The sequence below is a fragment of the Podarcis pityusensis genome (genome assembly GCF_964106645.2).
Source record: "Podarcis pityusensis genome assembly, chromosome: Z".
NCBI lineage: Eukaryota > Metazoa > Chordata > Lepidosauria > Squamata > Lacertidae > Podarcis > Podarcis pityusensis.
Window position 1 is genome coordinate 35,706,030 of NC_138044.1, and position 72,089 is coordinate 35,778,118.

General features: G+C 41.3%; 1 long non-coding RNA gene across 2 annotated transcripts; it reads right to left on the minus strand.

Annotated features, from left to right (window-relative positions):
* Window positions 1-14,803: 14,803 nt before the first annotated feature.
* LOC308468377 lies at window positions 14,804-42,909 on the minus strand. Of its 2 annotated transcripts, XR_013981613.1 has the most exons (5): window positions 42,831-42,909; window positions 33,646-33,739; window positions 33,208-33,351; window positions 23,836-23,976; window positions 14,804-15,184 (listed from the first exon to the last, which is right to left on the minus strand). It is a non-coding gene; the product is annotated as an uncharacterized lncRNA (long non-coding RNA). The 2 variants fall into 2 exon arrangements; XR_013981614.1 differs by lacking the exons at window positions 14,804-15,184; window positions 23,836-23,976 and having other exon boundaries at window positions 33,131-33,351.
* Window positions 42,910-72,089: the final 29,180 nt, after the last annotated feature.

Genomic DNA, 72,089 nt, shown 5'->3' on the forward strand with positions numbered 1-72,089 from the left:
CAGAAGTGTGGTGACCTTTGGGGGGGACATAGGCTGGATCTAGACATATCAAAGAAGCATTTCAGTTTAAAGGATTGTAAATTTACACAGAGAAAACAGGTAGAGAAAAACGGTACTCCATCTGGTGGCACAATGTTATATCGCATATACAGAGCTTTTTCTTTACCTGTCTAGCTGACTTCATAGCCTGACATTCCTCAATTTCTATGTGAAGGTTTACCATTCATTAAGATGGAGCAGGGGAAACTCAGGCCAGGGGCCAAATGTGAGCCAACCCTTTCCATCGGTCCCTTGGGACTCTTCCCAGGCTCCCTCTCCTAAGTCACATCCCCTCTCCCCAGTCCATATTCCTCACCAGCCCTACTTTGTACCTGCTTGACAGGTTTTGCCTGGATGGAATATGAACTTGAACTCTGATGATGCCTCTTGCTTCTCAGGATGAAGGAAAGGGGTGTGTGTGTGTGTGTGTGTGTGTGTGTGTGTGTGTAGAAGCTATCCCCCCAGAAATTTGCCCATTAGGGAATGTGGTCCTTGGGGTTAAAAGGTTCCCTACCCCTGACTTTCACTTACAGGTGTGTTGAATTGCTCCCATCATGTTTAACATGATGTTCAATGCATATTTTTAAAAGTACAGATTGCACCCATGGGGTTGGCTAATTGATACTGGAATCAAAGCAAATGGCAAGCAGGAGGTTTAACCCATTGCTCCTGAGCTGTAGTCCTTGTCTGAAATTGCTATTTGCATTGAGGGGAAGCAAAACAAAACCCCTCGCATTTGGTCCCCTTACAGCCTGCTGTGAGCTCTATAATTGTCATCTCCTTGCCAAAGCTGCAATTTGTGCTTTTTTAAAAAATGCAAAGGCACATTTAACGTTACCTGTGGTTTGACCCTCAGAAATTTAACACCCAGAAGCCCTAGGGAGGAAGCTGAATGCTGAAGACTGATGACCCTAGCAAACTGTACTGCAAACTATACTACAGTGCTCTTTCTAGAGAGAAAGTGCTGGTACCATTATTATCAACTTTCAGGTGCCAGTCAAATACATTTCTGTTCACCCAAGCATTAGGGTCTTAATTTGGATTATAGTATATGGTGATACCTAAACCTTTATTGATGTCCAACTTTTCAGTAAGGTGGGGTAGGATTTGTGTTATTGTCAATTGTTCTTTTGTATTATGCATGCTTTTGTAAGTCACTCTGAGACATTTTTATAGTAAAAACAAGAATAGTAATTCATCTGGGAAAGGCTACAGGAATTTGGAATGCATGCATTTGAATGATAGTCAGAATCAAGTAACTTGCTCCTGTCATGCTTTCATATGTCTAGCTGGATGGTGTCATTTCAAGCCCATTTCTTCACACTTATGCCCCTAGCTGGATTGAGGAAAGTGTATTTCATTTCTTGGACCAACCTTTGAAATGCACAATACATATTAGTATGCATAAACTGTGGTGTGTGGGTGGGTGTGGAGGGTGAGCATGTGTGTTGCTTTGTAGCATTTCTTCATCTTACTCACCATGGTTGGTGGCATAGCATCTTTCAAAGTCACAGCAAAGTAATGAATCCAGTGATCAATATGTAATTTTGTTGCATCCTTTCAGTATTGTGGGATTAATTTAATGGCGGAGGTTAACAGAATGTCAATGGATTTCTTGGTGTGAATATCAGGAATAAATGTGCTAAATTTAATTGTTTGAAGATCATTAAAAGCCGGCTTTAGCAATAATTGTGCCTTTTAATGTTTCAGATAATGTCCCCATTAGTGTATAAATGGTGGGCAGGAGCTGAAAACGGAACTTTTCAGTGATGTAAATGAGCATGTATTTTCAATTGATAATTTTGATGTTGATATCTTTGCTGTCAAAAAGAAAACTTCATTCAGGAGGAAATATAAACACTCCGCTGTAATAAGGGGAACAATAAGTTGTATCCAATGCTAGTCCTACTCAGAGTATATCCATTGAAGTTAATGGGCACGACTAATTTAGGTTCACTAATTTCATTGAGTCTACTCTGAGTAGAATTTAGGTCTTAGAGTTTCTATCACTAAAGAGCAGGATTTTCCTTGGAAAGGAGTGAGACAAGAGAGAAACTGCTCAGACTAGAAGGTGTGGGTCAAACGGAAAGCCCCCAGACCCATGGTTTCTAGGCATGGTAAAAGGGGAAGTGTGGACAAGCCCCTGCTTTTATTAACATTTTATATCTGTTCCCAGCCCCAGTCTAGCCAGTGTTATGCTTTCAGAGACTTTTGAGTATGGAATAACATAACAATGTTCTTGGCTCACTATTCAGGGGTCAGAAACCATTGCCTCTCCAGACGGTGTTGGACTACACCTCCCTTTATCCCTGACCATTGGTTATGCCAGCTAGGGCTGAAGGGAATTGGAGTCCAGCAACGACATCTGGAGTGTCACAGATTTCCCTACTCTAGCTTCATCATTGTATTCTCTCCACTGAGCTTAATACCTTTGATATGAAGATATGAGTTCCATCTGCCTTGCTTTCAATATGACTAGCATTCCATGGTTTCACAGAATTCTCCCTCCTGTGGATTTTTTTGATGGTCCAGCAATGGTCCAGGGAAGGCCCAGGAAGGAAAGAAATGAGGTGAATTACAGGTGGGACAGTTTGTTCTCAGCATCTGGTTCTCAGCCAAGAAATTGTGTCAGAAGGTGAAAGTTCTAGTTTTAGCTACATAATAAATAATTACTTTTAAAGAATAACATTCATAGATTTATCAGGCAGATAAGAGGTTTTCTAGTTGTTAGAGAACCACAGCACCTGTGTTCAGAAAAATCTGTGCAGTTTGTAATTGGACTGCTTAGTTCAGTCGGGTTTCAACATCTTTTATACAGAGAGTGTAACTCCCATATGGCCAGTGCCTCTTGCACATTGCAAGAGGAAACCAACAAGAAAGGGGATGCAGTCCTTTCAGGGAATCTTGCATGCCTTGCCCTAAGGTTCCTCATAATTCAGTTTCATAGACATTGTGTGTTTAGCATGGATTTTGTCTATTCAGTGATACCTGCAAGTACGTACATTGTGCAATGGATTTGGTAGGTCCTTTATGAGCTACAGTTTTCAGCCTGAACCTACTGCCAATGACATGCTTAAATCCAAATGATTGCATAGTATAACTGATCACTCTGGTTTATGATAAATATGATATGAACTCTGGTTTATGTTGTCTTTTTTAAGTGTCTAAAAGTAGAAATTTCAAAAAAGGCAAATACTGCCATGTGTTCATTTTATTTAAATGTTGTGTTAGGGAGCAATTATTTCCAACGCATTCAAAAATGGAACTGATTTGTTTTATATCGCAGTAATATATAACTCAGATTGTTCTTATTCCATGCTGACAGGTGAAAGAAGAGCTAAGATATATGAAGTCAATAATCTGAGTTTACTCTGCTGCAGCAAAAAACGAGCAGTTCCTTTGACGTTGCTCCATATACGCTGTCAGTGAAGGATTTTTCTTGTTTCAAAGCCTTTCCCACATCATTTATTTTAACCTCGCATTCTGTTAAAGTTGCACCGTGTTGTGATACAAGCCAGAGGTCTGGATGTGGGATAATTTCAGAATGAATGGTGCAATCATATGAGCCACTGTACCAGCAAATAAGAGTTTGAGTTGCAGCACTAAGTCGCAGGATGGGATCTCAATACTTTTTCCAGAAGCTTTGGTTTTCTGTTATCTGACCACATCATTAGGAATGGCAGTAAGACTTTTACATATGAGAAGTAGCGAAGGCTTGGAAGGGTGAAGGTACTCATGATGGCACTCCACTTGCTGAGATGGTAATAGGCAGGGTGAGATGGTAGAAAAACTGGGGGAGTACCAGTGCAGCAGAGGTAATTGATACCTCAGAGCTCACCACCCCCCTCACCCTCCTGCATCTCCAATCCAACACATGTAACAACACTGTATCTTGGAGGATGTCAATCCCTCTATACTCTCTTCACAAGTCACAACTGATGAAACCTCTTCCTGTCACTATTGGCTGAGGCAAGGTCCCATAGCTAACCTTGGAGTTCGGCATTTAGCAGAGAGCAGAGAGACTATGCTAACAGCTAAAAAGTTACAAGTAAGAGCAAGAAAACCTTCACACAGGTCCTGTTTCTGATATACTGTGGTGCCATTCTCCATGCCAAAAGATTTCTTCACTAAAGAGAGATGGGGCTTTTACAGGCATTTCAGCCATTTGCACTAGCTTTGGCAGGGGGAATCCCAATTTTTCCTGAATGAAGGAAGAGGTTATATATTTGCATGTTGTCTGCATCTAATCCTCCCAAGAAATAGATGTCATTCCTTGATAGAATGTTTGGTCACTCTATACTAGTAATAATTCTGGAGGTGGTATTTCTGTGCTGTGCAGAGAAAGGGCGTAGCCCCATGGTAGAACATCTGTGTTGCATGCAGAAGCACCCAGGTTCAATTCATGGCATTTCCAGGTAGGACTGGGAAAGATTCCCTGCCTGCAATGCTGGAAAGGCAGTGCTGACAATACTGACCTGAATAGACCAGTGGTCTGATTCAGTAAAGGCAGATTTCCATGTTCCCATAAGAAAGGAGGTCACTTTTTCATTGCTATGATCTTTCTTCTTCCATGGGTAGATCACTTAGAAGGAAGGAATGGGGCCAAGAATAGTGTATAAATACTGGTGGGCCACTTGATAAGGCTGCATAGTCCAGATCTGCTTTGTGGGTTCTAAGGGCCACTGATTTCCCATTTCTGCCATAATTTCTTGGCAGAAGAAATTGTATCTTTCTTTACTGAGTGCATAATTAGCTGCAAAAAACTACTATCGCACAATATGGTGATGGTCTCTAGCTGATATGTCTTTTTAAGTGGAATGAATGAAATGAATGAAGTGATTAGACAACATCATGGAGACAGAGCTATTAGTTATGGAGAACTTGTTAAGGGCAAGATCCCTCTGGATTCCAGGTGCTGGGCATAAGCCAAAGGGATGGCTGCTGCCTTCATGAGTTTTTTATTGGCCTTTTGAAGGTATCTTGGTGACCAATTTGTGAAAGTGAGTGCTGAACTATGGACTTTGGTTTGGCCCAAATGAGTTCTTTGTATGTCCTTATGATAACTTTAAGGTACACTGACAATATTTCAGGGTCCCATAAACTAGCCTCTGAGAGCAAACTCCCCTGCATGTAGCAAGTCCCACCTTAGTTATTCTTTGTGGATTATTTTTCATCCTTTCTTTCCAATTTAATTCTCATCAAGAGGTTCACATCAAGAAGGGTAAGGAAACCCTTCTCCAATATCTTTTCATCCTTGAACTTTCCCCCCTCCTTTTGTTACCTTGATTCAAGAATTTCCTTTGTTTGGGAGATTGTACTAAATCTCTTTGATTAGAGTTCCTTTCAAGTAATTGACATGTTATTTTGCTGGTCTTATGATCTTTTCTTCATTTATTGAATTTTTTGGGAGTCATTGTTCTGGGAAGGTCTATGCTTCCCTTTCCTTTGATGCCCCCAGAATGACCTGAGCTTCTTAAGACAGAAACTGACTTTTAAGAAGTTATTTATTTTATTCTGAAAGTTTCTTCTCAAAAGACTAGTTCTTCCACCAGACTGTAACAAAAATGAATGACTAGTTGCATGCGTGTGATAGAGCCAACTAAGAAATAATTTTTTATAGCATAGAATTTAAACACAGCAATTTTAAATGGTGTCATTTCCTACACTTCTGTCTTCACAGAATTATAATGGGATTTCTTCTCTGACATGGATAAATGTGGGGTAGGTGATCTCTGAGATGTTTTTATTCAGGCTGTGCATGGATCTTCTGTCTCATCCAGCAAGACTCATCCTACATTGTTATTTTCCTTCATCTATTAGTTTGCATTTCAATACCTTGTGAGGTGACAGGGATGGCCTTTCTTTCGTGCGAGAACAGCCTTTACCAAAGGTGTCATGGGCTTTGAAGATGCTCAAACTCAGGACAAAAGGGAGAAGTGTGCTAAGAGGAAGGGACACTTGGCAAACCCTCACCATGATCAACTCCTGCCTGGTAACCTATGTCCCCACTGTGGGAGGACTTGTGGATCCAGAATTGGCCTCCACAGTCACTTATGGACTCACTGTTAAAACCGTGTTCATGGAAGACAATCTTACTCGCCTATGAGTGATGGCCAAAGAAAGAAGAGGAGGAAGGAGGGAAATAAGCTGGTATTTCCTATCTAACCCATGTGTGTTTAAGGAAAAGTCATTCATAAAGTGTTATTAATCTGGAGACAAACCATTTCAATGAGATTATACTATACAACTAAATGTACTGTCTCCAACATTTAGTTGGGGTGGACTTGTTCCACCTAAATGAAGAAGGCAGCTGTATTAGACACTGTCTGAGAGAGGAGGCTGTGAGAGATCCCTCTCACACAACCTGATTTAGTAAGGTAAAGTATCACAGAGGAATAATAACATTCAGAAGGATGTTATGGTCAATGGTGTCAAAGGCCCTGAGAGATCCAGCAGAACTAGGAAACAGCTCTCACCTTTGTCCCTAGCCCACTGGAGATCATCAACCAGCGCGACCAAGGCAGTTTCAGTCCCATGGTGAGGCCTGAATCCCAATTGGAAGGGATCCAAATGGTCCGCATCCGCCAGGCATGTTTGGAGTTGTTCAGCAACCACCTGCTCAATCACCTTGCCCAAGAATGGTAGATTTGAGACTGGGCAATAGTTGGCCATATTGGCTGGGTCTAAAGATTTTTTTTTTTTAAGAAGCGGTTTGATGACCGCCTCTTTCAGCGGGTCTGGGAAGGCTCCCTCGCAGAGGAAGGATAATGTGCCTTGCGAAATCCACTGAAATCTCAACCCTTTCCACCGTAGTGATCTGGTTGCATTACCCCATCATGCTACTCCTTTGTTTCCCAGTGTTACACCCAAAATGAACATTCAGTAAAGCAGTTCCATGCACAGTGCCTCTGCACAACTAATGAAAGGAAGAAATCTGCCACTGCTCACATACAGAGAGGAGAAAATATGACAGATTGACCTGTGAGTTGGCCAGTCTTCACCAATATCCTACCCTCTGGATAGGGCAAATGGGAAATAATGTTCTTGTCATTTGCACTGCTAGAAAAAGAAATAAATGAATGAAGAAAATATTAGTGTCTCAGGGCATGAGGAGGGTGAATATGACTAAGCAATATGATTTTGAACAGATTAAAAAAGGAACTGGGGCTGATCTAAACATCAAATCCAGCATAATTCTTTGAATTCTCTGGGTCATTGGGAGGGCAAATGTTTACGTGTATGGGGGGAAAGTCCAGGATTTGGGGAAGAGATTCTTATTGCCTCTTGATGTAGTCAGGTTGTTTTTCCACATTCACACCCCAACCCTCATATTTTTAACTTTAAACAGAAAAAGTCACTGTACTCAGGATCTGGGATTGACTCTAGAATCCTCTGCATGCAAAATAGATGCTCTATCACTCACCTGCAATCCTGCTCTAGGAAGTGCACAGGAAAACCCTGAACACAAAAATGTCCCACTACTGCAACCCAGACTCTAAGTCCCTTTGACTCTAAAAGTTTCCATACAGCCATCATGACAAAAAGCCATTTTTCATGAAGTTCTGAATAACTGGAGATTCTACATATTTTTTTAAAAATAAATAAAATAAAACTCATCTTTCATCCTAACAGATGTGAGGGTGGTGTACAGTGACCATGATCCACAACCATACCAAAATAAAAGACTTTAATACAAACAATGACAACAATCAAGTCAAACACATGTATAAACAATTAAAAGAATAGAGCAGCTAACAGACCAAAATAAGAAGCTTTTAACTTGGTGCTGAAGAGACTGCATTGTTGCTGTCAGTCATCCCTCTGTTGGGAGGGTATCCCATCAAAGTTGGTGACCATCATCTCATTTTCTGGCAGTAATTCCCACACATTAATTAATTGCTGTGCAAAGAAGTACTCTCTTTTGTCTGTAGGGAATACCCCACCAATCAATTCAATGGATTAGTCTGTGTTCTAGTTTTATGAGAAAGCAGGGGAAAATCCACTTTCACCACAAATAGCATATATAAAAATAAATAAATCTCATCATATTTCCTCTTAGTCATCTTTTTTGCAAAACTAAAAAGCTAAAAATGCTCCACTGGTTAAGAAAATGAGCTTGGAGTCAGTAAATCCCAGAGTGGAATCATGCTGCAGTCAGAAAGTTACTGGGAGAGTCTAGGCAGACCACTAAACTCAGCACTTCACCTTGTAACATGGACATAATAATTATTGGTGTTCTTTTCAGGCTTCTTATAATGATTATTAGGATAATATATGCAAAGTGGATTGGATGCTTGTTGGAAATACTCTATGAATAGCAGCAGCAGCAGCAACAACAATAGTTGTTACGATTATTAATAATTATTATCTAGACAGAACCATTTAGTTGCATGAGTAGTCTAACTACACAGTTTGAACAAGCTGAACTGAGGCAGTCTTCTTCATGAAATTAGCAATCATGGGAGGGAAGGAATTGGGCCTCCATTGCCCTCCATTGCTATCACATCCTTCTTCACTGTCCACAAGCTGAGGGGCAGGGGAATTTGCTCTCCACATGTAGGAAACTTGTAATGGTGTCTAACTCTGGTTGTTCAGAGCTCCACACCATGAAGGGAACCTATGTGAGCAGAGCATGCTCATCTCTAGAGATGTTCCTGCCAATGCCTGGGGTAAGAAGACAGCAGAAGACCCGCACTCATGTTGTGTGATTGTTTATAGTTTGAGGAGGAGAATTTGATCTGCATTCCAATAAGCAATTCATCAGTCAGTGGAGTTTAATTGATTTATAAATTGTTTTTACTACAAGGACATTAAAAATGCAGATAAAATAGGTAGTCCCTTCTGTGTGAAAAAGAAAGGGGGGATATGTCTCCTAAGATTATCCCTACTGTAATAAATTATCTAAACACAAAACATTTCTCCTTTAATGTGTATTCTGACTATTGATCAACTAAGAAGAACATCAGTCGTCTAAGATTTCTTTAGTCAAATGACAGACCTTGTCATCACTAGAATAAGCACTAGGGTTTTGATGGAGGAACAAAAAAATGTAAAAGAAAGTGATGGCAGACATTGTAGTTCAGCAATATGGAGATACTATTTTCCTTATTTAGGCTTCAGTTCTAACCTTCCTGAGCACAATGTAATGTAAGTTGTTCAATGGTTGCCTCTTTCACCACTAACTCATTTTTCATTCCGCAAGGTAGAGGAAACAAAGAGGTTAAATTAGTTGTCAAAAGCTTCCCAGATCTTGAAGGCAAAGGTCACAAATAGTTAGGGAGCTAACTATACATTGAACTATTCAACTGTGGGTTTAATACTCTTATGAAAGGTGGGGCATTTAGTGACTTTCAGAGGGTGCCAGGGTATAGATTGGGGTGGGGACTCTCCTAAGGACCAGTGGATATGTCACAGCAACCTTTTTACCCCCCATTTGGCACAATTTTTTTCTATTCTCCAAGTGTTGTAAGATTGAATGGACTTAGGAGTAGGAGTTGTAAGACCCTTCAGAATCAGAAAACTGAAACCACCGGGGCTAATATGAAAGAGGCAAATGCCATTTCTTTATTAAAGGTGCTGTTGTTGGGATTCATGAATCATGCATACAGATCAAAGGCAGCCAATGCAATGTCCTCCAGATGCTGTTGAACCACAACTCCCATCATCCTCAGCCAGTATGGTCAGTGGTCAGTGATGATGCAGTCTACAAACTACAGTCTAGCAACAAGGTCAGGGGGTCACAGTTCACCCATCCTATCTAATGCACTTCTCTGGCAGCACCTTACATTTGCAACTCTGTACTTTCAGATATTTAAATGACAAATGGTCTTCAAAAGTACTTTAGTATATATTTATTTTCTCATACCTTCTTTAATTCCCTGATATTTTAATTTAGCATCAGTTTCCCTCCATTTTCTTTACTTGTTCTGTCTTCTTTCCATATTTCCACATGTCTATTTAAACTGAAAATAGTCCCTGGTGCCCTACAGATCCCATCAGTGCCAGCTACAACTCCCATCAATGCCAGCTGGGACTGATGGGAGTTGTAGTCCCCAATTTCTTGAGGGCACCTAGTGGCATATTTATACACAAACCAGTGATCTACATCTTAAGGCCTCGGATTTTGTGTAGCTTCTAAATACAAACAAAAGAACAAAATTTCATAGTTAACACACTAGGTAAAAAAAATAAGAGTAAACAGACTCTATAGCAGACATTACCTTTTTTGATATGGTAAATTTGTTAACCTTGAAGAATTCACAAGGTTGTTATTGTTCTTCTGAATAGCAATAATAACTGTTGTTTTCAGGTTATTGGTACACTACAAATATTAGTTTCATAAGTAGGTGTCTTGAGTTCCTTTCCAAAGAATCACTGGATCTGTAGTTTTGGTTTGTGCGTTGTTTCAGGAAGTGCAAATTTGGTGGTTAAAATGTGAACTGAACAAAATTCCTCTCACATCCCTAGTTGTAGCTGTGTTTAAATCTGTGTAGCAGCTATGGCCTCATTTTGCTGATATTTGTTTGTCTCTTTCTTCATTCGTTTTACTACATTCCCTCCTTCCCCCTTCTTACAAACTGGACAAGACTTATACCTGAAGATTTATCCAAGAGAGTTCGTGACCGGAGGGCCCCTTTGCCATGCTGTTACATCCCTCTTTGACTTCAAGACTGCTAGCAGCTTCCCAGTTTGTCTGTGACAGCGAGAGAGGCTGATAACACAAAGCTTTTGTCATTTCAATTTTTCACACATTTTCCTCTTGCAACAGCCATTGCTGTTTCAATTTTTCACACATTTGTACGTGTGTGTGTGTGTGTGTGTGTGTGTTATAACTCAATAACAGCTCATGTTGGCAGCCAGCTGCCACAGGCCAGTCATCTGTAAGAACTCTCTGCTTCTAAAATGTCAAATAAAATGAAAGCGAGAGAATTCACCAAGGATATATTTGGACAGCAGCCTGTTCTGCAGTTCTTGCTCTCATGGCACCAGGATCCTGTGGTTCATCAGCCGAACCGGAGTTGGAAGGGGCATGCTGCCAGAGTCTCCAAAGCTCCTCCAGCCTGGCCCGTGAGGGAGAGCATCATTCAAACTTAGCCCGCTATGACCAAGCTGGAAATAACAATCATGTTGCTGAACATTAAATGCTTAATGAACATCCCTACTAGTGGGTGTGCAGCATGGATCACTGGTGTATGGAAAGGTAACAACCCCCCCCCCCCCCCATTTAGCAGGTGTATCATGAGAATGGGCCCTGCATGTTATTGAGCCACCTGTGACAACTCAACAGCTGCCAACACTACCTCTTACACGGTGCCAGAGAACTGGCTGGCTGATACTGGGACAAGAGTCATTTGGCGCCAAAGAGGAATATGTAGCTCTCATTCACATATACACATGTGCACTCATTGGGCAGGATGATTAATGCCCAAGCTTAGTTGCCTATCAGTGCATCCCCACTAGGTGATCTTGGAGAGTCATTTGTCTTCTGCAGGGAAGCTATCAGTCATCAGATTAAGTCACTGATCTCTGGCGATGTCTCATGCTTTGCAGATTCTGTAGTTTACCCCAAAGGTCTGCAGTGAGGTTTTTTTTAAAAAAATGGCTGGCTCACAGAGGACGATATGCCATCTAAAAAGAGAAAGACTTTTTGTCTTTTGGTAGGCAGCAAAACTAAGAAATTTCGGGCTATGAACAAGCATGATGATCCTGGGGATAACAACAGCTGGACTTGCCTGATGTGTTAAGTTGTTAAATTCATAGCTTGAAATGAAGATCTGGGGACTTTTGAGTCTTTCCTGCATCCTGAGTTTAATGGCCACATATAGAATAGTTGGGTTGCTATTTCTGAAGAGTGTAATAACCTCTGACTGAACCAAGATGCTCAGTGAGTGGGAATTGGTAGACACCCTTGTTCATATGAGCAGTAGTTATATCAGTATTAAAATAAGAGATGTTGCAAATGCTCTTTTTTCACTTTTTTTCACTTTTTTCACTTCAGTCCAACATTTTTCATAGTTATCCTTAAATAAATTCACATTTTTAGCAGTCATGTTAACCCCCAAATATTTCACTTTCTTAACCAGTGTTAATCCTGTCTCCTTCTGAAACCTCTCTCTCTCAATCGCTGTTAAATTTTTCTCTAAAACCTTAGTTTTTAACTTATTCAACTTAAATCCTGCAACCTGACCAAATTCTTGAATCAGTTCTATTACTCTTTTAGTACTAGATTCTGGCTCCTGTAATGTCAATACTAAGTCATCTGCAAATGCTTTCAGTTTATACTGTTTAGCTCCGACTTGTATACCCTTAACCAATTGGTCCCTTCTAATCATATTTAAAAGTACCTCTAGGACCGATACAAAAAGCAATGGGGAAATTGGGCAACCTTGTCGTGTCCCTTTCTCTATCTTAAATTCCTCCGTCACCACATTGTTAACAATTAGTTTAGCCTTTTGTTCAGAATATATTGCACTTATTCCGTTTTCAAAACCTTGACCAACCCCCATCCCCTGTAGGTTTCTCTTCATAAAACTCCAGGAAATGTTGTCAAAAGCTTTCTCCGTGTCCACAAATATCAAAACTGCCTTGGTATTAATGTTCACTTGTAATTTCTCCAAAATGTTAATTATGTTTCTCGTATTATCAGACAAGTGTCTGCCCGGGAGGAAGCCTGCTTGATCTTTGTGTATCTCTTCCACTAATACTTTTTTTTATCTTTTAGCCAAAATATCTGCAAAAATTTTATAATCCACATTAAGAAGAGATATGGGGCGGTAATTTTTAAGCTGTGTCTTCTCAGACTCAATTTTCGGTATAAGTGTGATGTACGCCTCCTTCCACGACTCTGGTGCTTTTTTCCCTTCCAAAATTTCATTACAGACTTCCTTTAGTGGTTGTATTATCCAACTTTTCAGAGATCTATAGTATCTTGAAGTTAAGCCATCCGGTCCTGGAGATTTACCCAACTGCATATTCTGAAAGTGAAAAAAGATTTAGAAATATGGTCAAATTTGAAGCTTTCACTGCTAGGCCGTATCGCTGCGATAAAGATGAATGTATTGCCAAGAATGTTGTTTTTGTTTCAAACACTGCAAATTGTGGACAAAATGGACTGTTTCAAGAAGTGGCAGAGAGACATTTCCAGATTTGTCTGGCAGGGCAAGAAGCCCAGAATAAAATTCAAAATACTAACGGATGCAAAAGAAAGAGGTGGATTTGCCTTGCCAGACCTTAAACTTTACTATGAATCAGCCGCATTTTGTTGGCTGAGAGAATGGCTGCTTCTTGAAAACACAGACATTTTGGACTTAGAAGGTTTTAACAATGTATTTGGGTGGCATGCATATTTGTGGTATGATAAGGTCAAAGCACATAAAGCATTTAAAAACCATATTGTCAGGAAAGCATTGTTTAATGTCTGGACAAGATATAAGGATCTACTTGAAAATAAAACTCCAAGGTGGCTGTCACCGATGGAAGTGAAAGCTCTGAAAAAGCTCAATATGGAGGCCAAATGGCCGAAATATTGGGAAATTCTGGAACAAGAGGGAGATAAATTGAAATTGCAGAGCTTTGAAAAACTAAAAAATAAAGTGCGAGATTGGCTTCATTATTATCAAATAATGGAGGCATACAACCTGGACAAGAAAATTGGCTTCCAGGTGGAAAAATCAAAATTGGAAACAGAACTGTTAGATCCTAAAGTTAAGAATTTGTCAAGAATGTATAACTCGCTGTTGAAATGGAATACTCAAGATGAAACAGTGAAATCTGTTATGATTAAATGGGCACAAGATGTTGGACATAACATTATGATGGCTGACTGGGAACAGTTATGGACCACAGGTATGAAGTTCACGGCATGTAATGCCTTAAGAGAGAATATTATGAAAATGATATACAGGTGGTACATGACCCCAGTCAAGCTTGCAAAAATTTATCATTTGCCCGATAATAAATGTTGGAAATGTAAAGAAACTGAGGGTACATTCTTTCACCTTTGGTGGACGTGCCCAAGGATTAAGGCTTTCTGGGAGATGATCTATAATGAAATGAAAAAGGTATTTAAATATACCTTTCTGAAGAAACCAGAGGCCTTTCTCCTGGGCATAGTCGGCCAATTGGTGCCAAAGAAGCATAGAACTTTTTTTATGTATGCCACAACAGCAGCAAGAATTCTTATTGCAAAGTACTGGAAGACACAAGATCTACCCACCCTGGAAGAATGGCAGATGAAGGTGATGGACTATATGGAACTGGCGGAAATGACTGGCAGAATCCGAGACCAGGGAGAAGAGTCGGTGGAAGAAGATTGGAAGAAATTTAAAGACTATCTACAGAAATACTGTAAAATTAATGAATGTTAGAATGATGTTGGAATGAAGCTAAGGGGTTTTTAGTAGTAATGCTACAAGGAGTATGTAAAAATGGACTGTTAACAGATGAGAATATACAATTATTATATATTAAGACAAAGGTCTGAGATAAAAACAAAGAGGGAAAGGATTTGCTGAATTAACTTACTGAACTGGAATACAAAAAAGGGGAGGTGTGAGGAGGTCAGGGAAACAAGTGAGTGAAAGACAAGATATGGAAAGATTGATTTGTTTTTAATTGTTTTTACTTTTTTGTATTTTGTACTTCTTTTTTTATTCTTTCTTATTATTACTATCGTAACTCTTTTTTTATTTTTGAAACTTTAATAAATATCTTATAAAAAAGAGAGAGAGAGATGTTGCAAATGCTGGTGTGTGCAGATGGAGGCAATTTGGCCATATTTAGGATGTGCATCAAAGTGTCTTTAAAAATTGTGGTGGGGCAGCCTACCAGCAGTGACAGAGTTCCATCAGCCCCACTCCCTTTTATCAGCACATTCAGCCCAACCCTACACAAAAGGATTCCAGTGCATGAGCAGCTGCAAACATTGGAGGTGGAGCTGATCGTGTACCTGAGGTTGAGTATGGGGCCACTGGCTGTGCCCTGGTTTTCCTTATCCACACATACATTCTACACATGAAGTCTCTCTGTGTGTTGTGTCTTTGCACGCTTCTTCCTTTTTCTTTTCATTGCAGCTTTATTCTAGCTTGTTGTTTCCTCTCACACACTCCTTGTAGACACAGTGATAGCAAAACCCTACAGTGCCATCCTGTGGATAAATTATGCTAATTGTGAAATTGCAACTGGAGAAACTCAAATTCCCTCTATTTTCTCTTAAAAATATATATCACATTTTATTTGCCTGGGTATAATTTTACAACATAACCAAGTTCATTAAAAAGACAGGAATGAGTGTGAGCACTTGGTGTGTTTTATGTCTTCAAAGAGCTTCTTTTTTTGCATCCACTGCAGAAAGCCAATAAACAACTCCAGAATATGTACAATATAGCTTCCTCCTCCCAAAAATATTCTTTAGCTTTCTTTATTTATTTAAAGGCATGCAATAGAAGCAATCTTTAAAGATAGATGAAATTTCCCAAAGGGCAAATCTTGTTCTAGTTTGAGATGCATATAAATTTTGCCATGTACTTTGCTTGTTGTTATCTTGTTGCATTATAAGTAGCTTTTTTTAAAGCATACTTGTGTGTGTGCGTGCACACACACACACAAATATCTTATTCCTTCCAACAGGTAATGAGTGTCAATGGGATTGCAACCAAAAAATGAGGGAAGTGTCAGCATGCTTGAAAAAACCTTGAGACCAGTAGAAGTATAAAACAAGTTTTTTCTCCTCTCCAATAGACCTATGGAATGTTGCTCATCCATAGGGTGTAGATTGTCATTCTCAAGGGGTGGGCTGGAAAGGAATGGGATGACCTGCTAGAGGGGTGCGTGATTGGCTGGCTGGAATTATGTGCAGTGATTCATTGGGTCTATAAGAAGTGAGAGGATCTTTCAGGTATTCTGGTCCCAAGCTGCATAGGGCTTTATCTACTCAAATGAGCACTCTGATCTTAGCCCAGGAGCTAAGTATGCTGTTACCAAGCCTGGGAAATACTGTGGAGAGTGGATAACAGCTGTCTTAGATACTGCCAAGCTAATGGCTATCTGCCCCAGCATTGTTTATCATGAGTGACAATACTTCTATAGGATTCCAAGGGAATGCTTCCACCAGAGATCCTTCAAATACAAATTCAGGAAATTTGTATCTGGGACCTTCTTCATGAAATTTGCATGCTTTACTGCTATTTTTACTTGCAACCTATTCTTCTGAAGCAAATGATAGATAAATAGCCACAAATAAGCTTGGTATATCTGAATATTGTTTTGGGTGGAATTGGATGAAATCTGCAGGCAAGGTCATCCCTCCTCAGCACCTAAATCCTGCCAAATTTCAGCAGGATGGCTGCAGTGGTTTTCCTGCAAGTGCAGCCTTTATATTTTCAGGGTGCCTTTTTTTTTTTTTTTTAAAGGAATTTATTACCCTCCCTTGGTATTTTACGGACAATTGGTTAAAAACTGCAGGTGCACACGAGAGAAGCCCCTGTGTAAGAAACCTGAAAAATGGCAAATAAATAGGTCCAGAGGCATTTGTGCTATGCAGTTACAAGCTTGGCATGTCAGTCACAGCACAATTCTCCTTCCACCACTTCCCTCTGAAACCTGGCATCTTCCTTAAGCTTAGAGGAGACAAATAAATGATTCGCTCTTGAAAAGCTGATCCTTCCTCCAAAGCACTGGAATAGGAGAGTGCTGATAAAATCATTTCCTCTGATTACATACTAGACCTTGCAGGTGAGTTGGAAGTCCCCCCCCCCCCCCCGAACCTGATGTTTTCCTTAAGCTAGAGGTGTAAGTTTCCATTTCGCAAAGCTTCTCCTCCCCCCCCCCCCCGCATCATGGCATTAGCAGTAAAGCTTAGAAACATAGTTTTCCTTCTCATAAATATTTGTCTGCAGCATTTTTTATTTGATGCCTAGATTGCTGAGGCACATAATAAAGTGCTTTGTAGATCCCTCTGCAGCACCCATCGCAGCCAGTTACTTGGGATTTGTACAAATAATTTGCACATCTCCATCATGAGCACACCTAGTCCACGTGAATTCTATAAGGATGTATACCGATCGGGTGAACATAACTACATGCCTTACACCAAGGGTAGCTGTGGCGATCACACAGGGTCCCCGGACGTTTGACGGTCTATTGATCCCTGTGCTACCACTGTGATTGCCTCTTTGCTGCCACCAACCCGTTTCTCTCGGGTACACACAGAGTCCAGACAGTTGTTAATATTAACAAATAATCAAGTTTATTTTATAGGCATGAACAAGCTTATGGTTTCAGTTATTTTTTTCTTGGCAGTTTCTTAGTCTTAGTTTATTTACTGACCTATATGTTCCTAACAACTTCAAACTGATTATCCTAACTATCTATCTGACTCTACCTAACAGTTCCCCTCACTCTCACCACACAACTCGACCAACCCACAGACTTATATCCTCCCTCTTTCTTCTCCAACTCCCAACTCTCAACTGACTTCCACACAACTCCTACTCTCACTCTAACTCCTATCAGTTTCCACTGGCCAATCACGTCACACTCATTTAACCCTTTCCTTATGACCCACCTAGGAGGCAAACGCCACAGTAGCCAACTCCCAAGAGACTGTGATCTACTCACAAAGACTGGCAGTTATCTACCCCCTTTTTGGGGGTTCAGGTCAAACTTGTTGAGCTTCTTTTAGGGAGGAGGGAATGCCTGCTTTTGGGGGGTGAAGGGCCAAAATGTTGAGCTTTTCTTAGGGGAGCCTAAGTTGTCCAGCTTCTTTGGGGGGAGCCACTGATCTGCCAGTGATCTACCACAGACATCCAGTGACCTACTGGTAGATCACGATCTACCTGTTGGACATGCCTGCCTTACACCAAATCAGACCATTGGTCCCCACCAAGTTCTGTATTTCCGACACAGCCTGGCAGGGTTTCAGGCAGGGGTTTTTCCCCAGGCCTACCTGGAGATACTGGGGATTGAACCTGGGACTTTCTGCATGCAAAGCAAATGCTCTCCACCACTCAGCTACAGCCCTTTCCCACTTGTGCATTAATGTAAAACCAAGCACTGTTATTTATATCTCACAGGTGTCATTATTTATATCTTTGGTGGAGGGGGCATGCTTGCTCCTCCACTATGTCAGAATAGTGCTGGTTCAGTAAAGTCTGTGAACTGGATTTTTGTTTATTGACATCTCCCTCCCTTTTTCTTTCTTTTTTCTTAAAAAAATGGTTTTCTTTCCTTCCATTATAACAAGTATCAAGTTCTGGACAAAACAAGATTAGCTGTAAAACTTTGGGGAGGAGATAGAATGCAGTTGTGAATAACTGTACAAAGGTTAATATGGATGAGCTTGGAGGATCATTTACTGTAGCATCTAAAATTAAAAAGAGAAAGAGAGTGTCTAAGCTGTTCTGGTATCTGTGTAACCTAATCAGCTGCTCTTTATCCATGAATTGTTGTTTAATTAACATACTGTACAATAAATGTCTTCTTACATCTAAATTAAGTGCTTATTTGAGAAGCTTAATTTGCAGTGTTACTTTTAGATTACTGATCACCCATAAATCATCTGACAGTATCTTTCCCTCCTATAATCACAAAATTATTTTTATGGGTATAGACTAAGCAGAACAGATGATAGATGGATGTGAAGAGTAGAAAGAGATTCCAGGTGGTAATGGAAAATAAATTAATAGCTGTATTCCATACTCTAGTGATTCTCCTTTGAGATGTGGTTTCTTATCCAATTTCCACTAACATTTAAAAAATTGCTATTCTGCTCTGGTGGCTATAAAATGTCAAGTAATATATTTGAAAGTTTAAGATTAGTTTTTGCACAATGAACTGGGGGTGAGAGAGAGTGCTCCATTTGGAGATTTGTAATAAATATCTTTTAAAAAAAAAATAGTAGCATCCGTGACTAATCTACAGATATTTCATATTAGCATATTACTTTTGTTCTTAGGCTTTACATGTAAATTTTGGAAGAGGGAATAAAAACCAATTTTTTGACTGACATACTGTAGTGTGTAACCACCCAATGCAACTTGGATACAATTACAGCTTGGGGAAAATTCAAGTGCCCTTCAGTTTTAGCAGGGCTTGGAGGATTTTACAGAAAAGTAAAATATGTGTACTGTTTCAAATTCTTGCCATACTTACATACAGTGTGCCTTTCTTTAGCATGCTGTTATACACTCTCTGGCTTATATATAATAAGAATGCTAAACTAGCCATGATACAGCAATTTGTCTGGGGGCTGCTGTTGTAAATCCCTCATTTACACGCTAGTCCTCAAATGTACACTTGGATGTCTATCCCATTGCTTCCTGCACAATCTTTACCTCCATGTCTGCCTGTCTTAGAGAGTGGCTTTGTAATGGATTCTCATTGGATTTTTAAGGTGATGCAGTAGCCCAGAGGGAGAACATTTATTTTACATGCAAAAAGTCCCAGGTTCAGTCCTTGGCATCTCCAGTTAAGGCTGTGAAAGAACCCTGCCTGGAGAACTACTGCCAACCAGTGTAGCTTGATGGAACAATAATCTGGTTGTATCCAATGCTAGCTCTAACTTTGTTGGACACAATCTTATGTCCCAGATGTTACTCCATAAAGGACAGTGCATCCTCAGTGGTACAACATCTGCATTGCCTGCAGAATGTCTCAGGTTCAAACTCCACCACTTCTGCCTTAAACTCTGGAGAGCTGCTGTCAGTCTTTGTAGATAATACTGAGCTAAATGGAACGATGGTTTGATTTGATATATTGAAGCTTCCTATGTTTCTATTGAAAATGACACATTCCAAAGCTTTGTGGAGTTCTAATAATCATCCATGGTTTTCCCAGTACATGGTTTTCCCAGTACTACATGGTTTTCCCAGTAGTGATGTATGGAAGTGAGAGCTGGACCATAAAGAAGGCTGATTGCCAAAGAATTGATGCTTTTGAATTATGGTGCTGGAGGAGACTCTTGAGAGTCCCATGGACTGCAAGAAGATCAAACCTATCCATTCTGAAGGAAATCAGCCCTGAGTGCTCACTGGAAGGACAGATCCTGAAGCTGAGGCTCCAATACTTTGGCCACCTCATGAGAAGAGAAGACTCCCTGGAGAAGACCCTGATGCTGGGAAAGATTGAGGGCATAAGGAGAAGGGGACGACAGAGGATAAGATGGTTGGACAGTGTTCTCGAAACTACCAGCATGAGTTTGACCAAACTGCAGGAGGCAGTGGAAGACAGGAGTGCCTGGCGTGCTCTGGTCCATGGGGTCACGAAGAGTCGGACACGACTGAACGACTAAACAACAACAACAATCATCATCATTGTGTGCTCTGCACAGTCCTCTACCTATATATAAATATCACCAATCAAGCTGATGGAAAGGGCCCTAGCTCAATAGCAGTCTAGAATGCATGTTTTGCATGTAGAAAGTCCCCAGCTTCTCCACCAAAGGGATTAGGTTGCAAGTGCCGCAAAAGACACTTAACATCCAAGAACCTGCTGCCAGTTAGAATATGTAGCCAGTTAGAATATGTAGACAAACCTGCATGTTGACTCAGTATTGCAGGAGTAGCCAATGTGGCATCATCCAGATGTTTTGGACCATAACACCCATCAGTCCTAGCCAACATAGTCAATGAGCAGGTGTCATGGGAATTGTGGTCCCCAACATTGGGAGAATGACACATTGGTTATCCCTGCCATATGTTGGTTTATCATAAAGCATCTCTGTAAACTGGCTACAACAAGAACACATGATCTATTAAAATAAAAAAAAGGTAAGGAAGGGCTGGTTCACAAGAACCATTTCATCATTTTATGACTGCAGTGTCTGTCAGAACTTTCATATTGCCACAAATGCAGTGCTTTGGGGAACTATAAAGCTGTTATACCAGGTCAAACTTGCCCAATAACATCTATTCTGACTGGCAGTTCTCCAAGGTCTTGAACAGAAGTCTTTCCTATCACCTGCACCCTGATTCTTTTTTATTTAAAAGGAAGATTTCAGAGACTGCCCCTGGGATTTTCTGCATGCAAACAAGGTGCCCTACCATTGATCTATAGTCTCTCCCTTCTCCTGAAGGAGTCATTTCACACATTCAGCAGTGAGCCATCAACCAGGTGATGCAAGGCACCATTCACAAGCCATTTTCCCACACAAGAGCCAATGGGCCATGAGCCCAGTGTGTGCTCTTGAAATGTTTCCATGGGGACACTGTTTGTACCATTCAATCATCTAGAAAACTAAAACCTAGGGTGTGGGTTTTTCTTATCAGGGAAGCTTGCAAAGGGAGATATGAGAAGTACACTATCAAATCCTTGGCCTTTCCTGAATTGTTGTCATAAGCAAAGGCCTTTATCAATGTACAGACTCCCTCCCACATATCTAATTTTTGTTCCCATCAGCACGGTTCAATTACCAACCAACCCATCATTCCATGTCTGCTTTATTGATACCTTGATGCTGGAATTCCAAGGAGAATAACAGGTTTCAGTGGTCTGAGTTCACAGGCAACATCCATGCAGCAGGAAATGGACTATGGAGGTCATATGCATATGGGGTGGCACTGGGGTATGGCTCTACATCTAGTTCATACTAGAGTTGTGCATACATGACACCTTGAAATTCTCCTTCCTGTTTGTGAGCAGAGAATCCAGGGGAACCATTTTACTAACATTGTCAAAGCAGACTGCACACCTCCTTTGTCCCCTGCCCACCATCTATCTATTTTTGCTGTCACTGCAACTTTGTTGGCAGGCTAGCCACCATTTTCTACCTTCCACAATGCCCTGGACCACCATTGTGGGGGAAAATGTTGGCCATCACAAATGTTGAAGAATATTTACAGAAGTGCAAAAGGGGCCTCAGAAGCTGAGAAAAAGAAATATCACACACAAAAAAGTATTCAGATAAAATTCTGCACAGTTGTAGCTCATACAGATTATACATCTGATTAGATTTGGTCATAATGAGAGTACTGAGAGTCTGAGGCTCATGCTCTGGTGATTACTACAGTCTTGTGCCAACTGCTGTCTCCTTTTCTTTTTGTTCTGAAGCATCAATTAGATTAAGATTTCATTCTTCCAGCTGCTTTTCCTTTAACATGTGGCATGGATATTTCTTCCTCGTTAAGTTAAATTTTATCTGTCCTCTCTATAATAGACACCTCAGTTGCTTCCTTTTTCAGTGAATGACTGGGAAGGTAGGAATGTATTGTGTCAATTGTATATAGAAGACTGGGCTAAATATTTTATTTAAGTGTGCGATTGCTGGAGTTATGAAGTGGATAGTCTTTTTTAAAAAGAAAGAAAGAAAGAAAGAAAGAAAGAAAGAAAGAAAGAAAGGAAAATGAAGATGGATATGAATATGAATATGAATATGACTACAGTATTTAAAACATTTTCCGGCTATTGCTAAGACAGTTGTGAAGTAGCTGTTTCCCTGTGACTCCTTCCCACTTCTCTACCTTTAGGAAGTTAAAACAATATGGTCAGGACCAGCCCATGCCTATATCCAAAAGCAGATGAGACCTCCTCTTTGGCTGTAGAAGACTCTACCACCAGCAATAGGACACTAGGACCAAGGATATGCCTTTGTTTGTGCCCTGAGGCTGTCTCCTGGTGATAGAGGCCCAAAAGCTTAGCTCCAATCCCTCTACCATTAGTTCCAGGACCATAGGAGCAGAGAGAGTGATGACGCTGCATCAGAATGAAAGTAGCAGCATTGTTCATGAAGCACTAAATATTCTATCCACGAGTCCTTCTCAGGAGGTAGCAAGGTTCATACTCTGTATGAGGAAGAGGTGAGACAGCAGGGGCAATTATAGCTATTCACTTGTTGCACACAACCTCCATCTTAGACAGCTTCTCAGCTGTTTCAGTACCCCTTGCCTTGGAACCTAGTGTTGCCCTGGTGGACATCTCTTTAGCCTTTCCACACCATTAAGGGATGGAAGTAATCAGACATGTACATGAAGAGTGACAATGGTTTACATTTGAGAGCTCGTAGAACTGCGCTTGTAACAAATGGAAGCCATTTTCTCTGGTGTTTAATATCTTTTGTATTTCATGGCTGTTTGTTATTGTGATCAAGGTATACTGAATAACCTTCTCACAGCTAGTAAGGAGGCATCCCCATGGTCAGGTGTGTCTAAGAGTATGGGGGAAATAAGATAACCAACTTACTTCCCACATTAAATTCCACTTATAAGAATCTCTCCAACTACCCAGTCTCTAGGAAGAGCTCTTCAGGGGATGTGAGAAGGCTGCAGTAGAAACAGGAGCTCTAATTGTCCCATTGTGCACACAGCCCTTTAGATCCTATTGGTAAATAGTTATTTCCTCTTATCTCTATTATCTTCTTGGCTCTAGCAAGACCATTTGCTGTTGCACAGGCATGCTTTAGGAACCATGATAAAGAGATGGTAGAGTTCTTGCGGTCATAGAATGAGCTGTATGACTACAGACTGCAGCTGGAAGATTACATTTTTGAATATTTCTTTGCATTTTAAAAACCCTCTTTGCAAGTAGAAAACTGCTGTCTCAGACCAGGGAGTGGGATGAGCCAGAAACATTCCCCCCTGGAATGCAGAAAGCTCCCTTAAACCAAACCATTAGTCCATCAAGGTTAGTGTTCCCATTATAATGACTAGTTAAACCATAGGGGTTTTTTTCTGGGAGATGATGTATTTTTCCATGGAATCTTACCCTGTCATAAGAGCCTCTGTAATAAAGCCTTGGAGAAATGATTACTCATGTCATCACATGCAAAACCCAAAGAGAGTTGTAAGATTCAGATTTTGAAGATACCTTTAATGCTGTTTTGTTTCTCTTATCCACGGACCCTGGAGCAAAATCTTTACTATCCCTGATTGAAATTGGGTGAAATTGATGAGCGCCACAACCCCAGAGTCGTCCACGACTGGACTTAATGGTCAGGGGTCCCTTTACCTTTAAGTATAAAAAAATGCTGTTATTGCTTTAGAAAATGCAAGGAATAGAGCACCCGCTTTAAATATACAGGTACCATACACAAGACAACCAAACAATGCCTGAACTTTTCTTCAACTTGAAAACTGGTTATTGCTTCCAGTCAAAAACAATCTTTCCCAGAGTTTGCCACGTTACAAACAGGCTCTCTAGGCAATGATAAGGGAGGTGGAAAGCAGGGTTTCTGATCCAATTTTTTTTATTGATAATCTGTGAACCGGATATAAACAAGAAACTCATCATTAATTTTTATTTTTCATGAGCTCACTAAGGTGACCATTTCCCTACCTGCAAATTTCTCATTTTAATCCTGACAATTTGCCTGAAAGAAAGTGCCTACTGCCCATTACATTCACCGTTCAGAGGATTTAAAACTCCAGAGGGCCCTGTTAAATTCCACTTTATGTTGGCATAAGTAGCTGCAATTGTGTCAGTAATTTACATTTAGGGAGAGTTGAAGTCCTTTTTTCCCTCTCTGTCCTTGAAATGATAAAGCTGCTTAGTCAGTGTAGAAAATTCAGCTAGGCTAATGCTTTTTCTCTCTCCCTCCTCTTGCTTCTGTGAGATTGTCTGCATTTTTTTCTTAATGATCAAATCAAGACTGCGGACTCAGTCCTAGGCTGCAATTACTGGGGTTTTCTTGAGGAAGGCACTGTAGGTGATGTGTCCTTGGTGATGACTCCCTCAATAAATGTAAATGTCAAGGGTATGAATTGCAGTGGTATGAACTGATCACTATGGAACAGCAATGCCAATTTATGAACAGGCTTCTTTGAATTACTGTTATTGTTACTACTCCTATTACTGTTATTATTATTCTGTCAATATCAACAGCATCAGTTTATGCCACCTATCCAACCAAATTATCTGGGCAGTTTGCAATTAAAACATTAAAATAAAATAAATCACAAAAGCAAAAACTCAAGCTCACTACCCCACCCCACCCCCAGCCTAAAAGGTAAGGGTAAAGGGACCCCTGACAGTTACGTCCAGTCGCAGACGACTCTGGGGTTGCAGCTGATGTTTGTCTGCAGACAGTTTTTCCGGGTCATGTGGCCAGCGTGACTAAGCCGCTTCTGGCGAAACCAGAGCAGCGCACGGAAACGCCTTTACCTTCCCACCGGAGTGGTACCTATTTATCTACTTGCACTTTGACGTGCTTTCGAACTGCTAGGTTGGCAGGAGCTGGGTCCGAGCAACAGGAGCTCAACCCGTTGCAGGGATTCGAACTGCCGACCTTCCGATTGGCAAGCCCTAGGCTCAGTGGTTTAGACCCAGCGCCACCCACGTCCCTACCCCCAACCTCAAATAAGCATAAAATATGTAGCAACAGAGAACTCACATGGAGCAGAGATCATGGCTACAATGCCATTAGACATCATAAGACAGATCCAGAGAAAGGCAATGTGATATTTGACAAAGACAGCTCTTTAACAGCAAGGTTTTCGGAAGACTCCAGGGTCACCACTGAAAACCCAACTCACGTAGTCTATGTGACACCCTCCCCCCCAATGTTCTTGGACTCCACTTCTACTCATTCCTTAACAGTGACCATGTTAGCTTGGGCTGACGGGAATTATTGTGTAAGAACATCTGGTGGGGATCACATTGGCTCCCTCTGCTCTAAGACAATGGCATACAATGAATTATTTTATTTCACTTTCAATTTCCAAAGGTCTTGGGACCTCCAGATCAACTGAATATGGGCAGTTTACTGCCAAATGGGCTGTGTGTTTGCAAAAAAATTCCAATTTGCATCCCAAATTAATGTGCAGCTCTGAACATAATGACTGACAAAATAATTGGCAAAGAACAGAAAAGAATGCATTTCAAAATTCAGCACTGAATGATACTTTCTAAAAACTTGTGTGGGTTAAAATACAGACAATGTCAAAAACTGAATGTCAAAGCACAGTTTGGAATGCTGTCTTTGGAAACATGTTGTAAAACTTTTTCACTTTCTTTGGAATGTCTAAAATAGCTGAGGCACTTTGGAGCACAATCTTATATGTATCTACCGAGATTTATTTTTGTGCTGTTTTATTAAAATATGTATATGCCATTTGTTATACAGACATCTCATTTTGGCATTCACTAATATCAGAAAATATAACACAAATGGAAATCATTAAAATGCAGTAAAATTCTTAATTAAAAAAATCCTGAAAATATTATAAAGGTAGCCATCAGTAGCCAGGAAAAGCCATGGTAAACAAAGGGTTTTATTCAAATAAGTTATTCTCAGTGTAGGGTCATTGAAATTAATGGGTCTAAGTTACTGATGCCCATTATTTTCATTGTGTCTACTCTGAGTAGGTCTAACATTGGATAAAGCCCAAATACAATTTCAGCATGTGTCAATGTAAGTCCCAGTGAATTCAATACAGCTTACTTGTAGGTAAGTGTGTATAGAATTAGAATCTCATCTCCCTAGATTCATTAACACTTATTGCAAATAAATAGCATGATATTTCCCAGTGTATTTTGGCTTCCTAAACTGGTCGCCTTGTCAATATTCCAACATGTATCCAGATGGCACTTCACATGACCTACTTCCTGTTTCTGGAGATTTTTCAGGATATTATGAATCAGAATCCGGACACATGTTGGATTTTTCACAAAACTCAATAAACTCTAATTTCCAGAAGAGTTAATCAGATTTAGGATTGCATCTCAATAACTAGTAAAGATTCCCTATTTGTTTTGGATATATAATAAGTTGGACCACTGTTCTGAAGCAGCTGGCCTGAGGGTGGGAGTTATTTTTTACTGACTTTTCCAACAGGATATGAAGATAAAATGTATGCAGAAGAAAACAGCGGATCAACATAAATTAACAAAGAGATCATGTCCCGTTGTGACAGAAAAAATATACAGCATAATCGAAGGAAATGAAGGTCATCATATAAGTTGAAACTATAAGGACAGAAAATGTATTTAGTCAAATGTGTCTTTCCAAGGAGATTGATGGCCTGATGTGTGTGCTAGAAAGACGTCAAGATTAATATATGATGCATAAGGAAACCAAACAGCAAGGCATGCTGTTTGACCAAGGCTCTAGAGAGCCAAGTCTGATGAGTCCATTTCTCTTGGAGAGCTAGGTGCTATATGAGTGTTCCACTTCTGAAGCAATGCGGCTGAGCATTTTTAGACAGCTACTTAAAAAATTAATGTGTTTGTGCGAGAGAAGTGGGGAGATTGTCCTTTGTGAGTGACCTTCTCTTAGTTATTATTAAAAAAATTCTCCAATAAATCTTTAACAAATGCATGGCTTTTTTCCAGTTTAAATAGTTGCCCCATGTACACTTATTTGAGTAAATCCAACTTGGACCTAAACATGCAGAGGGTCAGTGATAAATTATGAATATCCAAGACCCATGATTCTCAAATTTACTGTGAGTAGCATTTCTCCTGCATATTCCCTCCCTTTCCAAAATTCTGCATGGTTTCTCCATGCAATACCATGGAGAAAATGGCCTGCCGGTTCAGATGACTGAGCTAGCCCCTCTATTTCAAATAAGAATTTACCAGAGTAACAGTGTCTCTTTAATTTGTTGTCTGCGTGCACCTGATAATTTTGTGTGTGCATGCAATCTGAACAATCCATTCTAACATACGTGTGAAATTCTTTTTCCTTGCACAAAAAAACCTATGAGATTTTACCTTCCAGCAACTGCTTTTTAAATTTATTCTGTGACATGTTTCATGTCATGTTATGTCAAGCTGCATCTGTCAAATCACATTAGATGATGTAACACTGTATGATGTGAATGAAACAACCTGACAAGATACATCACAATAAAGTACTTCACCTAGGACGTTGTGAATGAATGGCTACAGGCCATGGAGCGTCTTCAAGCACTTATTTTGCCTGTGGCAAGGAAAATTCAAGCTTTTCCATTAAACAAAAAAACAAAACCATTTACTTTGTGAATTGAGTACTGTTCTTTGTGTCGTAAGACTCTTGCTTGACTTTTATACATATTTGGCATTTTTTATGAGAATTCCAATGTGAAATATTCAGCCCTAGTTCACGAGAACCCTTCCTGTAGCCTATTCTCCACTGTAGTCTATTTGCTTTGTTCTCTCCTGCAATAGCTTGCTTCTTGCAAGTTGACATGGAGCTATATCTAAATACTTAGACTTTCAAAGAAAAAAGATATGCAAGTATCTAGGGAGAGTTCTAGACAATGTTAGTTCTGATGGTTCTTTTAAATCAGGTTCCCCCAGTCTTTTGGATCTCATGGGCCCACTTTGCTCATGGCTCCACTCAACATCTGAAAATGATCTTCAGAAGGTTGCCCAGAATAGAATATGGCTCTTGTGTTGAAAGGCCACCTCTGCTCTAAAACTGTTTTAAACAGTTACATATCCTCTTAGCTAATCATTTCAAAGTTGGAAAAAAACAGTTTCTTTCAGCTATCAAATGCCTGGGTGAACAGGAATGTTTTACAATTCTTGCTGAAAGTTAGCAATCGATTGCACCTCACCAAGGAAGGCATTCCATTACTGGGGAACTAATAACAAGAAGGCTCTGTCAGAAGGCCAAAAAAGCGAAGTACAGTGGTAACACGGGTTACATACGCTTCAGGTTACAGACACCGCTAACCCAGAAATAGTGCTTCAGGTTAAGAACTTTGCTTCAGGATGAGAACAGAAATCGCGCTGCAGTGGGGTGGCGGCAGCGGGAGGCTTATAATAAAAGAGAATGTGGCAGACACTGGCACTGCATCATATTTTTAGCGGGGCTCTTTTGTGTCTGGTCAGACTGAGCGTGCCGCTAAAGAGCACTCCTTTCCTCTGCCACTAGGTTTCTTGGTTTCTGTTCTCGCAATTTCTCATTTTTTCAATCTTAAATTCAGCAATTTGCATTTTTTTATTTAAAGAAAGAACTTTGAGAGGAACCTTTTAATATCCAATTTTGACTAATATGCACAGTTTTGTAGACCATTATATATTGCACTCCCCATTTTATATTGCACATGACTGTGTACATGTGCCGCACCGGGAAATAAACAAATAATTTGATTCAAACCTGGAAATGGCAGGAGAGAGCTGAAGAGTCCTTGTGCCTCAAAATGAGACCCTCCCCTGAGCCCAAAGAGAACTTTGGTGAGGGTGGAGGAAGCCCCAAAGATACAGGAGGCACAGCCAGACTTTAACAACAGCTGAGACATACAGTGGCACATCAACAGATGCCACTTTCCTATGCATCCTCCAGTCTCCTTCCAGCCCCAGAGTTTCAATTCTAGTTGTGGATATTTTTGGATACCATATTTTTGGTCTGGATTAGAGAGAGAGCAGGAGAAGGCATTTAAAGGGTGTTTAGAGGGTGCTCCCCACTTACACAATTTTGACTTACACACACAGGGGCGTAGGATGTAACCACCATGCATTTTTTTTTGGGGGGGGGGGTTGACTGCATATGCCTATTTATGCATACTTTATCCTAGTAGGTGTGCTTTTGTACTCATTACTTAGCTGGAGAACTGCCTTGCAAAATTCAGAAAAGCGTGAATTTCAAAGAGCGGCTGTATTTCAATTTGCATATTGTTTCGGAAATTGTGAATTTGGTATGATTGCTTTAAAAAGTAAACTCCATTGATTTCCTTCCCAGTCTCCATACAGCATAACTCTCAACAGTAACTACTCCTTGATTTTTTTCTCCCCACCCTGCATTTCATACTTCTTCAGTTAGGCCATAAATAATTTAAGGAAGGAAGGATGAAACTCGGCTTCAACATCTTGCTGGCTTTTCTTTGCCATCATGCTGGGGCGGGAGGGAGGATTGAAGAATTTTTATTTGTATTCTAAATGTCTCTCTGACTCCAGTTCTTATTTGGCTGTCTGTCTTTGCAGCAGCATGTAAATAACAAAATGCATTACTGTAATATAAACTTAGGGAAGAGAGGATGAAATATTTTGGGTAATAAAATTAAATCCTCTTTGCCACTTCCATTGTATCCAGCTAGTGCTGGAGAGTGCAATAGAAGGGAAGAGATATCTAAAGCTGAAAACACTGTATTTAGCTTTTAAGAAGTGCCAAATGGAAGCCTATAAAGTCCTCGGTTATATCAAGGGTTCCTTTTGTGCTGCTTGACGTGCAAATCTGCACAAATTAACGGAGTAGATTTTTAAGTTTACATATTTTGGAATCTTGGAATTATTAAAATAGTTAGATTGATTTACACTTGGAAATATTCAATAAAGAAAAGCCTGAAGGCTATTAAAAATAATAATAATCTCCAGCTGTTGTCCTGTCATTTTGCTTTATATGAAAACAAATGACTAGACAAATGAACAAATTAATCCATCTTTCTCCAATAACAGGCAATCTGGTGTGCGTATGTGCTTTAAATCATGCAATTGCTTTTTATTAAGTTGAAAAGGAAATAAACTACGTCTAATAAAGCATAGTGGAAAACTTACATAATTCACACAGGAAGCTGCTGCAGCAGTATACTAATGAGACTTATGGTGCAATCATTTGCAGGTTTGCTCAGAAGTAACACCTACTGTGTTCCCTGGAGTTTACTCCTTAGTAAGTAGGCTTAGGACTGCAGCCTAGCATTGCAGTACTGTACAGACTTCCCTGGAAGTACAGTGGTACCTCGGGTTACAGACGCTTCAGATTACGCATTTTCAGGTTGCGTACCGTGCCGAACCTGGAAGTACCAGAACGGGTTACTTCCGGGCTTCGGCACTCGCGCATGCACAGAAGCGCTAAATTGCACTTTGTGCATGTTCAGAAGCACCGAACCACAACCCACGTGTGCGCAGATGCGGCACTGTGGGTTGCAAATGCTGTGGGTTGCGAACATGCCTCCCGTACAGATCACATTCGCAACCCGAGGTTCCATTGTAAGTCCTTTTGAATGTTATTGAGCTTATGTATGAGTAGATTACTGGTATACTCTTACAGTTTTGTAGTGCTATAGAGTTTAATGCAAAAGACCATGGCTCAGTGGTAGAGGATCTGCTTTGCGTGCAGAGGGTTCCAGTTCAATACATGGCATCTCTAGATAGGGCTCGGAAATACCATGTCATGGAAATCTGGAGAGCCACTCCCAATCAGTGCAGATAATCCTGAGCTAGATGGATCACTGGTCAGTGCAAGCCCACTTCCTAGGTTCCTATAATACTTGCGGCAAGGGACGCGGGTGGCGCTGTGGGTTAAACCACAGAGCCTAGGACTTGCCGATCAGAAGGTCGGCGGTTCGAATCCCCGCGACGGGGTGAGCTCCCGTTGCTCAGTCCCTGCTCCTGCCAACCTAGCAGTTCGAAAGCACGTCAAAGTGCAAGTAGATAAATAGGTACCACTCTGGCAGGAAGGTAAACGGCATTTCCGTGCACTGCTCTGGTTCGCCAGAAGTGGCTTAGTCATGCTGGCCACATGACCCGGAAGCTGTACGCCGGCTCCCTCGGCAAATAAAGCGAGATGAGCGCCGCAACCCCAAAGTCGGTCACGACTGGACCTAATGGTCAGGGGTCCCTTTACCTTTATAATACTTGTGGCAGAGAAAATATTGCAAAACATAAAAGTAAAAATGAGTGGACAGTGTTTAGGACACTGCCCTCCCCGCAAGGCCTTGCAGCTATCTCAACCACTTCCTAAGTGGCTCAGAAGTTAGTAAGATGTGTCTTCAGCTGCTATCCACAACATACAAAGATAAAAGCAAACAATAAGAACAAAATAATATAAGTCCAACACAAAGTGCTTTTGATAATAAAGTCCAAAGACAAATAAGAATACAGAAGTGAATGAAATGGATACAATTATAAAATTATAAATGAGATATGAAAACAGCCTTACATTATACAATGAAAAAGACAATAAAAGACAGTAAGAAGGCATTGCACATTTAATAAATACCCCAAACAGAAGGATCCGTGCCAGTGCTAGTCATATGATTACATACCAAATTCTCTGAAATAACAATGACCATGACTTTATTGAACCAGTTATGTAGGGGACAGCATGAAGTGCCTTTCCAGCCCTGAGTAATGACTAATTGAATGGCTACAATAAGATATGCAACTGTTTACATATAAGAGCTGCATTCCCTTTATTAAAAATAGAACACATAGTTTAGGGTCCAGAAGCAATCTTTTACCTGATTTTAGTAATTGCTTGTTTCCAATGCCTCTCCATAACTTTTCACCTGATGGGCAGTGCCATGTGATGCTGTGTGGGTGTGACCAGCTAGCCTTACCCTGTTAAAAACACAGGGCAAGGCTGGTGCCAAATTCCATAGCTGGTGGAAGGAACAGATATTCCTGAGGGTAGGTGTGAACAGGGAGAGAGATCTAAACCCAATCTATATGTCCTACAGGGGTGAGTGAAGAGAGAATGGCATGGAGCTCCCAACAGAGAAAGAGGAGGGAAACTGCTGCACTCAGCTCCTCCTTCCAGGCTCCAAAACACCATCTGGCTGGCCACTGCGAGAAGAGGTTGCTGGACAAATGAACACTTGGCCTGATGCAACAGGGCTCTTCCTATGTGCTTAACTGTAGCAGGCAGAGAGATGAAGGCATGTGGGGAAGTGGGTGGGTGGAACATGGACAGCAGACATGACTCCATAGTAGCCAGATTAGGAGTCATAGCTATGACACTGCATAGTGGATCCAACCTAACAGTACTGAGTGAAGCCGCTTCTCAGCCTAATAGAGGTCTTTTAAGATCCCATTTAATTTCCTGAACACTTGCTCTTTCTTTTTGTTAGGACTCCCTGTACTTTCAGATGAAAGGGCTAGGTACCACTGGGATGACAAAGACCTGCTCACCTGGGGGCCACTACTGAATGAGACCCTGTAGTGCCAGTCTCCCAACAGCTAGAGAAACGGAGATCTGACTCTCCACACTCTCCTCCTCCTCTATTGACCCTCTCTAGAAATACAAAGTTTCTGTGGTATACAAGCAATAGAACTATAGCATAAAACTAAATCAGTTTTGAACAATTTACAAGAATCCTGCTGTTCACCCTTAAAAAAAGTATTGATATATACTCATTCAAGGTTTTTCTATGAAATTCCCTTTAATTAAATTCTCAGAGTAGCTTCAACTGAATGCTTGCAAAGATCCAAAGTTTTGTGCTCATTCAATCTGTATGCTTGCAAAAAAAAGGGGGGGTGCAAAGGGCCCTCCATCACTGCAGCTCTTCCCCTTCTTTGCCACAAAGCTCAGAAATTCACCTTCAGGTAGTAGATGGAAATGAGGTTGTGTGATGTTCTCAGGACCCAGATGAGAGACTTTTCCTGCCATGGTTCTCTAAGGATCTTTGTCCCAGCAGAAATGAACATTTCCCGCCTCAGGAAGCAGTTGCCCTGGTCCCATCCCTGGTGAGAAAAAACAACACTGTTTGGGACTGACATCACTTCTGCTGTTTCCCCATGAAGCTTCAGGGCCTTGGGGAAGGGGGAGGTAGAGCCAGTATGGGATGGTAGTTAGTGTACAGAACTAAATTGGAGGGGGTCAGAGGTCCAAATATCCACTTAGCCAGAAAGGTTGTTTGAGAGACCTTGGCCTAGCCTACCTTACAGGGTTTTTGTGAAGATAGCAGGGAGAGGCACCATGTACAAATCAAATAAGTAAAGGTGACCTGTTCTTCAGCATTGAAAAAATGTACTCACCCCTTTTGACTGGGTTGAAAGAGACTCAATTTCAAAGCCCCACTTAGCCATCTTTGAAACTCATCTTGTGCCAGTCAGTCTTGGACAAACCTACCTCCCAGAGTTGTGGTGACAAAATACATTAGAGACACTACCCTGAGTTTCATATAAAATGGGGGTAATGAAAAACCTTATTTTGTTTTATTTACTTCACAAAATTTATATACAGCTTGATTGTAATAAAACCTCTAACATAATAATACATTGCTACTGTCATATACAAGACATCAAGTGAGATGGGTTTTCCCACCTCTGCTTCCTGAGGTCTTTCTTCTGATGGAATTGGAAAGTGAACCTCAGATTTTTACAGACTTACTGCAAATCATGTGCCAGAATGCTAAACTACACCCTCTGTTTCTCTCCAAGCCTAGGCAATAGACTTCCTTCTGAAGATTAGTACAATCTCTTCCTCTCTTTTTGCACTTAAATAGACTTTTGAAAAGTGAATTGTGCTCTGGGCTGTCATGTGTGCCAACTGTGGAATATCCCGGCGTCTTCACATCTGTCAGCTCTTGCCAAGGATGCGTTAAGTGCCGTGATGAATTCTGGCAGCTGCCCACTAATATCATCAGCAAGTTTGTTTGCGGGGAAATAAGTGAAAAGATCCTTGACAAGTGACTGCAATTGCTTGGATCATTAGGCTACTTCATGCACAGATGGAATTGCAACGAAAATTAATAGAAGGTGGCAGGTTCTTGCTTTCCTCCTCCCTTCACCCCACACTTGGCAATCTTTAAGATGCCTTCTGAAGCTGCCTGGCTGAAGCAACTTACATCTGTGGCTTTTTGCTTTTGTGTTGTGGACCCAATTTTGCAGCTGGCTCAACAATAGACTGAGTGTGTCATATTTAAAATGAAGGGTGCTGAAAGCTTCTACCTTCATTCAGCTAGACACTTTGCTTTAAACCCCTGGTCCAGGGGTCTAATTTGGCCCAGCAGGGGTTCCAATTTGGCTCATGTGGCTTTTTCCCCACCAAATCATTTTCCTCATCTGAAGTCACATGTGAAATCAGGTGAGGGGCAGGTGGATACTCAGTTGCCAGTTTGCAGTCAGAAGGCTTAACATCCACTTCTGATTGTGCATTGGCAAGGAAGATTTTCTGTCACCCCCAATCAGCTAATTGGTGGTGAGGGTAAGCCAACTGGAATCGGCTGTGCTACTACCAATCCTGTGCAGGCCAATCCCAATAGCAGAGTTTGAAGTCAGCGCCTATCATTGTGAATTTTGAAGGATGGTTGTGTTTTGGGTTGTGTATTGTTTTGGGAAATGCAAATTAGATAGGTTTGCCTTTCAATGTGAACTGAATCAAATGATGGTTCAGACTCGTTGCACTGAACTGAGAAAGATGCCAGAGTTAAGCACTGGCTCAAAAGTGAATGATGCTAATCCTTCTGTTCTTACACCACATTCCAGTGTGATACCATGTGTGCTACCCCAACAACAGTAGGCTTCCTGCTCAGAACATTACCACACATACACAAGTTTCTAGGTGCCAAACCAAAGATTTAAGAAGGTGCAAGGCCCTGCTAAATGTTGTTATTCTTCAGAAAATTCCACCAGAAGTCCTCAAATGGTTTACCTGTGAAGGAACACCAAAATCTTCTTCAAACTAAGGTTTGATTTCAATATGAAAGCTAGCTGAATGATAACCATAGTTGCTTTCAAACTGAAGGCCATGTAAGGAACATGTGATCATGTAGCCAATAGTTTGGGGAAATGAGAGTTGTAGTCTTTCAACATCTGGAGACATCCACAATTTCCCCTCATTTGGCCTAAAACAAGGGTAGCTAATATGGTGCCCTCCAAATATTGTTGGCCTGCAACTCATAATTCCCAGCCAGAATGACCAGTGTTCAGGTATGATGGGAGTTGTAGTCCAGTACATAGGCTACTGGTGAGTTTCATTTCCATACACATCTGGCATCACATTTGAAAATGAACCTTTGGTTTTAACAGGAGTTAGAGATACAGTTGTGAACAATAGATTTATCAACAGTGATCAGTGATAGTAACCAAATGATATTTTCTTGTTTAGAAACAATAATACTCTTGAGCACCATGTGCTTGGATACAAAAGATCATGGATTGCTGCCATCTTTATCCCCAGCTTAAACCATCTGCTAGAAAATTCTAAGTCCCAGTATGGAATTATTTTTTGTTAGGTTTAAAACCAGACCAGGGTCTAGTGATTCCATCCTATGAGACTTGTCATGATCCCCTTTATTCATCTTGCCCCAGCTGGCTTTCTAGCAAGTGTGTATGCTCTGGGACATGAGGACAGGAACAGTTGGTCCAAGTTATGAAACCAAGGTCAAGGCTAACATTCACTTCCCTTCTGAGTAAAACAGCAGCCGACTAAGCCTAAAATACATGTGTGAGGAAAGGCTGTTCATCAATTACAGTCGGTTAACTTTCTCTCTCTCTCTAGCAAGTCTTTGTAAAATTGACACTGCAATTGTCTGCAATTAAAATGCCAGCTGGAACAATAAAAATCTCAGGAGTGAAAATCAGTAGAGTCGATGGACAAAGTACAGCAGACATCTTAAAATTGAGAGGTTTTACTGCCTTATAAAACAAAGTGTACCATGTTGACTAATGCTCAGAATGTAGACACTAAAATCAGGCACTCGTAGACTGTCCCCTGTGAGTCACAAACATAAAAAGTGCAAACAGAAATGCCATCTCTGCTGTCCTTTGATAGTGGTTTCCCCTCTAAAATGAGAATTTTGAAGACCACTTTCATGGTAAGGGATGTGAAAATAAAGTAAAATCCTGGCTTCTAACTTCACCCATCTTGGGAAACTTGGTTTACGTGATAGAAAATGAAGGATGCAAACATCATTCATTGATTATTTATTTAGTAGACGGTTCTTTTAAGAAGCAAGAATCCACCTTTCCTCTTACAAGGTGCTTGGGCAAGCTTACGTTTAAATAAAAGTGAGACAAAAATACATTAAAATACTAATAACATATTAATAAAAGAAAAATGCCCACAACAAAAACAAATTATAACTGTGAAATGAAAAGCCCATCAAACAGAAGGTGAGCCAAATGATGAGTCTGATCTTGGCAGTGAAAATCTGTACACAAAGGGCCAAATGGAATCACAGGCCACATTCACACCATACGTTTAAAGCATTATTATACCACTTTAATGGTAATGGGCTCCCCAAAGAATCATGGGAACTATGCTTTGTTAAATATGCTGAAAACTGTTAGGAGACCCCCATTCCTCTCACGGAACCAAATTCCCAGAGAATGCTAGGTATCGTTGTGGGTGAAGGACTCTGTGTGAGAGGCAGGGAATGGAAGATCTCCCAGGGTGAGATGCTGGGAGAAGCAAAGCAATCTCCCAGGTGAAAGCTGGAAGGGTTCACATATTTTTATGTGGGACAAGAGTTAACATCTACCTGTGATAGAGGACTTTGCATTATTCCTTTCCTTTTTGTTTTTATTTTTGTTTAGATTGGTTCATTTTTTATTGTGATGTATTATGAAAATTCTTAATAATATCATAGCATATCTATCTATCTACAGTGGTGCCTCGCAAGACGAAATTAATCCGTTCCGCGAGTGTCTTCGTCTAGCGGTTTTTTCGTCTTGCGAAGCAACCCTATTAGCGGCTTAGCGGATTAGCGCTATTAGCGGTTTAGCGGCTATTAAAGGCTTATCGGCTTATCGGCTTAGCCGCTAAAAGGCTACTAAAGGCTTAGCGGCTTAGAAAAAGGGGGGGGAAAGCGGAAAAAAAATCTCAAGACTCGCAAGACATTTTCGTCTTGCGAAGCAAGCCCATAGGGAAATTCGTCCTGCGAAGCAACTCAAAAACGGAAAACCCTTTCGTCTAGCGGGTTTTCCGTCTTGCGAGGCATTCGTCTTGCGGGGCACCACTGTATCATCTATCTATCTATCTATCTATCTATCTATCTATCTATCATCTATTTAATGAGTTGAAGGAAGAACGTGGGACAGCTGGGCTTTCTAAAGATGGATGGCGTCTTCCCATCTCTCTCCTTCTTTTAGTATTGTTTTTCTGAATCATTCTTGTGTAAGGAAAGCCACAATAATTGTTTGTTCAGGCATGTACAGCTCTTCTAAGAACAGTTTCAGGTAACCAATTAGTTCATTTAATTACGTTTATACAGAGATCTGGCAAAGATCTCTGAAAACATTGTCACTGTGCCATGAAATACTTTGCCCTCTCTCACATAAAATAAACAAGTATTGGCTTACATTTAGTATTTAATTTCAACAACAGACAGCATAAGGCTGCCTAAAGAATCAAACTTCTTTAGATGGAATGGAGCACCTGCCAAATTTAATTTAGCGACTCTGCTGGCACACCTTCCTTTCCATTAAAACTACCTTTCAAAGCTGACCAGCCAAAAACCACATGCTATCTGAGATCTATAAAGCTGATCAAGGTATGTTAATTAAACACATAACAACATATTCGTTTGTTTTTAAAAAGGGGGGGTGAATCTAGATTTAATCATACTCAGAGTAGACCTAGTGAAATCAATGGGAATTAAGCCTATTGATTTTGCCGTACCTATTCAAATTATGACAAAGTCTGGATCCAGCCCAATAGTTATTTCTTTTCTTCAGATATAGAATGTCTGGAAGTCTAGTAATTCCAAAGCATCTTTTAAACACTGAATTGTGTTCAACAAAGTTTTGCTCTTAATAGACCCAATGGAATTAATGATCATGACGTTTTCCTGTCCAATAATTTCAATGGGTTTACTCTGAGTAAAACTTAGTTGACTGCAACCCACTCACTTTCAGTGGCATGCAGCTAAGTTCTATATTGCAAGTAACCTAACTTACCTATGTTCACTAATTTCAAAGTGTCTTTTCTCAGTAATGTGTAGTTAAATATCACATTATGTGCAGAATAAACACATGTGGGGATGGCATTGTTGTAGTTTTGAAACAGACTTGTTTTATATTCTTATTTATTTATTTACAACACTATATATACTTATGAAGAGAAAGAAGGAAAACGATATCCATCAACGTGGCAAATCCAAGCATGATTAATAAAACAAATACCTTCAATTAATTCATAAATTATATGCAGTGAAATTCCTTAACTCAAAGCCAACAACATATACACTGATTAAATAATTTCATTTTCTTTCCCAAGAAATTAGGAAGCTACAACTATTAATTATCAAACTATCATACTATTGTTGAAGGATTTGTTTTATATTTTAATTGTGGATGTTTAATGTTTTGAAGCAAATGTTCTATTGTGTGTCTTAATTATGTGTGGACATTTTCATATTTGATTTTATGTTTCTGAAATGATTAGAAATGATTTTGGCATGTAAGCAGTCAATAAAACAAACAATCAAATAACTGTGGTAGCAGGCTCCACATTTTGACTGGAACCTTTGGCCATCCAGATGTTGCTAAACCATAACTTCCATCAGCCCCAATAAGCATGGACAATGGCTAAGGATGGTGGGAGTTTTAGTGCAGCAACACCTGCAGTGCCTAAGGTCTCCTACACCTGCATTAGAACATAGGGTAGTCACTTAGAAATCAGCTGCTCAGCACTTATAGCAACTCTGCTGAGATCAGCTGCACTACAGAATTTCTCAGTATAGTGTATAGCTGGATGGCATTCAACCCCCCCAAATTAGCAGGCCGATCTCTGAACGTTCTTCTGTATGCAGATGACGCCGCACTTCTTGCCAGATCCCCTATTGGACTGAGGAGAATGTTGCAAGCTCTACATGAATACTGTGATCAGCATGAGCTCCAACCCAACTATGCTAAGACCAAGATCATGGTCTTCTCTGCCCGACCGAGACTCCATCGATGGTTGATGAACGGGATCCCCCTAGAGCAGGTTAACTGCTTTAAATATCTGGGACAAGTAATACGGTCAAATAGGTCTTTTCTGGCCCATAGAGACTATATAACAACTAACGCATCTAAAGCAGCCATCCAGATTAGATCTGTATATGCTAAGAATCAAGATAGCTTTGAGACTCTTTCAAATGAAAGTCCTCCCCCTTCTTTTGGTGGGCATCTCTTTAGGCTCCCGTAGGGATTTTTTGAAACTGGATTCTATCCAAACGCGATTCCTTAGAGCCATCCTTAGGATTCCCCCCTCGGTAGCGGGTGCGGTTATGAGATAAGAGGTCGGCTGGCAAGCTCTACGGTATGTGGCCTTGAAGACGAAGCTCTGGCTATGGCTCAAGCTTTGTTTTAAACCAGTGGGTATTGCCCCCTTGATATTGAGGGACGATTTCCAATCATCGTGGGAAAGGGAGGTCATCAATGAGGTTCAATCCTGCGGATTGTCTCTCCTTTACTTTGAGTCCATGACGTACAATCAAGCTAGAGCTGTGATCTCCTGGAGACTGAGTGACATTGCCAGACAAGAGGACATAGCCCAGGTAAAACCAGGGATGTTCCTAGGGGACCAGATTTATCGGACCATACCAGCCCCCTACCTTGCAGAAATCCACTACGTGGAATACCGTAGACTTCTTACAGCGGCTAGATTAAAGGTCCTTGACTCTGCGATATTGTGGGGAAGGTACAGAGGAGTACCATACGCCCAGAGAACCTGTCATTGTGCCATGGGTGTGGTTGAGTCCACCGAACACATTCTCTTGACTTGCCCTTCTTATGCAGAGCTTAGACAAAATTTTATAGACCCACTCTTATGTCAATTCAGCTTCCTACCCGGAGAAAACCAGGTTTTACACTTGCTGAATAACACCACTAGAGCTATACCTTCCTTGGTGGCCAAATTTCTCTTCTTAGCTTTTAAGCGTCGCAAGACTATAATGGACTGTATTGATATGGGGCTATCTGTTTAGCCCATTTTAGTGTTGGCTAAGTTTTAAAATCTTCCTGGATGTTTTTAACTGTGTATTGACAAAATGTACTTTTTTCTGACTGACGGTCGAATAAAAATGATGACTGACTGACTGACTGGATGGCATTCAACTAATGCACAGAAGAAAAGTCCCTCAAACCTACATAGACAATCAGACCATGTGAGGTTCATGCCACTGGTTGCTAAGCAACATCCCCACCAGTCTTCCTCTTGGCTGGTTGGCTTTAACATTAACAAAACTAACCCTTAAGTCACAAACTGATCTATTCCTGCTGCTGCTTCCAACCCCACCTGCCTGTCAAAATCGCTTATGGAGTTGTGCATGCCAGAATGTGACCCGCTAGGGTAGATCTTGTTCCCTATCTCTAAGTTATAGGGAAGACATTAGTTCTAATACAATTATAATTAGTCCAATCACAAGGCTGGATAAAGGGGATATTGGAAGTTAATTAACTCAAAATACTGAGTCATTACAGACATTGAGGAAGGTCAATAGCTCAGAGATTGAGCATTTGCTTTGGATGTAGAAACTCCCATATTCTGCTTCTAGCATCTTCTGGTAGGGCAGTCTGAAAACTTGTAGAGCTGTGTGGACAATACTGAGCTAGATAGACCAACAGCCTGACTCACTATTAGGCACTAACATATCAATACAAGTTCCCTACCGTATGGTGGCAAGGTGGTTACAAGAATCACTGGCCAATGAGAACCCACTGCCTATTTAATGCGATGCCCCTCATGCGACGGGGGGGGGGCTGCATATTCCATATGGTACCTCCATTTGTGTTGTAGATAGGCACAACAAGAGTCAAACAAAGAGCCAGTACATATCAACCACCCTCTTTCCACCCATCTCACTGTACTCCAATTCAATGCAGACATGCAAAAGTCCCACTGAAATTAATGGGGCATAAATTAGTCAGAACTAATTGACTTCAATGGGATTTGACTGGATTTGGGCCAGGCTATTTTGTTATTATATGGAGGGTATTATCTGTGTGTGTTGATGTGGCTGTTTCCATATGTGTGAGGCCTGAAACAATTGTCATGGCCACCCTCCAAAGCTCAATAACTTTGCCCCCCCTCCCGGCCCCAAAAGAAAAGCTCAAAAACTTTTGTGGATTTTCACTTTTTGAAATATGGCAACCCTAGTCTACATGATTTGATCTATTCTGGTGCCATTTTGAGAGGGAACTTTGTTGTCAGTGTAATAGACCTTTTTTCCTCCTTGCCCAGAAAACATACAGTGGTACCTCGGGTTAAGTACTTAATTCATTCCGGAGGTCCGTTCTTAACCTGAAACTGTTCTTAACCTGAAGCACCACTTTAGCTAATGGGGCCTCCTGCTGCTGCCGCGCCGCCGGAGCACGATTTCTGTTCTCAGCCTGAAGCAAAGTTCTTAACCCGAGGTATTATTTTTGGGTTAGCGGAGTCTGTAACCTGAAGCGTGTGTAACCTGAGGTACCACTGTATTGAATTTTGGCACAGCGAATGAGCTTTGCACTTTCTCCTTAAGTTAAGACCAGCATTGACACTCCATTTCTTCTCTTCTGATCACTTGAACTAGAAGAACCCATGTTATAAGCCTGTGTTAGGAGCCCTGCCAGACAGCTGCATATATCCCTTTTTAATAACCGGTTATGTTACCAACTCCTGTGTGAAGCATGAGTGAGTAATTGGCATTTAGCAGAAAACTCACCCGTTACACATTGTTCCTGCCAATAGCAAACTCAGGTGGTCAAGTGAAACTGTGCCACCTCAAAATAAGGCAGTGTTTTCTACATTCTTATGGGAGCCAAAATTATGTTTGCAAGCAAAATGTAAAATATTTTTAAAGCCACAGGCTGACAAGAACCTGTGTCTTTATGTGACATAGGAAAAACTGAAAGGGACATTAAAATAAAAGGGAATTAAATTGAAAGAGAATTAAAATAAAGAGGGGGGGGAGGAAAGGAAACTGGTTTGCTCAGGCCTCCTAATACAGGGCTGGGGAACCTTTCTAGCTGTCAACTTTCAGATTTGAAAATAAGGGGTCAGCAGCCTCAAAAGTAACGGATCTGCAGCCTCACCTGTCCCGGGGACAGTCTACGGGATATCTAACAATCCGGGATAGCACTGGGAAGCAGCGCTGGAATAAGGGAATTTCCCGCAAAAAAAGGGAAGGTTGACAGCTATGGCTGGAGGGCCATATTTATTTCTGCAGGTGGCAAAAACTGAAACAGGTGTGACTCTTACTTTTGTACAGTAGTTTGCTTTCTTGCCATGCAAAAATAAGTTTTCTACATGCCTTCACATTTGCATATCTTCATCCTCCAAATGGAAGAACAAGAGGCATTGCTGCAATTCAGGCCAAAGCACTCAAGGAGGTGTAGAGCAGGACTGGTGAGAGATGCAGCCTGGGTAGGGGAGGTGTGGCCTGAGGAGGAGGGTAGGTCCTGAAGGCTGAATAGAGAGACTTGGAAGGTCACATTTTGGCCCCCAAGCCTGAGGTTTTCCACCCCTGCCCTAATTGTAGATATCCTGGAAGTAGAATAGATCCTGGAAGTAGAAATAGACTGGGTATGATAAACTGGTCCAGACCTGGGCCTCTAGCATGACAGCAGGAAGAGTCTCAGAGGAGTAGAGGGAAATATGTGCTTTTCCACATCCTTCTATGAAGCTTGAACAGGACTATAAGGTTTCTATTCCAGATGGGAAATTCAGCTTGGTTTGGATTTTAATGTGAGCTTATATCATTGACAGTTTCCAAAACAATATGCACAATGATCACATACCCTCCAACATTTCTCCGATGAAAATAGGGTCGTCTCATTCCATAATGATAATTTTACGATTTATACCCCACAAATCTTACTGGGTTGGCCCAGCCGCTCTGGGCAGCTTCCAACATATATAAAAACATTTAAAAAAAACCTTCCTTATACAGGATTGCCTTCAGACTGCTTGGGGGTCAGATAACTCCATACCCTGCAACATTTCTCCAGTAAAATAGGGACATCCTAAGGAAAAGTGCTAGCACACAGTGCAAGTAGATAAATATGTTCGCCAGAAGCAGCTTAGTCATGTTGGCCACATGACCTGGAAAAATTGTCTGCAACCCCAGAGTCGTTTGCGACTGGACTTAATTGTCAGGGGTCCCTTTACCCTTACCTTTAAGGAAAGGTGGGACATTATGGGATCAAATCAGAAACCAGGGCGGCTTCTCTAAATCAGGGATGTCCCTGGAAAATAGGGACACTTGGAGGGTCTGCAATCACAATTTCCAACTTCACATTTTACAAAATGCAGCCATACATTAAAAGATGCACTTCTCCAATTTCTGTGATGTGATTCTTCAGTTTAATAATAAATACAAAAATGTATACCAGGGTACAATTGTGCATAAAAACATGTTAAGTGAATAAGATACAAAAATGCATTACGCAGTGGATAATTGCTTGCAAAAATTTCCTTATCAGGCACAAATGTGTACAGAAATCTGCTTGTTAAAAGAACTTTGCAGTAAAATGCTGATGAATTTTCATGATAGCTTGAATGTTGGGTTGAAATAAACGACAGACGAGTGACAAGTGTCATATGGGAGGCATCTGCCGAGCATGTCTCGGCGAGTCCCTTTTATTGAATATTACAGCATTGCCACATGTGTGCTTGTTGCTGATTGGTTAACACAAATACAATGCAAGGGCATTAATCATCAATAGATTAAAGTTTGGGAAAGGGAACACATGGTTAGACAGGTATGAAAACCTCCTTATTAAACTATTACTAGTGATTGATATTGCATGACTTAATAGATGTGGTCAACCACGCGTTAAGAACAGGTCAGGGTACGATGTTTCATGAACTCAATGTGAACTGAACATTCTAGGGTGGATGTGCAGAAGCAGAACTTCCCATCATCTCCCCCTTCCTTTTTTTTTTTTTTTTTTTGCGAGATGTTGCTATGTGATTTCAGGGTGGATGGGACAAAAATACTTCGGGATACGTGGTTTGCCCGCGCATGCCCGAAGTAAGTCTGCCCACATCTCCCCTATTATTTACTGTTGGTGTTGCCACTTCGCATAGTAGGCAGCAATGATTTTATTAGGTGGCTGAGGAGGAAAAAGAAACTGAGACCAAAGACGCATGAGACCATTGGATGCATTGGATGAAGCAGCATAGCAAAATTAATATACAAATTATGACAATAGCATATTGAAAAAGATTACGAAGCCAATTCAGGTTTGGCAACCAGCCAGTGAGCCACTGGGCGAACAAATCCCAGAGGCCAGAAAATCCAACGTCCTGTTTAATGTGATGTGTAAGATTTTGCAAATGAGAGATTTGCTTTTGAATGGCTTTAGAATTATCAGTAATATTGAAACAACACATGTCATTCACTTGTTCACAGCCATAATGATGAAGCATGAGCAAATAGTCAATGGCAGCACAATTTTATAGAAGTCCATGATGAAGTTCACTCTGTTCTTTATTCAAAAGGTGAAGAGCTTGTGAAGTAAAATTCAGAGCTTTTGCTGCGGAGCAAGCTAAAGAGTTAATGTTCATACTATTCCGTACAGCCAATCCAGGGACTCCTAAGAGAGAAACAGCTAAGGAAATATATTCAGATCTACTGGGAAGAGAAACAGAATCATCACAATCATTAGTCAATTCCACAGAGCGGCGATATCGAGAGCGGGACAAATGATGCTTTTTGGGTAAAATGATGGACAAACGGCTTAAACAGCAGGGTGTGCCATGGCTGATGTTTGCTGGAATATAGCCTGGGCACGACCAGAACTAGCCTTCAGGCAGCTCTGTATATTTATATACATTGCGGTAGGACTTTCCATTGATACCGTTCCGTGGGCTGGCTGTTATTTAACACAGGAACAGTGAAAGCAAAGAATTTACGATCCTTCTCCTGTAAAGGGATGGAGAAGAAGCAATCTTGCAAATCTATGTTAGCCAATTGATAAGAATGGGGGATCACATTCGGATTAGGCAGACCACACTGCAAAGGCCCCATGGGTTCAAGGATGTCATTAATCTTCCTTAAATCCTGGAGAAATCTCCATTTCCCACTTCTCTTTTTTATGACGAAGATGGGGGTGTTATAGGGGCTAACAGAGAATTCAATATGGTCTGCCAATAATTGTTCATTCACCAATTGTTTTAAAGCAAGCAGCTTTCCCCCTCTTATGGGCCATTGTTCCACCCATACAGGGGTGGTGGAGGTCCAGTTGAGGGGGAGTGCAAGCTTACTCATTAAATTGAATGGTAGCTTGTAATTGTAGTAGTAGATCTCTGCCCCACAGACTGAGGTGGATTTTCAGCACACAGGGCTGGATGTATGCCAAGGTTTCAGAGCTATCAGGCAGAGAAACAGGCAACCACTGTACGCTTTTGGAAGAGGTTTGAGGTCCACCCACACCCCAAACTGCAGAGGCAGACTCAAGGGGCCACGTGGGGTCCCAGCAATTGCTGGATATGACAGAAATGTCTGCGCCCGTGTCAATCAAGCCTTCCAGAACTTTGCCATTGATTTTATACTTACGAAGAAGTTTCTGTTCACCAATCCTCTGGATTACAGCTAACAGCTGTGGAGAGAGGGGAGAGAACTGGTGCAAGTTACTATCCATAATAGAAGCAGTAGGATGAGAAGGGAGCACTACCAAATGGCCCAAGACGGCAGAGGGCTCTCTATTTGTCCTGGCCCGAGAGCTGGGCCCCTATGGAGTTTCCCGAATTCCTGCACTGATTTGCCCAATGATAGCCTTTTCCGCATTTTGGGCATTTTTTGGAAGGTTTAGCCTTATCGGCATCACCATTCCTGCTTGCTCCCCCGCCAGGGGCTCTGCATTGTTTAGCAAAATGACCTGGGCGTTTGCAATTGAAGCAATTGCCCGTGGGCTTATTGTCAGCCTGGATGGCACCGGCAAGCAAAGACATCGCGTGGCTCTGGCTGCCAAAATCTGCACAGGTTTGAATCATATCGGCCAGGTCATATTTGGGGCGGTGTATGATTGACTGCAAAGCCTTCTTGCAATCGATGTTTGCATTTTCAAAGGCCAATTTTTTCATCAATTCATTTTGAGCTGTAGGGTCATCAATCTGCCTGGTGATTGATTCTTTCAATCTGTCTATAAATTGATGGTAAGGCTCCGAATGTTGTTGCTTAATATTAACGAAGGAGCTCAGTGGTTGCCCTGAGACAGGGACTTTCCAAAAGGCGCATTGTACACAGGTCGCGGTGCGACTGAAATGTAAAGGTGTCAATTGCACCTGGGCTGGTATATTATCATACAGACCAGCGCCAAAGAGTTGGATGGCTGAATGCTGCGGATCAGCCAGGGCTGCTGCACTATGCTTAAATTCACTTTCAAAAACCACATACTGAGCAGGAGATAAAAGCATGCGCATCAAATCCTTCCAATCTTGAGGTAGCATTGTGTAACCATTTGCGATCTCCTCCAGCATCCCTAGCACATAAGAAGATTTGAGGCCAGAATCAGTAATGGCTTTCCTTAATTCTCTCAGAACAGAATAAGGAAGCGCCTCATACATAACCTGCTGTTGTACAGTGCTGGGATTCGCATAGGAGATAGGGAAAGCAGATGGCATTTCCCCAGCCCATCCAGCCTCTTCCACTAAGGAGAGGACCCCTTGCTGCCTAGCTTGAGAAAGCGCAGCGTGCACAGCTCCTGTGGGAGAGCACGCAGGGGCTGAGGCAGGCGAAGGAGGGATGGGGGGGTGGATGTGGGCTGAGGCGTAGGGAGGGGTCGGCAAAGTTGCGATGGAGGCAGAAGCTTTGGGTAAGGTGGGGGATTGTCTGCTTCGGCTAAAAGAGCAGGGGCCGACGGAGATGCCTGTGGTCCTAATTTAGCGACGGCATCTGCACATTTCTGCCAGGTGAGCAGACAATGAATTGGAGCCCTCGGTTCTGTGAAGAGGGTTTTTCCGATCTTTTGCCAAGCTTCTGATCCCAGAGAGCCGGACTCTGGGTACCAGGGGCACTGGCAAGCAATCTCACATAACAATTGTTCAATTTCTTTCAAAGAAATATGAGCACCCGCCACCCGCTGTCTGACGAGATGGAGCAGCTCCTTGGCATGCTCCTGTTGGAACTTTGTAATTCCCCCCCCCCCCATACTCACGAAGTAGCGCGCTGAGACTTTTCCAGTCGAGTGAAGTACAGGGGTCTGCGTAAAGGGATCTGGCACGTCGGGATCACGTCGGGGTCACCAGATGTTGGGTTGAAATAAACGACAGATGAGTGACAAGTGTCATATGGGAGGCATCTGCCGAGCATGTCTCGGCGAGTCCCTTTTATTGAATATTACAGCATTGCCACATGTGTGCTTGTTGCTGATTGGTTAACACAAATACAATGCAAGGGCATTAATCATCAATAGATTAAAGGTTGGGAAAGGGAACACATGGTTAGACAGGTATGAAAACCTCCTTATTAAACTATTACTAGTGATTGATATTGCATGACTTAATAGAACATAACAATCGCAATCCGTAGATGTGGTCAACCATGCGTTAAGAACAGGTCAGGGTACGATGTTTCATGAACTCAATGTGAACTGAACATTCTAGGGTGGATGTGCAGAAGCAGAACTTCCCATCACTTGAATAAATAAATAAAGATATGCTATTCTAGATATGAGACTCTGCTATTCCGGGTGGTTGTCTTCTGTGTGTTTCCTCTTGGCGAGTGCACAAGTACCACATCTTCTCACTGCGGCCTCAGCACTATTGATGTCAGTATTCACCAGGGCTACATCAAAGTTAGGATAACATATTCAAAAACAGACCAGTTGTGGAAAGGTGTCATCCTATCCTTAGATGCCTTCCCTTTTAATGGCTCATGTCCTGTGAAGGACACCAGGAGGTTCTTGCAGATAAGACCTTTAAGTAATGGCCCCCTAGGTAGGTAAAGGTACCTCTGCCCGTACGGGCCAGTCTTGACAGACTCTAGGGTTGTGCGCTCATCTCACTCTAGAGGCTGGGAGCCAGCACTGTCCGCAGACACTTCCGGGTCACGTGGCCAGCGTGACGAAGCTGCTCTGGCAAACCGGCACCAGAGCAGCACACGGAAACGCCATTTACCTTCCCGCTATAAAGCGGTACCTATTTATCTACTTGCACTTAAGGGTGCTTTCGAACTGCTAGGTGGGCAGGAGCTGGGACTGAACGACGGGAGCTCACCCCGCCGCGGGGATTTGAACCGCCGACCATACGATCGGCAAGTCCTAGGCGCTGAGGTTTTACCCACAGCGCCACCCGCGTCCCTACTGGCCCCCTACTGGTGCTCAAAAACAGTGTAGTTTTATCTCCGCGTCTATTCACTGCATCTCTTTGGTGTTCCCATAAGGGAGTGTCATTGGAACCCTAAAGACTACTCAGGTCACACCTTCCACATTGGTGCTGCCACTACAGCATTTGAATGGGATTTAGAGGCAGAACACATCAATACTTTTGGGCACTGGTGGTTGATTGCATACAAAGGCTATACCCTCTCATTTAATGTGTCTTTATAATAATCCTCTTCCAGGTACTTCCAGCAATAACATCTGAATCATGGGCCACAGTATCATGTACTGGGCACAGCAGCATGCTGAAGCAACATCCTGGACCATGCAGCTTCATTCAAGAGCCACGGTAATTTGAATGGGGCAGCACAGCATGTGTTAGGGAACACTTCTCCCTACATTGCTGCATGAATTCACTATTTGTGAACCGCCCCCGCCCCCAAGCTCTTGCACTTAAGGGTGCTTTCGAACTGCTAGGTGGGCAGGAGCTGGGACTGAACGATCTCACAATCCTCTCATCAGAGCTTCTTCAACGGCAAGAAGCAAATGAGCCAGCACACATAAACTATTCCCTGTGAAAGATCAACAAGGCATTGTGGCATGTCACTGTGTAACTTGAAGGGCAAGCCATTCCCCATCCTAACATCAAATTTGATAACCGGGACTTTTTCAGACCAGATGGCATTTACTTATCCACCTCTGGGAATGAGTGCTGGGTAAGGGTATTTCTGATTGGTTGCAGTTGTAGGTGGTTGGGCAGTGAATCATCTTAAAGATGCAAGCTTTGGGTGAAGTAGTACGTCACCCTGTACTGAACCAGTGGCGTTTTCAGGGTACCCCATTAGAGGGGACTTAGTGGAAGTCTTTGTCTAGAAGCAAAGCATGGGGCAGATGGGCCATAGAGCTTCTACTGGTGGTCTTATGATGGCTTCCTCAGTAGATCAGTGTCTTGAGGAGGCCATAACCTGAAACAGTTTAAGACCTCCAGCTGGAGGCTAGAATGGATATACACCCTTTGCCTGGGCCAAAGTTACATACACCTGTAATCAATAAAGTTTTAATCCAGACTGCTATCTGCTTGAGTTTGTTCTATCACAACTCACCTTATTCACTGGCCAGGGGAAGATAGCACTGGGACTTGGACTGCAATGCCAAAGTTACCTGGAACTCAGTTTGAAAATTACTTCCTGAAGAAATCCCTTTTTAATTTTGTGTAAGCATTTAATAGCAGACAACTATACTTATTAGTGGAGAAAATCTTCATACAAATTAGAAAACATCTGGTAGAACTGCAAATTTGTGCCTGTAGACCTGAATCGTAGGCATCATCAAATAGGTTGGAAGGAATTATAGTAATAATGATAGTATTGCTCCTGAAGCTGAAAATGGCTAATTGCACAGCCCTTTTGAATTGGCAGATTATTTGACTTGCAACAGCTCTTGTACATTTGCATGATTCAGGAACAATTAGCTCCCTTTGCAAAATCAGTGCTGGTCTTTTAGCAAAACCCACATTCAGGTAGAGAGAGATTGATTTACTTCCAAGGGGGAAAAGTTTGTTTATTTTCTTGGTGAGCATAGATCCAATATAAAGCCTGACATCTCATAGAACTGAAAACAACAATCAAAAGATGACTAGCTATACTTTTTTACAAACAGAAACTGTTTCCACTGTGCATATACTTGAGGAGCAGTTGTTTACAAGTAACGATGAATTTCAAAGCTGAATTCAATTTTCCTTTCCTTTGACACAAAAGATGTGTTCAAAGTAAATAAGGAAAGAGTGTAGGAATGAAATTATTCGGCTGTCCAGAGGGTAGTACATGAATTACAGCTACACTAATAGCAACTTTTGTTTCTTTAGATGACAGCAGGTATGAATTTCTGAATTTATTCCATTACAATTGAATGAAAAATTTCTCTCGGAGAGTGGAGCACTGATGTTACATCCATCACAGTCTGATGGGTTTTGCTCCTCATAAGCACATAAAAAAAGGTGTGGCCTGAACAGCAAATCTACAAGTATTGAGACAAGTTTTAAAGAGCACTAGAGTGGTGCTGTGGGTTAAACCACAGAGCCTAGGGCTTGCCAATCAGAAGGTCGGTGGTTCGAATCCCTGTGATGGGGTGAGCTCCCGTTGCTCAGTCCCTGCTCCTGCCAACCTAGCAGTTCGAAAGCACGTCAAAGTGCAAGTAGATAAATAGATACTGCTGCAGTGGGAAGGTAAACGGCATTTCTGTGCACTGCTCTGGTTTGCCAGAAGTGGCTTAGTCATGCAGGCCACATGACCCAGAAGCTGTACATCGGCTCCCTTGGATAAAGCGAGATAAGCGCCGCAACCCCAGAGTCGGCCACGACTGGACCTAATGGTCAGGGGTTCCTTTACCTTTACCTTGGAGAGATAAAACAGTGGACTGCAGGACTCAATAGGAAAGCAAGTCTAATCTTGACTGACATGCAAGGCTGAAAACTACTAGGTGGAAGATTCTTTCATGTTAAGGTAATAAATTTGAGCCTGGTCTTTCTCGATTGTATGCAGGGGACTTTTAATTCTCATTCTCATTAACGTTATCATCAGCACCATAATCATTTGCTAGTTTCTGAGCTAGCTCTTGCAGATTGCCAGTGGCTTGTCATCCAGTAGGAATAGAACCAAGAGTTGGAGAGGGAAGAGGTTCCCCTAGCACCACCAGACTAAATTCCCCCATTTGTTCATTGTTCCTGATGGGATTACTCCACAAACTAAGGGATAAATTCAGATGGGTGTTAAGAAACATGTGTCCTGACCAAGTATGTGAACAGTACTCCAAACACATACAGTGGTACCTTGGGTTACAGATGCTTCAGGTTAAAGATGCTTCAGGTTACAGACTCCACTAACCCAGTACCCCGGGTTAAGAACTTCAGGATGAGAACAGAAACCGGGCGGCGACGGCGTGGCGGCAGCGGGAGGCCCCATTAGCTAAAGTGGTACCTCAGGTTAAGAACAGTTTCAGGCTAAGAACACACCTCCCAAATGAATTAAGTTCTTAACCCAAGGTACAACTGTAATGTCATTTGTGAGAAAGAGGATGGCTATATCTACAGAAAATTGGCAGATGTCTGGTAAGTAATTTGCTTAGATAGGGATAGGGAAACTTCTTCTACCTAAGGTTCACATTTCCTTCTGGGCATTTCTCTAGTAGTCAGTAGTCAGGATAGAAGTAGACTGAGTAACCTCTGGGCAAGAAACAAAGTATTGAGTTCAAGAACACATCCTACCCAGGCAAAAATACCTAAGGAAGCTGCAAAGCAGGCCCAGTGTGAGATATGGTCCAGGGAGAGCGTGTGTGGCAAGGGAGGCTATGTGATCTGGATAGAGTGCTGAGGGCCAGATAGAGAGAACTAAAAGGCCACTTTGTGCCCAGGGGCATAAATTGCCCCATCCCTGTAAAGCTTAGATAAATTGGCTTGTTTCAGATTAATGGTAAAAAGATGAAGATGCATACCTGAGTTCACTTGCACTTCTAAGATATACTACTGTATCTGTTTGGTCTTTGTGACTTTCTTGATTGAATTAGACAGTGGTCCCACTAATGCTGCGGAGTGCTGAAGTTCCTAAAATGAGAAGTATGAAATAAGAAACAAATCCAGCTTCACGCCCAGGGAAAGAGAAGAAACTTGGCAATACAGTCTCCGAAGGAAGTTCTTCATTTTCTCTCTCCCACTTGCTGCTCAGTGGAGGCTTTCAAACTGTGTGGAGCACAGTGTCTTTCTGAGAGACCTAAAGTGACAGTTCTACTTATTTATGCCATAGCTTCAAGGGAGATGGGTTGGATAGCAAAAAGCTTTGCAAAAGAATGTGGGGCTACACCTGTGCCAAAAAGACATTTTTCTTCACTCTACTGGAAATAAATTGGATTCCCAGATTCAAACCAGATCCCCTGCCTTGCATATTTATTGTATTTCTTCTCTGATAATAAATTGCCTTGTTCACCTTGGGCTGAACACCCAAGTCCATAGAGACAATGGATATGAATGTAACGCAAATGCATTGCTTATTGGCAATCAGAATGTAGGAGCTAAGCGTGGAGTGCTTGATGATATCTGATGAGTGTTCATCATCTTCCATTGCATCTGTGAAGACGGCATAGGACTCGGCAATTTGCCATATCACGCCCCCAGTTAAATGAGAAGAGTTTTGTTTTTGACAAGAACACCAACCAAGCTTCTATTTACTGGATTTGCATAACAAATTTTTTTTGGGGGGGGGTTATGCAGTACAATGGTGTAAGGGGGAATTATTTGCTACATTAAACTACTTGCTTAGATGCATTCCTTCAAAGGAGAGAGTTAATTACAAGCAACAAAACAAAAGACTAGACTAGTCCCCAGCTGATATTACTTGCATAATGTGTAAGTAGACAAGAATTACCTTTGCTTTGGACAAACTACAGCCCATGGGAAAATCACTTAAAACTGGGGTAGGGGACATTTCTCAGTTCAAGGGCCTCATTCCCTTCTGGACCACCTTCTGAGGGCCACATGCCAATGGTTGGAGGGGCCAGAGACAAAGGTGGGTGGTGGAATCTACACATATTTGCACTTTCCTCTCCTTCCTCCTTCCAGGTAAGCAAGAAGCATGATCAGAACTCAAGGACACATTTCAGCCAGGGGGGAAACTACTCAAGGAGAATGTGAAGCAAGGCCAGTGTGGAGAGCTACATTTGGCCTTATGCCTACCATGCAGAGAAATTAGATTTTGAAAAATTGGTAGATGCAAATGCAATAATGAAATTAACTAAAATATAAATGCTCAGGGTCTGTTAAGAATTTGGCCTGGGCAAAATTCCAAGGAATAGAGAGAGAGGCCAAAGAACTGATTTGGGGATTTAGGCTTGTGGTTCCCCACCTCTCACTTCTCATTTTACAAACTTTGTTCTACAATTGGACAAATCTTTTTGGATAAACCACCCAAGCAAAGTTTATGGCGGGGAGAGGGGAAATCCTCTTTTATCCTTTCTACCCCCAGTTCAGGGACGCAGGTGGCGCTGTGGGATAACCACAGAGCCTAGGACTTGCCAATCAGAAGGTCGGCGGTTTGAATCCCTGCTATGGGTGAGCTCCCATTGCTCGGTCCCTGCTCCTGCCAACCTAGCAGTTCAAAAGCACGTCAAAGTGCAAGTAGATAAATAGGTGCCGCTCCGGCAGGAAGGTAAACGGCATTTCCGTGCGCTGCTCTGGTTCGCCAGAAGTGGCTTAGTCATGCTGGCCACATGACCTGGAAGCTGTACGCCGGCTCCCTCGGCCAATAAAGCGAGATGAGCGCCGCAACCCCAGAGTCAGCCATGGCTGGACCTAATGGTCAGGAGTCCCTTTGCCTTTACCTTACCCCCAGTTCATGAACCATCCACAAACACTCCTTCTACACTGTCATGTTTCAAATCAATCTGTTGAGCTATTTATAGACCCAGCATAGATCCCAATTTGGCCTGAGGCCATTTCTACCAAACTATACCCATCTGATACCATATGTGATGTCAGGTGAGGGACAGGTAGAGACAAGGCTGCAAAATGCACAACCAGGAGCCTTTGAAGTGAATTGGACAATGAGGATTGCTTTCACTGTCATCCAGTTGATTGGTGGTAAAAGCAAGCCAGTTGAAATCTACGAGGAATTCAGTAGTCGGCCAATCTTAGTAGAAGGAAGAGCTTGAAGTCATTACCTTGAAGTCATTTCAATCTTCCTGAGTTTGACTGAACAGTTCTATGATCCTCTGTGTTAATTGTCCATATAATGACTGAGAAGCAGGGCCACACAAGGATGTCTATGCATTGAAGCACACATCTGCAGGGAGGAAGCCAATGTATGAGCAGCTGTGCACACATAGGCTTTACTGTTTGCAATAATCTGTGCCAGTATGATTATTGGGGCTTGCTCCCAGCCTTAGCACAGAACCCCCCTCAAGTAAAAGGGTCTTTTATACTACATTTGTTTAGGAAGTGTATGGGGGAAATGTGGCACAAGGTTTGAATGCAGTGTTTTGAATTGAGTCAATAGAAGACTGTGGGTTTTTTTGGTTTTTTTAAAAAAGAGCTAGGGAGAGAAAAGCTTTAGCTGAGTTTACTGCTAATGATTGAAAGGATTGTATGAAGCTTGCAATAGTCATAAATTGGCTTCCTGTTTTATTCCTTTTTGAAATCTTTTTTTTTTTTTTAAGGATCAGCAGTAAGCTTACTGTTCTGGTTAATAAATATTGTTAGGCATTTGTGGGGTGCCAGGGCTCCCTTTCTGGGCTCCAGCCAGCAAATGAGTGGAGCCACACCCTGGGCTCTGGGAGTAAGCAGAAGAGAATGTCAGGGTTTTTAGGAAGAAGAAGTTTCAGGTTTGCAGTTTTCCTTGATCTGAGCTAAGGAAAGAAGGTGTCAGTTTGCAAGCAGAGGCAGGCTGGAGAAAGTTCAGGGGAGGGTTCAGAACACCATGTTTTGAGTGTTTTTAGTTTTGAGTTTAGGTTGTGTTTTGCATTGTTTATATATTGTATTGTATTGTTTTTTGTCTTTTTGCTTTCCTCCTTTGTCTTTTTTCTGTTTTTTTTCTTTTTTCTCTTTTTGTAATCTATAAAAGTAATAAATATTATTTAAAAAAAACAAACAAAACAGAACACCATGTGGGCTGACAGTTTGAACCCAGGACTGTGGCCATGGAAAAAGCAGGGCCCTCTTGGAGTGTAGTGCTGGGACCACCTCCACTGTAGGCTCAGGTTGTATGTATGTGTAAACAAACCACATATCATAACGACACAACAGTAGCTGCTGTGCCTCATTTCCAAAGGAAACACGAACCCTGGGTTAGTGCCTGGACCCCCGGCATCTTGCACTATTGTGGAGATTGGGGTGGCATGCAACAATATTATTCAGGTTAGTTACTGCAGGAAGCTGTAGGTCATTACTACCCTCTGAGTATGCTCAGGTGTAGTTTTAGCTAAAGATGATTTCGTAACCTGTTAAGCTACTGGTTATTGGCAGACAATCAACATCTTGCATTTAAAACATATTGGCAGGGATGGGAAACCTATGGCCTTCTGGGTGTTCTTTGATTCCAGCATGGTCCAAGGTCTGGGATGATAGGAATCAGAGTCCAGATATTAGTTTTTGAGATATTTGTGAATCATTACAATTGGTGTGAAACATTACAATTGGTGACCAAATTGGTTACCAAATCATGGTAAAGGTAAAGGACCCCTGGACGGTTAAGTCCAGTTGAATTAGACTATGGGGTGCTGCACTCATCCCCACTTTCAGACCAAAGGAGCCAATGTTTGTCCACAGACAACTTTCTGGATCATGTGGCCAGCATGACTAAACAACTTCTGGCACAAAGGAACACTGCGACGGAAGCCAGAGCACACACGGAAATGCCGTTTACCTTCCTGCCGCAGCATACCTATGTATCTACTTGCACTGGTGTACTTTCGAACTGCTAGGTTAGCAGATGCTGGGAAAGAGAAACGGGAGCTCACTCCGTTGCAGGGATTCGAACCTCCGACCTTCTGATTGGCAAACCCAAGAGGCTCAGTGGTTTAGACAACAGCGCCACCTGGGTCCCCATCCAAATAATGAGTGACGTTCAACTTAAGGAATTTAACTCCATTGATTTCAGTGGGTCTGCTCTGAGCCAGACGTAGCTGGATACCAGTTTGTAAATAAAGAAATGTCACCAACTCAATAACTTGATAAATGATTGATCAATGATTTGAATTTTTTTCACACCTGGTGTGCAGAAGGGCAAAGAATCAGGCTAGTTTGATTTTATTTTAGCTATGCACCCTGTTATTTCTGAATTTCTGTTTTCATAATACCGTTTTACTGTTTTTTATATTGTATTTTTGTATACCAGTTAGATTTTTTTTAAATATTAAGCAGTTTAGAAATGTGTGGGGGGGGGGCTATTATCATGCAACCGCCATTGGAAGACTTGCAGTGCATGAAGTCAGGGAGCTGACAAGTGAAACAAGCAGCGGCACATGTGTGTGTGTGTGTGTGTGTGTGTGAGAGAGAGAGAGAGAGAGAGAGAGACCCAACCACATGCTTCTCTGGACTAGAAATACAAGAATAAAACTCACTTTGCATCTGAGATGGAGAGCAGAACTTCTCCTTCAAACGGAATACGTCTCTGAGAGTCTTGATCCCTGATTGCAAAGTAATCATTGATAATAATTAGAGAAGCAATGTAATAATTTATTTAATTAGTTACATTAATCATCATCAACAACAAATGTGTTGTGCTAGCCATTGGCATAGACAGCTTTTAAAATCTTTTGATTGACTTAACTGGACAACACAATTTTGTCGCTGTTTCATATAGGTACTTTAAAACACAGGCCTGTGGTGAGGTATTAGAACAGGGAGTAGCAGCTGCCACTGCCACCAAAGCAAGCAAACAAACAAACAAAACAGTTCAGAATATTTGGGGGGATTCTGCAATGTGGTATTTTTTAGGGGGTGGTGAGAGAAAGAAAAATACCTACAGGGGAAAGACTATTTTGGGAAATTTCAGCTGAGTTCTAAAACTTGTAGGTTGTAGGTACAATCTTAAATTCTCATGGCTGTTCTAAAATGCAGCCTGCTGTGGGTGACACACATGTAGATCAGCTGTAAACATGAAAAATGAAAGAGCCATACCTCTGTTGTAGAGCATCTGTCATGTATGCAGAAGGTCCCAGGTTTAGTCTCCTGGTAGGTCTGGGAATGTCCCTTCTCTAAAATCCTGGACACCTCCTGCCAGTCAGTGTACTCAATACTGAGCAAGATGGACCAATGATGATGATGAAGAAGAAGATGATAATAATTCATAATTTATATCCCACCAATCTAGCTGGGTTTCCCCAGCCACTCTGGCATCAAACATTAAAAACTTCCCTAAATAGAGATGCCTTCAGGTGTCTTCTAAAAGTCAGGTAGTTGTTTATTTCCTTGACATCTTGATGGGAGAACGTTCCATAGGGCAAGGCACCACTACTGAGAAGGCCCTCTGCCTGGTTCCCTTTTTGCAGTGAGGGAACTGCCTGAAGGCCCTCGGAGCTGGACCTTATTGTCTGAGCTGAACAATGATCTGAATCATAGAAGGCACTTTTCTATGTTCCTAAAATCACCTCCTCCCCCTCAGGGTTATTGTTTTATTCATCCAGTAAATCAGTTTGTTCAGTTGAAACTCATATGATTAATTGACTAGGATTTCTTTAATCAGGCGAGAGGCTTAATACTAATTAACACTGATCTACCTCTATGTTCTTTGCTTCTAGGTCTGCCATCAGTTCTGAGCTCCCAAACCTTTCAAAATTTGATCCTGATTGCATTTTCTTTTTATGTTTGTGTGCTTCATTTTGAAGACTCTTATCAAAATGGTTTATACAATATTTAATTTTAACATGTGTTGGCTTGCTTGGTTCTTTTTAGTGACAGAAGCAGTCAGTAGCTGATTCCAAAGCTTTCACCTGCTTTGAGTGGGCTCTGATTCCACAGAGAAGTGCTTTCAATCTACTTTGAAAAATACAACACTGGGGAGACTGATAAGAGGGAAAATGTTCTTCTTAGAAGGGAAATTCCCCATGGAGTCATACAGCAGCAGCCATTAGTCCTCTAGATAAGGGGCTTTCAGCACTTCCTGATTCAGCAACATAGAAGGAAGGAAATCTCATCTAAATAATAGCCATATTTTTCTTGATTGTTGTAGGCTGTCATATCAGAATCTGAGGCCAATCCCTCAACATTCCCTCAATGGTGACAAAGAAATGCTCTTACTCAGTGTTTCTCAAACATGATCACAGTGAGAAAGGACCTAGAAAACTGTTTATTCACATGAATTGTGACTGTTTCTCTGCCATTATTCTGCTGTCTCCAGAGAATCATGGAAACTTTCAACTTAATTTTGTATGAAAAGCTTGGGGTCAACTTGACCTATGAAACCAGGGATGGGGAACCAGAAGCCCCCAAGATGTTGTTGAACTACATCAGCTGCAGGCACTAACACCTGTAGTCAGGGAAGTACTTCTTAACCCAGAAAATATGAATGAATTTATATGGCTTTAAAGGAGATTAGGCAAATCTCTGGAGGATAAGGCAACTATTGGCTGCTAGTCACAATGGCTATATTACTTCATGTATCAGGGGCAGTATGATTCTGAATATCCATTGTTAGGAACCATGAGTAGAGAATGCTATTGCACTTCTGTCCTCTTTCTGGGCTTCCCATAGGTATTGGGTTGACCTGTGAGAGAAGATGGGTCTTTGGCATAATCTAGTACAGTGGTACCTCAGGTTACATATGCTTCAGGTTACATACGCTTCAGGTTACATACTCCGCTAACCCAGAAATAGTGCTTCAGGTTAAGAACTTTGCTTCAGGATGAAAACAGAAATCATGCTCCGGCGGCAGCAGGAGGCCACATTAGCTAAAGTGGTGCTTCAGGTTAAGAACAGTTTCAGGTTAAGAACGGACCTCCAGAACGAATTAAGTACTTAACCCGAGGTACCACTGTAGTGCTCTTCTTACATTCTTATGGCCACAGCTTCCCTACACCTACATTAAAGATTCAGTTTGTGATCCTGTTCTTTATTTCTCTGACAGCCATCTTTCTTTAACACCCATGTGTCCTATTCCCCCATCCCAGCAGGAGAAATCATCAACAGCCCATCATGTGTAGACACAGCCAAATCTGGTCTTCCACAACTGATCCTACCTACCAATGCAGCTTAATGATGTTACGAACTTTGTGACTGACAGAGCTATTGATGTTCAAGGCATTAAAAAGTCCTTGTGATTCTACCTGGTAGAAAGCTTGTCAGGAAGTGAAGCTCTTCCCTGAGAGACACAGGCATAACATTTATGAAGGCTGCAGAAGTGAACTGGATTCAAGCAAGGACCAGTGATGCAAATTTATAAGAATGAAGAAAGGGATCTAGAGGAATGAGATCGGTTTATAAATAAGTGTGATGCAAACTGACAAGGGAAGAGGATGGAGTCCTTCAGGAATAAGTTCAAGTTAACAATAAATGCAATTGAAAGTGACAAGCTGAGAGGTAGAGGACGTTGCAAGTGAAATATGGTCAAAAATGTATAAGTTGCCTGTACTGACAAGGAAAAGCTATTGAGCTGCTGGTTTAAGAGTATTTCCAAGTTCAAACACTGGTAGTCTGCATAAAATGTTTTTGTTGTTGTTGTCATGGATGTCCTGTGGTCCAGTGCACAATTAAAACATGAATGTGCGTGCCTCTGCATTTCCTAGTCATATGGGACTATAACTCTTCCATGGTACATTAAAATCTTCAGGTAAAGAGAAGATAAATGTACATCAATGTGACTAACTTTATTGATGGCCATCAATGCTTTTCCTGCTTGACTGATGGGCTTGCCATTAAGGGGTAATCATATAGCTATAGCTATTTTATTCCTTTGAATGTCACCAGGGTTTTTTTTTTTTAAAAAAGATTACATATGGCACAATGAAATTCTGATAGAATGGAAAATGGGTTAATGTGGTTCACTGATTTCTGAAAAATAGTCTGTACACTTTTCTTTTTGAAGTAGTTCTGTCCACAGCTCCCTAGTCTGACTGGGTTGTCTACCTGAGTTTGAATAATAAAGGATAGAGGACCTGTGGCCCTACAGATGTTGTAGGGCAGCAACTCTGACCATACCTTGCCATTGGCCACCATGCTGGCTGGGGCTAATGGGAGCTGAAGTCCAATAACATCTGGAGGGTCACAGGTTGCATGTTCCTAAGTAGGCTAGAAGGACCCTGAAGGTACAGAATCATAGAACTATAGAGTTGGAAGGTGCCCTAATCTAATCCAATCTCCTGCAATGCACACAATTCTTCCATGGATGATAAAAAGTGGCTAACACTGGCAGTGTTGAGAAGGAACGGCAGGCAGCAATCCTATAAGATAGCCTTTGTCAACCTTGGATCCCCAGATGTCGTTGGACTATGACCAGTGGTCCTGCTAGCTAGGGGTGATGGGAGTTGTAGTCCAACAACATCTGGAGACCCAAGGTTGTCAAAGGTTGCTTTCAGACAAAAGGGATAGGGGCAGACAGCTACACAGGGAGGTGACATGCATCTCTTTCACTGTTCATGCCTAACCAGAGATGAACACTTTTAGGTGCATGAATACACTCCTCTAGCACTTTCAGAATAATAAACTAAAGCTTTATGACTTTCCCCAGGTCAGTTTTGATGATTGGATTCACATTAAAATCCAAACAAAGCCAATTTTATCTCCCATCTCTAGGTGATGGTGCTCCACTTTATTATAAGAAGTTACAATATCTATATCAGGAATCAGAGGCTTTAGAGTAAGAGCACTGTAATGATGACACATTCTCCTGGAGAATATTAGGTTATGTGACATACTGTTGGCCTGAAAGGATTCAAGCTAAATGTTTGCAAAAGTTGTCTCTCCTAATAAAGCCTCATTGACTCACAAAACCTTTAGGATTGTACATTGCCTGAGGTGCATTGAAGCAGCAAGGAGACTGATAAATATTAAATTAATCTTTATGGAGAAGGAGAATGTGCTAAATTCTTAGTTCACTAATACTGATTTTAGATGCTGCTTTTCCTGGCAGTTTTTAAAAAAACATTTAAAGCAACATTAAAGTATCATTGTAATTTTGCTGTAGCTGTAAAGAAAGGTGGAATATAAATGTTTGAAATCCATCAGCTTTCTGATAATGGCTTCATTCTTGCAAAGTTTTAAACCTTTTGTGTTAAACCACCTAGAATGTCACCAAACCTTGCAGTATCCTTTTCATGCAAATAGTGAATGGGCCATGATTTTTCACCAGTTCCCTTGAATTCCTTGTTTAACTGGAAATGGGTCGTCCTCCTCCTCCTCCTCCTGTTGTTTGTTAAGAATTTTTTTTTTTAATCTGCTTATCGTAATTGGGTTGTGTTTATTAGACATTATCACCATTGACTATCAGGGAAATTGCAGTAGTAAAAGCAGGAACTCTGCAACAAATAAAGTATTCACCACACAGAAAAAGTCAATGCAACCAGCATGCTAAGGATGGATTAGCATTGACAACTATAAATCCACCGATTCGATAAAATGTGAAGCAGTGTGTGTGTTTTGGTGATTGATGACTTGTGGCAGAAGAGGTTGCATGATTACAGCCAACAATACTTTAAAAAGGAAGAAACAAATAATGCTGAAACATATGGTGTCACTCACACAAAGCCATTTATATATCGTTCTACATGTGGTCATGCTGTACATCATGCTGTACCAGCATTAGCAATCTTGAAGCAAAGTAGTTGTAGCATCAGAATTAAAGAGATTTAAATCTGTGCCATTATTGTACTTAGTCATTCCATTTTCTGTCTGCATTCTGACAGGACTCTGTTCTGTTTTCATGATATTTCCTTCCCAGATAACTTTTGTGTTTTATGTTATCTTTCACACAATGCCAAATCTGCTTCAGGAAATCTAGTGGAATGTCATGGATTTAGCACTTTAGCATTTTCATGTTAATCGCTTCCAGGAAGGGGGGGGAAAAATCCATTTGCCACTCTGTTGTCTCAGAAAATTGTGGGATGAAATTTGTGACATACAGTTCTTTCCTGCTATTTTCATGGGTAAATCTTGAAGGAACAGAAGTGTACACATTTTAAAAGGGTGGGGTGATAGTGACATATGTGGTGACACCTGCAGTTGTGTCATGCCATGCTCACTGAGGTGAATGAAATGATCACAACATGGTGGTATATTGATCAAAAAGCCACAGTTCCTTCTTTAGGTAGCTCCTGGTTTATAGGAGAGAGGTAGTTATTACTTTCTTTAGTCCCACACAGAACATAGTCTTTGGGATTGATAGAGAGGGCATTCAGCTTGGTTGTGTTCAGCTTGGGGAAATATGCAGCCAGGGCTAGGTTTCTCCTACCTTTTTGTGATTGTTATTATGTATTAGTCAGTTGTCTCAATGTTGGAAGAAAGTTTGAGTAGGTGAGTAGACTTAGCAGAGTGGGGCTGAGAAACAACTGGAACATTCCATCCCTGCTTTCCACCATTAAATCTGGATGGATCAGGTCAGTTTGCATCAGAATTCAATAACTCTTTAAGCACACCTATGGACATCTTAGAAAATCCTGAGCTTGATGGAGCTTTGAATGGAACCCCTTTCAAGCATGCTTTAAATGTGTTATCTAATATTTCACAAAAGGTGTAGCAGTAATGAGCATGCTAACTTTGTGTCCTCAACTGTATCCAAATGGAATTAAAAGAGGATTAGACAAATTCATGGTGGATAAATCTATCAATGGATACTAGCAATTGTGGCCATGTTGTCTCTTCAAAGTATGTCTTTGCACTCAGGTCCTGCTTATAGTCTTCCCATATGCATGTGGATGGCCGCAGTAAGACTACGATGAAGAACTAGATGGGTTGCTGGCCTGATCCAGCAGGGTTTTCCTTGTTATATTTTTATGTCATTCTCTTAATCCTCCATGAGTTGGAGGGAGACTGTCCGAAGAAGAAAGCCTTGTTGAACTTATGGATGCACCTGTGCATTTTGGAATCCTGATTTTCTAGTGTCTTTATATTCAGGGAGCTGCCACAATAACTGGAGGCTTACCACTTTATAGTTTCACCCTCCAACTCATGAAGAGTGCTGTGAACGATTCCAGACAGTAAAGCTAACATGCTATCCCTTCTTCCCTGCATGTTTAGTTTAGAAAACAGTTTCATATGTTCCTCCTATATTCCTAAGTAAGCTACAGAGGATTGGAAAAATGAAACAAGGAAGGCCAAGAGAAGATGTATTTCTGCACAGCAGGGATAGCTAGGACTTGAGGCAGGAGACACAGTCATTGTCTGTGGCATCAGGGCATCAGGACTACATCAGGACTAGGCATCAGGACTACATCATTAAAGTTCACGCAGAACAGCATTTTGGAAGATACCTTATACGCATTCAAACAATCATTCCATCTAACTCAACACTGTCAACTCTGACCGTCAATGGCTCTCTAGGCTTTGAGGTGGGGGCATTCTTTGCCCTACCTGGAAATGCTGGACATAGAACCATTTTTGCATCTATCACTGAACTATGGTCTTTGTCTTTGAAGGAGATAGCTGGACTACAAGCTTATAGAATTTTTCTTTCTGAGCAACACAGCTGCTGCCCATCCCTTTTTGGAAAGAAAAGCAAAGCAAGACATGGGTGACAACAAACCTTAAAAGAACTTAGCATTTGCTCAGGACCATCTTTGCCTTTTCCTGTCTTCATTCTGAGTCAATATTTTAAGCTTAAGCTTTGTTGTTTCCAATTCTTTTACAGTGAGCTATATTTTCACATAACAACATCATTTTCACCTCTTATTACTAGGCAAATGTTTGACATTGGGACCCTTGTTTTCCTCCTCTTTGTGTGTGAGGCTTACTGTGGCAAAAGTGGGAATGGGTGGGAGGGAGGGAGAGAAAAAGATTCTAGTTTTTAACTCTGTCCATTGGGCAAATGTCCACAACTGCTCTGCTATTTAATGCTATGATGCCCTCCCCATGTCTAGGGACCATTTAGATTGTTAGTGTTTAGTTATTGCCTGTCATCAGAATGCTAAAATGAAGCAGGCATCCTTCTGAGCTGCTTGCTTAGGAACGGTAAATGTCAAAGATAAGTCGTTCAATTGGCAGTGGCATTGCTTTTAGTTTTAATATAAGAGATAAATCTGCCAAGTGTAGGAACACCCACTGTGCACAATAAGTGAATTTTGACAGAACAAATTGGTTTTCTCTTAGCTATTCATGCTGCATTAGCTCAAAGAAAAGGCAACACAGGCATTTAAATACACACACACACACACACACACACACACACACAACCCCAAAAGAACTATCAATGACAGCCCATTTAGCATTCCAGACAATCAAATATTGTCCATTAGGTATGAAAGACTCACTCGTGATTGGTACAGTAGGTATTTGATTTCAACCTCTTAATCAGTTTCTTCCTCTTATTACTGACTGTTACCATTGCTTTGATCCTGAAAGAAAGAAAAAAATCAATATAAAATCTGCTTGATCCTTTACAACTTTTTTCTGCTTTGCAGTTTCACAACTGCATCCATTTTTACACTTGAAGATAGGGGCAGTTATAATTAGTGATAACAGGCATCTGGAGGGAGGAGAAGGAACACAGTTATCAGGAGAGAAGCTGGAAAAGGTGAAATTGCTTTTATCCCACTTGATGATAGGTTGGTAGAAGCAACTGCTTTGCTCCGAGAAGGGAATAAAAATGGGTTTATTTGTGTGAGTCCTGAGACTGGCCTGCTTTGAATGAAATCCACACAAAACTGTGATTTATGATAGCATATTGAAAGTTTGAGGACGCAGAAGGGCACTTATCTAGCAGTGTCAGTTTCCAGGCTAGTTATGAAAAATACAGTCCTCTACATCAGGTGTGGGGAACCTTTTGCCCTCCAGATGTTGCTAAACATCCCATCATGATTGGCCAACTGATTCCATGCACTTGCTCTGCATGTCCACTCAGAAGTAATCCTGAGTTCAATGGGACTTCCACAGAATAATGTATCAGAGCTATATGCAATTGTTACACCAAAATTCTTCACCTTATTTGTGAGCATAGAAAGTGGAGAAATTAATTGTTGAAGTAACATAGCTTCTTTAGCTCATTTTCCCCAATGTGGCAGCATCAGCAACTACAACAACAACTACTACTACTACAAGTATGAGGGCAGCCTGCTTACCATTTTGCATCCTCCATAACAACAACAACAATTTTATTATTTGTACCCTGCCCATCTGACTGGGCTGTCCTAGCCATTCTGGGTGGCTTCCCACAGATATAAAAATGTAATAAAACATCAGCCATTAAAGACTTCCTTATTTATGGCTGCCTTCAAATGTCTTCTAAAAGTTCTATAGTTTATTTTATCTCTTTGAAATCTAATGGGAGGACATTCCATAGGGTGGGCACCACTACCGAGAAGGCCCTCTGCCTGGTTCCCTGTAACTTCAATTCTCATAGTGAGGGAACTGCCAGAAGGCCCTCGGAGCTGGACCTCAGTGTCCAGGCTGAATGATGGGGATGGAGATGCTCCTTCAGTGGCCTATAGTGGTGGCAAAATGGTGGAGAATGTTTGAGGGAAATTTTGTTAAGTGGCATTATTTGTCTCGGAAGGGAGGGGGGAAAATAAACTCAGAAATCTCAGGGGGAAATAAATATATTCTGAGAAATATTGGCTCAGCTCCAGTGTGTATAACAGAGATAGTCAAAATTGCAGTCTCCAGGTGTTGTTAAACTACAGCTCCCACCATCCTCAGCTATAGACCATACTAGCTGGGGCTGATGGGAACTGGCTGCCCCTGGTGTATAGAGGATTGCCGCCTAAATAAATACAAGTGGATATATTTGTTCAGAAAGTATTTCTATAATCAATTAATGTGCACAGAACTTAATAGAGGAATAAAAATAGAAGAGAGGTCTCAGACTCTAGGAGGTTGCAATTTAAAATTTGACACCAGTAGAAGCGGGAGATATGGAGGCAATGTAAACAGTTGTTCTTTTAAACACAACTACACCAAATTGAGATTGTAGTTGCCAACATATTTTAAAAGGTTGCTTTCCTGAGAAAGCAGAGCATATTTCTGAGAGAATATGTTATGATAGCTTTATGGACTGGTTTTCATCTCTTATTCACTTTCTTGTAAATTGGTCTGTTTGGTATGATAAATGTAGTTAGTTTTCCATTTGTGTAACAATGATTGGGTGCATAAATATTTAACAGTGTTAAAGTTAGAATAAATGCAGCTAAATTACACTATGCTAAAAATAAACACTAAGATGAGAAAGTTGGAGACACAGTGGTACATCTATCCTTGAGATGTTGAAGCAGGCGTGATGGGGCATCAGTAATTCTTTGAACATAATTTTGATGGGAGCCTAACTGTGTGCATAGAGCTTTTCTGAAATGTATGAAATGAGTAAACCTAGTTGTCCACTTGGGTTGATCATATTATAAACAAGATAGCACAGCATCTTTCTTCTTCTTCTTATTTCCCCCAATGAATCATTTGTTTCAAGAAGAAACAAACAGGAACTCGTAAGAAACTGTTTTTATTACCCCCTTCCCTCCTAGGCAACATAACACTTCTATTTTTTAATGCTGCATTTTTTTGATGCAATAGTTTAAGGCTACATACACAGCATATATTTAAAGCAAACCTTGGGTGACTTCCCACCCAAACAATTGTGGGCACTGTAGTTTGTTAAGGATGCTCTCTCTGTGGGGGGAGGAGATAAACTACAGCCACCACGCTTCTTTGGGGGAAGTCATATGCTTTAAATGTATGGCACGTATGAAACCTGTCTTTGAAGTAGTTTAATACTTTAAAGATTGGTGTAGAAATTAATAACAGTACTTCTTGGTACTTAAATTTAAACCTACACCTAACATGTTTTTATTTGAACTATATTTACTAATTAATCAGGTAGAATATTGAATGTTGACAACAACCATTGTTGAGTGGAGCACTTAGACACACACCTAATATATGCCTGCACAGAGAAAATTGCACTGGGTAATATTCTGCTACTGAACCACACTCAAGGACTATTTCATATCACACAACATAATTATGGCCACCAACTTGAATGGCTTTAAAATAGGATTAGACAAATTTCCAGGTAGGCATGCCTCCATCCCACACCCACACCCCTACCAGCAGGAGAGGAGCAATAGCCGGACCAGCTGCAAAGCAGGTAAAATTGTTGCTACCATGTTCATGCTCTGCCTTGCTACAACTCCCTTCTGAAGAGAGTTTACAGGCCATCCCTGAATGACGATGCTGGACCCACCCACCACTGAATTGCAACAGCTGGCTTAATACCAGACATTTGGGTGGAGTGGGGATATTAAAGGGGGGAGATAGTTGTTTATCTGCTGATTAGTGGATGGAACTATTCTTTGTTTATTATCTGAGTACAGTAGTACCTCGGGTTACATACGCTTCAGGTTACATACACTTCAGGTTACAGACTCCGCTAGCCCAGAAATATTACCTCGGGTTAAGAACTTTCCTTCAGGATGAGAACAGAAATCGTGCAGCAGCGGTGCAGTGGCAGCAGGAGGCCCCAATAGCTAAAGTGGTGCTTCAGGTTAAGAACAGTTTCAGGTTAAGAACGGACCTCCGGAATGAATTAAGTACGTAACCAGATGTACCACTGTACAGTTAAAGCTGTTTGTTATTACTTATATGGCAGGTATGTTTTTTTAAAAAATAAATAAATGTTATATCAGACAATATGATGATAAACTTTATTATCCCCGTTTCCCTCTTCCTTTATAGTATTGATTTGATTATTTGATTTTTTCTTAAAAAATCCATACAGCTTAATGTATTAAAAATTTCTCTGAGCAGTGTACAAAAAATTGAAACAACAATAAACAACTGAAAATATTGCAAAAATACAGTTACATATAAAAATGTTACATCAAAACAAGGCTATGGATAATTATAAACTAATATAAATAAATTCCTGCTGTCACACCCTCAGTCTCAGCCTCTAAGTTCTCACCCAGGTTCGAAACAAACTCTCAGCTCACCCACAAAAGTCTTACAACATCCTGGAAACAGCAGACATCTCACACTAGGGGGTGGGTTGTACTTCCTCAGGCTACCCACAACTGAATGTGTCCAATTCAGCTGCACTCTCCACGCCCAGTTCTAGGTACAGCAGGTATGTTGATTTTCCCAGGGGGTCCAAAGGATGGGGAAAGGGATCCCCCTCCACTCACACCTCTTTCTTTACCCTTGGTACTCTCCTCCTCCTCCAGCTGCCAGTTTGGAAAGGTACCCCTTTTAGCCCAGCCCATCTTTCCAACAACAATCTGATGAGGAAGTGTGTGTATGTGTGTTGTAAGCAAGTTACTTGGAGACCTTCAGGTGGCAAGTGACTAATAAGTTTATCTTGTGAACCACCCTGAGATCTTTTGATGATCTTTTATTATATAAATCTAATCAATCTAATTAATTAATGATAAATAAATTCATGGAAGAGAGGAATATCAATGGCTACAAGCCAGTGAGAGCTGGACCATAAAGAAGGCTGATCGCCGAAGAATGGATGCTTTTGAATTATGGTGCTGGAGGAGACTCTTGAGAGTCCCATGGACTGCAAGAAGATCAAACCTATCCATACTTCAGGCAATCAGCCCTGAGTGCTCACTGGAAGGACAGATCCTGAAGCTGAGGCTCCAATACTTTGACCACCTCATGAGAAGAGAAGACTCTCTGGAAAAGTCCCTAACGTTGGGAAAGATTGAGTGCACAAGGAGAAGGGCACGACAGAGAACGAGATGGTTGGACAATGTTCTTGAACATGAGTTTGACCAAACTGCGGGAGGCAGTGGAAGACAGGAATGCCTGGTGTGCTTTGGTCATTGGGGTCACAAAGAGTCAGACAAGACTAAACGACTAAATAACTAGCCATGATGGCTATGCTCTACCTCTGCAATTGGAGGCAGGAGTGCTTCCGAATACCAGTTGCTGGGAGTGCTCGTGTGTTCATGTTCTGCTTGCTGGTTTCCCACAGGCATCTGGTTGGTCAATGTGAGAACAGGATGCTGGACTAGATGGGCCATTGGCCTGATCTGGCAAGCAGTTCTTAAGTTCTTAGCTGGTACCTGTAGGAGTTGAGGAGACAGTGTGATTATGCATTTGCACCTTGCTGACCTCACCACCACCTCTTCGTCTCTGCCTCCCCGTGCAGGATGGCAGAAAAGCACCACTGCCTTGCTGACTGCTACTGGCAGGTACCTCAGACCCCAAATGTTACAGTCATCAAATGAAGACTATGAATGTACAAAGCAGCCCCAAGGGCTGGGAAATCTGTTGGTACACATGCGTATGTGAAACACTGCTGCAACAGAATACTTTTGAGGGTAGCCCATATATAGGGTGAGGGTAGCCCAACACATAGATGTTATAATATCCAAACTGAACCATAATAACATGTCTAGGAACAAATGTAATATAAATTTTCTCAACATTTCATGGGCTGCCATCTATGACAAATTAAAAAAACACCCCTATGCTTAAATATTAATCTTTAATGAAACACTTGTTCTAAGATCATAGCTTTTTTTTTTAAGTGAAATGTGCAGTTAGAAAGTGTCAAGTTAAAACATGTCATAATCCTGAAAGGCTTTATGAGCACCATTTTGATGAAACATTACAATTTTTTACTCTGTTTATTAAGGCAAAGGACAGTTAACCCCACTAATAGCACAATAATGAAGGGGTCATTCCTGCCAGGCCACTTGCTGATCACAGCATTGCTCATCTTATAAATGCAAAATATTTCCTCAAGATGAATAGTGACTATATTCAAAATTCGTTCTCATCTGCTGTTTCCCTAAGTTTTTCCTTCTGTTTTTTTTTTGTTGGTTTTTTTGAGGGGAGAGAACAAACTCTAAGTGCTATTATGAGATCCAGATTCCCATGTGCTTATTTAAAAGCACACATAGCCCTTGATTATCAAATCCACGTTCACTGTAGAAGGAGCAAATCACTGCATATGAAGGAATATATAAGGGATAGCTACTGAAAACATAGGATGCTGCTTTGTGCAAAGTCAGACCATTGGTCCATCTAGTTCAGTATTCTCTATATGAAGTGGCCGTGGCTCTCCAGGGTTTCAGAAAGGGATCTTTTCTAGCTCTACATGGAAATGCTGCAGGTGGAACCTGGAACCTTCTGCATGCAAAGCAGATGCTACTCCCCTTATCTCTAAACTTTGGCTATACTGTCTGGGGCTGAGAGGGGAGAAGATAGAATAGAACTGCTCACTCCATTTAAGTTATTGGGAAGGAACATGTAAGAAGGAAAACTCTTGTGTGCTTACTGGAACTTCAGTGCCCCTGACATTTGCTTCTGGTGTCAGCTAGTTTCCTAAACATTCTAGAGAGAAGTGATGAGATTCTGTGTGTCTAGCACCAAGTCACACCTATCTGGGCACGCGCACGCGCGCGCGCGCGCACACACACACACAGACACACACACACGTTTGTCTATTTTCTGCTTTTCTTCTACACTTTTTGAGAGTGGGATGTGATACTCCACTGTGGTGAGTTGCTAGGATGTTCACACATACCAAAATGTACATGATTTTATTAAATTATTTATTTTTCTTTTTTCTTTTAGTGTTTTTGGAAAAATAATAAAAAATTAAAAAACAAACAAAAACAAAATGTACATGATTTTGAGATCTGCTGCCGTGATTTTGGAGGCTTGCTAAGACCTACACTTGTCTTAAGAAATCTCAGAAGCAGAGCAACCGTTAGCATTTCTAAGCAGCTTAAATATTTTAGGAACGCTAAGCATTGTAAAACAAATACAACACAGGAACTAATAAAATATGATTATAAAATAAAATATAATAGGAATTTATTAATAACAGAGCTCAGTCTTACGTGTCAAGAAATGCCTGGGCAAAAAGATCTTTACAAGATGTCTTAAGTAACTAATGGATGATGTCACAAACATGGTCGGGGAAGAACATTCCACAGAGCAGGAGCAATGACAGAAAATGCTAATTTCAGGATGGGAAATGCCCTGTGGTGCAGTGTCAAGAGTATAATAAGATCTATGTGATCTTACAGATCTATACATGTGCAGGTGGTCTTTTAGGTAACCTGATTCTGAGTGGTAAGATAAATCTTCTTCTTGGGCGATCGGTCGTAGCTGAGTAAGATTGTCTTCCATTAACATGGCCTTAACAGTAAGTCCATAAGTGACTGTGGAGGCCAATTCTGGATCCATACGTCCTTCCACAGTGGGGACATAGGTTTCTGGGCAGGAGTTGATCATGGTGAGGGTTTGGCAAATGTGCTTTCCTCTTAGCACATTTCTCTCTTTCGTCCTGAGTTCAAGCGTCTTCATAATCTACGAATTGGCTGTTCTCCAATTGAAGCACTCGCAGGCCAGTGTTTCCCAGTTGTCGGTGTTTATACTACATTTTTAAAAATATTTGCCTTGAGAGAATCTTTAAAACTCTTTTGTATGACCACCAGCATTACGCTTTCCATTTTAAAGTTCAGAATAGAGTAATTGCTTCGGAAGACAATCATCAGGCATCCGAAAAACATGACCAGTCCAACAAAGTTGATGTTGAAGAATCATTTCTTCAACACTGGTGATCTTTGTTTCTTCCAGTACACTGGCATTAGTTCACCTGTCTTCCCAA